Source organism: Lolium perenne, chromosome 3 (assembly GCF_019359855.2).
Source record: "Lolium perenne isolate Kyuss_39 chromosome 3, Kyuss_2.0, whole genome shotgun sequence".
In the NCBI taxonomy this organism is placed as follows: domain Eukaryota; kingdom Viridiplantae; phylum Streptophyta; class Magnoliopsida; order Poales; family Poaceae; genus Lolium; species Lolium perenne.
This window is the reverse complement of record NC_067246.2, coordinates 211,951,905-212,023,680: the sequence shown is the minus strand read 5'-3', so window position 1 is coordinate 212,023,680 and position 71,776 is coordinate 211,951,905. Positions and strand designations below refer to the sequence as shown.

At 44.8% G+C, this 71,776-nt stretch overlaps 1 pseudogene; it reads left to right on the top strand.

The window, feature by feature from the left end:
• Positions 1-19,898: 19,898 nt before the first annotated feature.
• On the top strand, positions 19,899-22,281 carry LOC127343265 (putative receptor protein kinase ZmPK1; annotated as a pseudogene).
• The last annotated feature ends 49,495 nt before the right edge of the window (positions 22,282-71,776 follow it).

The window sequence follows — 71,776 nt, the reverse complement described above, 5'->3', positions numbered from 1 at the left end:
AAATCGTCAGCACTAGGAAAATGTCCTAGGGGAAGCTCGCTGAAGTTGGTCAATAACTTCAGAGTTTGGTCGCTTAGGTTTTCTTTCCTGGTTGGTGCCCAGAACAAAAGAGTTTATGTTGTTTGCTTGTCTTATTTTTCCGGTCCTGTTATATGCTGATGATGTTCGAGGGTCGCAGCTCGGCTGTAAAAACTCTATGAATAACCTGGTTGCATGCAATGGAACCTGGGGGGTTCCACCCCGTTTTCATCTAAAAAATAAAAGGGCAAACTCCCTGACATATCAGTATCACCTCCAACAATTAGAAAAAAAAACATGTCTAGACTCCTCTATCCAAAATAACTCTTCCCTTCCTCTTCGTTCTCCTGCTCAGGGTCTTTCACAACTAGAATGCGTCCCCATGGCATACCATAAGCACAAACTCATCTCATCAGGCACGGACTTCTATTGTTTTCTATAAACGGGGGCAAAAGTTTTATCCTGGTCTATTAGTTAAGTAGGAGTTTGACAAGAAAGTCACAAGTATTATTACAAAAGCCTACTCCACCAACATCATTTCGTCCAATTGCTTAGCACCCGTGATAACTCACAATGGGTTTTGCATGCTTATTATGAAAGACCCTCGCATTTCGCTCATTTAAAACCTCCCAAGAAGTGAGCAAGGTGGGGATCGGTCCAACCATCATCTTCGTCCACCAACTTACGATTGTGTGATCATCCCCTTGCCATTGTTCCGGATGGATATCCTAAATGGCTTGCAAATCCTAAATAGAGCTCTAAAGATGAATGGTGTACCGACAATTAACAAATACGTGTGTGATCGACTCCAAAGTTTCCTTGCATAATGGGCATAGCCCGCAATTTGGCCACCCTTACTTTTCCAACAATCATTGTGCGGTCCAAATTCTATTTTGCGTTGCAAGCCAAGGGGTGGGGGCGTGCAACTTTCCCCTCAAGTTTGCCCCCTATTTTTAAGGGATTTATTCTTATCCCTATTGGGCTGGGGGCCTGGCCGTACCCCCATTGATCCATATGGCCCTCCTCGGGACAAGTGGACTACTGGTGGCCCTCCGAAACCTTCTAGAATACTCCTATACAATACTAAAAAATTCTCCAACTTTTTCAGAACCCTAAAAATGACTCCCCATATAAGAAACTTTATCTACGGACCATTCTAAAGCTCCTAGTGATGTGTTGGATCCCAACTGAGAATCTGAGTCGGATTTTGATATCACCATTGTATCTCATTACTAGTTTACTACCCTAGCGACATCGAGCGCTAAGTGTGTGACCGCATAGTTTTGAACCCAACATATACTTAAATAGGCAATTGTTAGTTAAAAACATATTTCGTAGAAACTAAAAGCATCAAGTTGTTGCCGCGGTGTGAAACAAACCAGTTTAGTCAGCACGAGCAAGGGCTTGCATTCGAAACCTTATTATTCAACATATATTTTCTATTTTTATGTAGCTACAGTGAAGTAGGGAGAGGCTTATATCAGAGACCCATCTGCCACCAACGCCCGTCAACACGAACAATGTAATATTAAACGAAATGGATCGAAAAAAGGCAAGTAGCATGTCGAACGCATAACAATTGACAACAGTAAGAGGCCCAATGTTAGGGCACAACACAAAACCCTCGTCATGTATGTGAAGAACATTTCCCTAGTGCCATATGAAGGGATTATCAATGAATGCAAGGCCCATCCTTTGAAGAAGCACAAGGCAGACAAGATGTGACTTATTTAATTTGTCGTTGGTTACGGATTAGTGTTCTTTTATGTTGGTCGACTAAACTCTGTTTAGTAATCTTCTTATGTTTGTGGCAATTTTATGGCTGTTGATGCAACAATGATGAAAGTTATGTGTGTTTATTTTCGCGGATGATGCAAAGAAATTGTTGGATCTTTGTATGACATCTATCTATATGTTATCCAAGGCTGGTGTGTGTGTTACGATTATCTAATGGAGTGTATTTAATTTATTTTATTCTCTTATCTGATTTCTATTGTTGCACTCAACCGAGAAATCCTTGATACATCATTTTCATATACGCATATCACATGTGATAAATAGAATTTTCTCACCAAAACTACTAGTGATGGATGTTCTCTTACCGCCAGTCAATTATAGATCTTGTCTGTTTGATGAAGTACATAGTAAGAACGTCAAAACTACCAACGACGTATGTTTGTTTACCACCCAACAATGATAGATCATGTCTGTTTGACGAAGCAGATAATATGAACGTCGTGACTAACCATATGAACAAAAAAAAAACACATCATCATTATATAAGCTCGTCATCATTCTATATATGACCAGTGACAATCGAGCAAAGTAAGTATGTCACTAGTTTCCGAGAAAAACAAGCGACGGACCATTTCTACTATCACTTTTTTGTCATGTACCCATGATGCACGGAAATAGTCCGCTATCACTGCTTTTTTGCATCCCAGATCAGACGCCAAAGGAAGAACCAACGGTGTATTTTTATTTTGCGCTCATTGGTACGCGACGAGAAGACCAGTTGACGAGCTACCGCGGATGTGTTTTTCTGTAGCCCGTCGGTGGTTCGGGTTACTGATGGCAACAACTCAGTGTGTACCAACTCATTGGGAACCCAAGTGCAGAGTGTTGTAGCAACGTATTTCCTCACAAGGGTGACTCAAGGGTTTATATCGAACTCTCGGGGAATTGACAAAGATGTTATTTCTCCTTTTCCTCTTCTAGCAACCTGCAAAGCTAAGTTTTTGTTTTGTGTTCCCAACTCCACCGTGTGGTTGTCAAGCACATTGTTTCGTATGAGTAATAGTAAATATAAATATAACTAGAGTAAAGTAAAGTAAATAAACTAAGCAAGCAAAATAAAAAAGCAGTAAAAGGATAGTGGTTTTCGGGTTTTGTGTGTTTGCAAGTGGAGAAAGTATTTTTGTATTTTTGGACTAATTAATAGCAGAAATTATAAAGAGTGATAATTGTGTTGGAGGTGTTTCTTATGATTTAAAATGGACCATGTTCATGGGTTCACTTATCTACTTTCTTTTTTAAGTTGTAGTGGACACAAAATCAAAGACATAATACATGTGTTTGATAAGCATTCATATGGTATTACGTCATAACACAGAGATGATGCAACACATCTCTCTTATACTACCTCCATCCCAAAGCTTAATGCTTGTATTATTTATACAAAGTCAAACTATGTCAAGTTTGACCAAGTTTTTACCAAAAATCGTTAACATCCAAAATACATAATCAATATCACTAGATAGATAATAAAAAATATTTTTATATGGTATCTACAAAATATCATATTTGCTGATAGATTCTTCTAAAAGTTTTGGTCAAACTTTACTTGGTTTGAATTTTCAAAAAAAAAGATTTAAGCTTTGGGATGGAGGTAGTACTCCTCAAGAAAGGGAAAACTCTAAGCACTGTTGAATTAAGAATCAACTTATTATAGCCTTAAGTAATTTGGCATAATGTTTGAATTACAACATGAATTCACTTTATCTCTAGTGAGGCAACAAAAAATGTAAATATCATAGTAGATCTTCAATTTGTTATCACTATTCAATCACTACCACCATGCTACACCATTTAATACACACTTCTTCCCACACATGCTCTTGCATACAAGTTGGATCGGAACAAATACTTAAGAATAGGGTACATGATATATATCTGCCGCGCTGGTTCGTGGATGGTGATGCTGCTGCCGCCGCACCTCCGAATCGCGGGCGGCGTCGCGTACTCGGGCTCCTCCTTCACCTTGCGCTTCGGCACACTGTACGGCGTGGCGCGGTGCGAGGAAGGCGTCGATCGCGTCGACCCCGAAGAAGAAGAGTTCGAGGAGGACGAGTACATCCTCCTCGGTTGCCAGCGCGCTTCGGCCGGAGGAGATGGCGGCGGAGAAGCTGGCATCTCCAACCTTGCGGCGCCCATGTGGATGCTATCGAGGACGGCCGAGAGGGGGCGCCCGAGAACGCCCCAGAAAAGGACACGCCCCTCCTTGTTCCACGTGTCCCTCCGGCCGACGAGACCGTCTGTGCTGTTCATGTAGGAGTCGTACTGCGCCTGGAAGAAGTCCGCCCACCATTCATCGTTGCTGGTGGGGGCCCAGGTGGGATCGGCGGCGGCGCTGAGGCGAGCGTGCTGGATCCTGATCGTATCCCTCCAGCGATCGGTTCTCGGCGGCGGCGAGACGTCGATCCCGTTGACGGCTATCCTCCAGCCGCCGCTGCTTGGTAGGCACATGTCCGGCGGGATAGGGTACCGCGCGCGGTACAGCGCCCACGCCTCCTCTATCGTGAGGCTGCCGCACACGAAGTCGTTCGCCGCGAGGATGTTCTTGCGGGGGGACGACATTGGCGCTGAGGCGAGAGGAAGGAAGGAGGTGCGGCGAGATTGGAATGTGGAACGTGGCGAGAGGAACGAGGTGGTTCTCTTTATTGTGCAACGGCGGTAGGCGAGGTGGCAGCGGGGCGTTGGCCGTAATAAACGCCGGCGCGGATGGCCATGCACGACGAGACGCTTCACTGCGTCGCCTGGAAAAGCTGGGCGCCATTAACGTCGCTTGACCAGAAGTAGGCGACGGGTTTTAGACTTCCGTTTCAATTACACGTCGGGCCCGCCACTCCCCTCCCCCCCCTCGCTTCTCGATGTGTCCGGCGTGCCCGGAACGTCCCCTATGGATCAGGGACAGGCTCGGGTGGATCAGGGACAGGCTCGGGACACCTGACATCGTATTGAGCCGCGTCGGATGAAAAGAACATTTGGGACGCGTGACTAGAAACGAAAAAATGTCCGACGCGCCCCAAAAATCTTTGAGGGACGCGGCCGAAGATGCTCTCATGCTTGGGTGCGAGCAAGTTTATCGTGGTAGTTGCATGGTGTATGCAAACACGTTTTCAAGATGTCTGAGTTTTTTTTTTACATACAAAATAAGTATTTCCTTCATACGAGTTTATGAAGGTTGCACGTTAGTTCAAGAAAAATGACTATAAATTAAATCAACGAAGTATAAATTACATATCACAAAAATTATATACTCAACTACTTATAAACCAGAAGTAACCATCTAGATATTCACCAAGAGGTTACAAAATTATAAACCTTAATCACATCGAGTCTTGCCTGGTCCACGCATGACTTGGTGGCGGCAAGTTCCTACGAACACCGCGTAATAAGAACAATCCATTAACTGACAGTACACATGAGCAGCATGAAAAGAAACTTCTTAACACCGTTGAAAATCGGGTCTGGTCCAACCCGTTGAAACCGTGTGCATGCCCATTTCAGAAACCATGTGCTGCCTCGGCTTTACACTGGGACTAAATACTCTCTAGTCTTCCTAGTCTTGCACGGAGTTATCGATAGGTACTTAGTCTCTTTAGTTTTGATTTAACTTTCTAAAAGCATCTTCACTCGTGCCTCCTCGGTGTTTTTTTTGGGTTGTAGGAGGGCTGTCGGCTAAAATTTGGAATGGGGCCGGTTAACTCCTAGCCGTGCCCCCCATAAAAATTCAAAATTTAAATTTGATAAAAACAAGCGATTTTATGGATAGTTCGGGCGATCTCATACAAAGTTTGGCTAATTTAAAAAGAAATCCTAAAACTGGCCACGACCAAAGCCTAGGCCTCGGTACATCGCCATCGCGTAGTCCTGCTCGTCGTCGGCGGCCTCCTGCTTCGGTGGCGCGAAGTTGCTGCAGCCCTGGCCATCATCCCCGCGTCCGCAGTGCCTGTACGACGGGCCGGCGTCGTTGTCGTCGTCCAAGTCGATGAACAGGTCGAGGCGGCGTGCACACGCGGCCTCCTCGAGGCGGTGCTCCGCCGCGGACCACTACTCAATGGACTCGTCCGTTTCCTGGAACGTGGCCTGCTCGGCGATCCGTTGGCCTAGGAATTCCTCCGGGTCCTCTTCCACCTTAAGTTGGAGCGCCGCCGACTTGTACCCCGGCAGCGGGGTCCACTCGCGCATCTCGTGCTTCGTCTGCAAGTGGCCACGGGGAAGGAAAGGCGTGCGCCGGCAACGGATTACGATGCCGCCGCCCCCACACATGCGGGGCCGCTCATCCAGCTCCTACTTCATAGGTGCCAGGATGCGGGGGGGGGGGGGGGGGGATGAGTAGGGCGAGTAGCTGGCGGGGGAGGAGGAGGAGCGTGAGGAAAATGGTCGCGACGAAGACGAAGCGACATGGCGGCACGCGTCCCACCTCCCTCCCTTGCGGCGTGCCGGTTGGCGCGGCGGAGGCATCGTCAGCGGTGCGTTGTTCCCACCCGCAATGTGGTTGAGGACCCTAGCGAGGGTCCTCCGAGCCGGGCTCCATCGTCGTCTTTGCCCCTCGAAGCTGTTGTTCTACGGCGGCGGGCCGTTGCCGTTGGATGTGGTGATCCTGTCATTGCGTGTGGAACAAGGTCGTGCACGTGATGTGGTTGTCGGGTACTTGATATGTCTCAAACGTATTTATAATTTTTGATGGTCCATGCTTGTTTTACACCAATTCATATATGTTTTGCTTACACTTTGTTGCACTTTTACATGATTTCCGGCACTAATCTATTAACAAGATGTCACAGTGTCAGTTCCCTGTTTTCTGTTGTTTTTGCATTTCAGAAAAGTTATACAGAAAATATTCTCGGAATTGAACGAAACAAAAGCCGAAGTGTCTATTTTACCGTAACGAAGACGAAGTCCGAAGGGGGTCAAAGAGGCGCAGCAGGGCGCTCAAACCACCCCTAGGCACGGCCTGGACCTAGCCCGCGCCTAGGGTAGGTCTGGGGCCACCAGGCCTCCACCGACCTCGCCCTTCCGCCTATATAAAGCTCCCGACGCAAAAATCCTAAATATACAAGCCTCCGTTCACGAAAAGTTTCGTAGCTCCGCCGCCGTCGCAGACAAGATTCGGGGGACAGAAGTCTATGTTCCGGCACCCTGCCGGGACGGGGAATTGCCCCCGGAGCCATCTCCATCGACTCCACCGCCATCTCCGTCGCCGTTGTTGACTCCTACGATGAGGAGTGGGTAGTTCTCCCTCGGGGCTGAGGGCTCTACCGGTAGCTATGTGGTTTATCTCTCTCTCCCATGGTGTGATCTTTATGTGATCATAAGCTTTGTATCTAGATGTCGTTGTGCTATTCAAGTGGATTTTACTTATGTGATCTCCGGAGACTCATTGTCCCACGTGTGTAAAGGTGACGGTGTGTGCACCATGTGGGTCTCTTAGGCTATATTTCACAGAATACTTGTTCACTGAATTATAATTTGAGTTGGATGTCTCTATGAAATTATGGTGTGTTAGTACCTCCTATGAATGCTCCAAGTGACGGAGTGGGGTGTTCATTAGTACTTGGGAGTACAACTTTAAGGTTTGCTTTTGCAGCCCTACGAGATGAATTAGTGTTCGTTATCCAACCGGAGAGTAGTTCAGAGTAGCATAGTGAAGTGCTTATATTTATATTCCTTTATGATATCATTGTTGAGAGTGACCACTAGTGAAAGTATGATCCCTAGGCCTTGTTTCCAAGCATCGAATCACCTTTATTTACTGTTTTACTGCATGTCTACTTGCTTCCATATTTATTTCAGATTATTATTACCACTCATATTCATCCATATCACTTGCATTTTACTATCTCTTCGCCGAACTAATGCACCTATACATATGACAATTATTGGGTGTGTTGGGGACACAAGAGACTTCTTGTATCTTAATTGCATGGTTGCTTGAGAGGGATATCTTTGACATCTACCTCCCTGAGTTCGATAAACCTTGGGTGATCCACTTAAGGAAAACTTGATGCTATTCTACAAACCTCTACATTTGGAGGCGCAACACTGTCTACAAGAATAGAAGCGTGCGTAGACATCAGTACCATTGTGGGTCGTTGCGCTCCTCCGGCGTGAGCGCCGACTAGAAGTGGTCGTATATGTTTGCCGTCGGGCTGCCCCAACTGGCACGGGTGGCACTGAGAGCCCGTCGGCGTTGATGACCCATCCTGATGGACAGCCCATGTCCGGGGGGATGGGGTAATGCGCCTCCCAGAGAGTATGCGCCTCGTCGACAAGGAGCCAGTGGCGCCGTCGCTTAAGTAGCTCTCCATTGGTGTGGGGGTCTAGGGATGCTCAAATGGGTTCTCTCGACATGTCTGCTCAGCGTGCCTGCTGCGGTGGAGGCGAAGTGCTTTGGAAGGGGAATAAACAACGACGACGGGGATGGTTTTTATAGCGGTGGGAGGGGGAAGGTGTTGGCGACCAGTAAGGCCGACGTTGCAGCTGCTAGCTGCAAAGGCTATAGGCAAGTAGGCGCTGAAGACAAGCATGCGAGTCTGAGTCTGCAACCGCTGACTAAGCTAGCCTACGACGACCGGCCGGTCCGCACGCCCTCTTCCCGCCCTGTTTCTCGCCAACTTGCGCTCATCCGACGCCCCCGCTAGCCTCCATATGGGTTGGGTTTTTCATGGGGGCGCCGGATAAGTTGTTGGGCCACGTCGGCACCAAAATAAAATTTGGGGGCCCGGCTAGGCGCGTTTTTTTACACACCCCATAGCTCTTTAGAGAGCCTTTAGAGCATCTCTAGTCACGTCCTCCAAAGCGTCCCCAAACTTTTTGGGGCGCGCCGGACATTTAACCGGCCCAGTCGCGTGCTGATACGTCTCCGACGTATCGATAATTTCTTATGTTCCATGCCACATTATTGATGTTATCTACATGTTTTATGCACACTTTATGTCATATTCGTGCATTTTCTGGAACTAACCTATTAACAAGATGCCGAAGTGCCAGTTCCTGTTTTCTGCTGTTTTTGGTTTCAGAAATCCTAGTAACGAAATATTCTCGGAATCGGACGAAATCAACGCCCAGGTTCCTATTTTGCCCGGAAGCATCCAGAACACACGAGAACCGCCAGAGAGGGGGCACAGGGCCACCAAACCCTAGGCCGGCGCGGCCAAGGGGGGGCCGCGCCCCCCTATAGTGTGGCCACCCTGTCAGCCCTCCTGCGCCGCCTCTTCGCCTATTTAAAGCCTCCGTCGCGAAAACCCTGATACGATTGACGAAACCCACAGAAACCTTCCAGAGCCGCCGCCATCGCGACGCCAAGATCTGGGGGACAGGAGTCTCTGTTCCGGCACGCTGCCGGAACGGGGAAGTGCCCCCGGAAGGCTTCTCCATCGACACCGCTGCCATCTCCACCGCCATCTTCATCACCGCTGCTGCTCCCATGAGGAGGGAGTAGTTCTCCATCGAGGCTCGGGGCTGTACCGGTAGCTATGTGGTTAATCTCTCTCCTATGTACTTTAATACAATGATCTCATGAGCTGCTTTACATGATTGAGATCCATATGATGAGCTTTGTATCGCTACTAGTTGTGTGCTACTCATGTGATGTTATTAAAGTAGTCTATTCCTCCTGCATGGTGTAAAGGTGACTAGTGTGTGCACCATGTGGTTCTTGTCGTAGGCTATGATCATGATCTCTTGTAGATTGTGAAGTTAATTATCATTATGATAGTATTGATGTGATCTATTCCTCCTTCATAGTGTAATGTGGACAGTGTGTGCACTATGTTAGTTCTTGGTTTATTTTGCAATGATCTATTATGCTCTAAGGTTATTTAAATATGAACATTGAATTGTGGAGCTTGTTAACTCCGGCATTGAGGGTTCGTGTAATCCTACGCAATGTGTTCATCATCCAACAAAAGAGTGTATGTAGCACATATGAGAAAGAGTTATTTATTATGCGATCAATGTTGAGAGTGTCCACTAGTGAAAGTGTAATCCCTAGGCCTTGTTCCTAAATACTGCTATCGCTGCTTGTTTACTGTTTTACTGCGTTACTACTGCTGCAATACTGCCACCATCAACTACACGCCAGCAAGCTATTTTCTGGTACCGTTGCTACTGCTCATATATATTCATACCACCTGTATTTCACTATCTCTTCGCCGAACTAGTGCACCTATTAGGTGTGTTGGGGACACAAGAGACTTCTTGCTTTGTGGTTGCAGGGTTGCATGAGAGGGATATCTTTGACCTCTTCCTCCCTGAGTTCGATAAACCTTGGGTGATCCACTTAAGGGAAAACTTGCTGTTGTTCTATAAACCTCTGCTCTTGGAGGCCCAACACTGTCTACAGGAAAAGGAGGGGGAAGTAGACATCAAGCTATTTTCTGGCGCCGTTGCCGGGGAGGAAAGGTAAAAGGTACTCACACTCCGGACCTCGGCTACCAAGCTATTTTCCGGCGCATTGTAAGTACTCGAAGCTATTTCCTTTAGATCCTGCAATTGCAACTTTTTGTTTCTTGTTTACACTAGTTTGGCATAATGGACAACAATGAGCTTTTTACTCTATTTCCTGATTTAAGACATGGATGGTTTGATCCGAAAATTAAAAAACCCATGGAACATATTAATATGAACACTTTGAACACCATTGTTGCTAATGATATGGAAAATTCTAAGCTTGGGGAAGCTGGTTTTGATGAGCATGATCTTTTTAGTCCCCCAAGAATTGAGGAGAAAATTTTCTTTGATGATACTTTGCCTCCAATTTATGATGATTATAATGATAGTAGTCTTTTGTTACCGCCTGTTATGGAGGATGAATTTGATTATGATTACAATATGCCTCCTATATTTGATGATGAGAATAATAATGATAGCTACTTTGTTGAATTTGCTCCCACTACAACTAATAAAATTGACTATGCCTATGTGGAGAGTAATAATTTTATGCATGAGACTCATGATAAGAATGCTTTGTGTGATAGTTACATTGTTGAGTTTGCTCATGATGCTACTGAAAGTTATTATGAGAGAGGAAAATATGGTTGTAGAAATTTTCATGTTACTAAAACACCTCTCTATGTGCTGAAATTTTTGAAGCTATACTTGTTTTATCTTCCTATGCTTGTCGCTTTGCTCTTCATGAACTTGTTTATGTACAAGATTCCTTTTCATAGGAAGCATGTTAGACTTAAATGTGTTTTGAATTTGCCTCTTGATGCTCTCTTTTGCTTCAAATACTATTTCTTGCGAGTGCATCATTAAAACTGCTGAGCCCATCTTAATGGCTATAAAGAAAGAACTTCTTGGGAGATAACCCATGTGTTATTTTGCTACAGTACTTTGTTTTATATTTATGTCTTGGAAGTTGTTTACTACTGTAGCAACCTCTCCTTATCTTAGTTTTGTGTTTTGTTGTGCCAAGTGAAGCCTCTAATCGAAGGTTGATACTAGATTTGGATTTCTGCGCAGAAACAGATTTCTATCTGTCACGAATCTGGGCTGTTTTCTCTGTAGAAAAATCAGAAAAATATGCCAATTTACGTGCGTGTTCCTCAGATATGTACGCAACTTTCATTAGTTTTGAGTTTTCTGATTTGAGCAACGGAAGTATTTATTAGAAATTCGTCTTTACGGACTGTTCTGTTTTGACAGATTCTGCCTTTTATTTCGCATTGCTTCTTTCGCTGTGTTGGGTGGATTTCTTTGTTCCATTACCTTCCAGTAGCTTTGAGCAATGTCCAGAAGTGTTAAGAATGATTGTGTCACCTCTGAACATGTGATTTTTTGATTATGTACTAACCCCTCTAACGAAGTTTATGAGAAGTTTGGTGTGAAGGAAGTTTTCAAGGGTCAAGAGAGGAGGATGATATACTATGATCAAGAAGAGTGAAAGCTCTAAGCTTGGGGATGCCCCGGTGGTTCACCCCTGCATATATCAAGAAGACTCAAGCGTCTAAGCTTGGGGATGCCCAAGGCATCCCCTTCTTCATCGACAACTTATCAGGTTCCTTCTCTTGAAACTATATTTTTATTCGGTCACATCTTATGTGCTTTGCTTGGAGCGTCTGTATGTTTCTTATTTTTGTTTGTGTTTGAATAAATTGGATTACATCATGCTTGTGTGGGAGAGAGACATGCTCCGCTGGTTCGTATGAACACATGTGTTCTTAGCTTTTAGTATTCATGGCGAAATTTCTTCTTCGTTAAATTGTTATATGGTTGGAATTGGAAAATGATACATATAGTAATTTCTATAATGTCTTGAATAATGTGATACTTGACAATTGTTGTGCTCATGTTTAAGCTCTTGCATCATATGCTTTGCACCCATTAATGAAGAAATACATAGAGCATGCTAAAATTTGGTTTGCATATTTGGTCTCTCTAAAGTCTAGATAATTTCTAGTATTGAGTTTGAACAACAAGGAAGACGGTGTAGAGTCTTATAATGTTTTCAATATGTCTTTTATGTGAGTTTTGCTGCACCGGTTCATCCTTGTGTTTGTTTCAAATAAGCCTTGCTAGCCTAAACCTTGTATCGAGAGGGAATACTTCTCATGCATCCAAAATACTTGAGCCAACCACTATGCCATTTGTGTCCACTATACCTACCTACTACATGGTATTTTCCGCCATTCCAAAGTAAATTGCTTGAGTGCTACCTTTAAAATTCCATCATTCACCTTTGCAATATATAGCTCATGGGACAAATAGCTTAAAAACTATTGTGGTATTGAATATGTAATTATGCACTTTATCTCTTATTAAGTTGCTTGTTGTGCGATAACCATGTTCACTGGGGACGCCATCAACTACTCTTTGTTGAATTTCATGTGAGTTGCTATGCATGTTCGTCTTGTCTGAAGTAAGAGAGATCTACCACCTTATGGTTAAGCATGCATATTGTTAGAGAAGAACATTGGGCCGCTAACTAAAGCCATGATCCATGGTGGAAGTTTCAGTTTTGGACAATATCCTCAATCTCATATGAGAAAATTATTAATTGTTGTTACATGCTTATGCATAAAAGAGGAGTCCATTATCTGTTGTCTATGTTGTCCCGGTATGGATGTCTAAGTTGAGAATAATCAATAGCGAGAAATCCAATGCGAGCTTTCTCCTTAGACCTTTGTACAGGCGGCATAGAGGTACCCCTTTGTGACACTTGGTTAAAACATGTGCATTGCGATGATCCGGTAGTCCAAGCTAATTAGGACAAGGTGCGGGCACTATTAGTATACTATGCATGAGGCTTGCAACTTATAAGATATAATTTACATGATACATATGCTTTATTACTACCGTTGACAAAATTGTTTCATGTTTTCAAAATCAAAGCTCTAGCACAAATATAGCAATCGATGCTTTTCCTCTATGGAGGACCATTCTTTTACTTTTATTGTTGAGTCAGTTCACCTATTTCTCTCCACCTCAAGAAGCAAACACTTGTGTGAACTGTGCATTGATTCCTACATATTTGCTTATTGCACTTATTATATTACTCTATGTTGACAATATCCATGAGATATACATGTTATAAGTTGAAAGCAACCGCTGAAACTTCATCTTCCTTTATGTTGCTTCAAGACCTCTACTTTGAATTATTGCTTTATGAGTTAACTCTTATGCAAGACTTATTGATGCTTGTCTTGAAAATACTATTCATGAAAAGTCATTGCTTTATGATTCAGTTGTTTACTCATGTCATTACCATTGTTTTGATCGTTGCATTCATTACATGTGTTTACAATAATATGATCAAGTTTATGATGGCATGTCACTCCAGAAATTATCTTTGTTATCGTTTTACCTGCTCGGGACGAGCAGAACTAAGCTTGGGGATGCTGATACGTCTCCGACGTATCGATAATTTCTTATGTTCCATGCCACATTATTGATGTTATCTACATGTTTTATGCACACTTTATGTCATATTCGTGCATTTTCTGGAACTAACCTATTAACAAGATGCCGAAGTGCCAGTTCCTGTTTTCTGCTGTTTTTGGTTTCAGAAATCCTAGTAACGAAATATTCTCGGAATCGGACGAAATCAACGCCCAGGTTCCTATTTTGCCCGGAAGCATCCAGAACACACGAGAACCGCCAGAGAGGGGGCACAGGGCCACCAAACCCTAGGCCGGCGCGGCCAAGGGGGGCCCGCGCCCCCCTATAGTGTGGCCACCCTGTCAGCCCTCCTGCGCCGCCTCTTCGCCTATTTAAAGCCTCCGTCGCGAAAACCCTGATACGATTGACGAAACCCACAAAAACCTTCCAGAGCCGCCGCCATCACGACGCCAAGATCTGGGGGACAGGAGTCTCTGTTCCGGCACGCTGCCGGAACGGGGAAGTGCCCCCGGAAGGCTTCTCCATCGACACCGCTGCCATCTCCACCGCCATCTTCATCACCGCTGCTGCTCCCATGAGGAGGGAGTAGTTCTCCATCGAGGCTCGGGGCTGTACCGGTAGCTATGTGGTTAATCTCTCTCCTATGTACTTCAATACAATGATCTCATGAGCTGCTTTACATGATTGAGATCCATATGATGAACTTTGTATCGCTACTAGTTGTGTGCTACTCATGTGATGTTATTAAAGTAGTCTATTCCTCCTGCATGGTGTAAATGTGACTAGTGTGTGCACCATGTGGTTCTTGTCGTAGGCTATGATCATGATCTCTTGTAGATTGTGAAGTTAATTATCATTATGATAGTATTGATGTGATCTATTCCTCCTTCATAGTGTAATGTGGACATTGTGTGCACTATGTTAGTTCTTGGTTTATTTTGCAATGAGCTATTATGCTCTAAGGTTATTTAAATATGAACATTGAATTGTGGAGCTTGTTAACTCCGGCATTGAGGGTTCGTGTAATCCTACGCAATGTGTTCATCATCCAACAAAAGAGTGTATGTAGCACATATGAGAAAGAGTTATTTATTATGCGATCAATGTTGAGAGTGTCCACTAGTGAAAGTGTAATCCCTAGGCCTTGTTCCTAAATACTGCTATCGCTGCTTGTTTACTGTTTTACTGCGTTACTACTGCTGCAATACTACCACCATCAACTACACGCCAGCAAGCTATTTTCTGGTACCGTTGCTACTGCTCATATATATTCATACCACCTGTATTTCACTATCTCTTCGCCGAACTAGTGCACCTATTAGGTGTGTTGGGGACACAAGAGACTTCTTGCTTTGTGGTTGCAGGGTTGCATGAGAGGGATATCTTTGACCTCTTCCTCCCTGAGTTCGATAAACCTTGGGTGATCCACTTAAGGGAAAACTTGCTGCTGTTCTACAAACCTCTGCTCTTGGAGGCCCAACACTGTCTACAGGAAAAGGAGGGGGAAGTAGACATCACGTGCCCTAAAGGGAATTTCCGTCCGGCACGACCCAATATGGTGTCCAGCGCCCCAAGGCCATCCCCACTCCACTAGGGATGTTGCGGGCCGGCCAGAGCGCGGAAACGAGCCACGAGTGGTGGGCCCGACGCTTCATTGGCACAGGAAGGGAATTTAATTGAAATTTAATTAGTCTCCCGTCACATCGCGCCCTCCCGCCACTTCCCGCCGCCAGCCACACATGTCTACCCTACCAAAAGATTTCATTTGCCCCCCTCTCGTTGATTCATATCTCCCTCCCGCCACCGCAACTCTCTCCCAAGCATGACGCCAGTAGTCCCCAAAAAACTGGCCAAGAAATCGTCCACCAAGCCACCGGGAAAGGAGGCAGCGAAGAAAGGGACAAATGCGCCCTTCGCGAAGCCACGGAAGGCGTTGTCGGTGAAGGTGAAGTCGGAGACGTGGACCGAAGAACGTTGGCAGGAAGATTATTTGCTACGCAAGTTGTCGACGGCGGAGCGGAGGGACCGGTGGGTGGTGGAGCAATCGAGGAAGACAACGATATCGGTTGCTCAGCAGAAGGCCACACTGTCCGCTTGTGCCACTGCGACCGCCGCGAGCCCATGGAGTTGTTCGACGAGCGTCGCCGACAACGTCTGCTAGTACACTTGCGTCGGCATTAGCATCGGCGTCGGCATCACCGACGGAGCAGCCAGACCGTGCAGAGCACGACTGAAAGGATCGGTGGCGCGACTAGAGGGGGGTGAATGGTCGCTACTCAATTTTTATGCCTTTTTCTGTTTTAGGCGCGATGCGGAAGTAAAGGTGGAAACTTTAGCAACTACGGTGAACCTAGTATGATGCTATGCAATGCAACAAGTAAAGGAATCGATAAGCTGGTAAAGAGAGGGAGCGGGACAATTGGGGTAGCGGAGACGGGACGCGATGTGTTTCCTGCAGTTCCTCCCACAATTCAGAGGGAGTACGTATGTGTTGAGGAGGTGTGGACCACAAAGGTCCAATGGCCACACAGGCCTCACCTTCTTCCTCGAGAAAACCTCACGAAGGAGCTTTCCCTTCTCCACTAACGAGGCCGGTCGAGGCGGCGATTCCTTCACAAGGTTGGGGCAAGCTCCACAACACCGGAGGCTCCCAACATCCTATGGGGCTAGCACAACTCCAAGCTAGCCTCCATAGGAGCTCATCTCCAACAGACCCCACAATAGGAACCCTAACAAGAAGATCCACAAAGGACTAGGTGGGATTGGTGAAATCTTTCTCGGTGGAACTATAGATTGGGGTCTCCTCCACCACTCCTCAAAGTTTGGGCATGATTGGTTGGATGGGGAGGGAGATCCTCAAGGTTTTGAGCTCATCAACAGTGGAGGAGAGAGAGAGAGAGAGAGAGAAGACTTGGGTCGATCTGGGGAAGAAGGCCCCCTTTTATAGGGGCCCCCAAATCCAACCGTTACCTCCAATTCCTGCACGACCGGTACTACCGCTCATGGGAGCGGTACTACCGCTCTGGGTCCAAAACTGGCTTGCAGTGATGACTCGTGGGGCTCAACCGGTACTACCGCTGCAGGTACCGTAAAGGTACCGGCATGGCCTTTGGGAGCCACTGACTCCTGCCCGGTACCGATGCGGTACTTGGGCGGAAGTATTGTCGCGTTAGCATGAACGGTACCGTGTCGGTACCTGGTCGAAAGTACCACGTTCAAGCGGTAGTACCGGTCTAGGTACCGGCATGGTACCGACATGCTCACTGCCAGCCTTTTACATAGTGCGATGACATCATCGGTACCTTGACCGGAACAAAGACGGTAGTGGTACTACCGCTTTCGGTACCGGTACTACCGGTCATGCTGGAACTGTTTTCTTCTCTTTTCCTCTTCAACCACGTCGCCTCGCGACACATACACAAAACCAAAAAACCTATCAATTACTCTTGTGTCTTCCGATGCTGAGGTGTTCAGGGAGGACACCATGCACCTACAAATCTTTCAAGGCAACTATGTACACGGTGAAATACATTCGAGTGTTGTTATCAAACACACAAAACACAGTGGAGAGATCTTGCTCTTTCAATCTCCCCCTTTTTGTTGTTTGATGGCAACACAAGAATTTGCAATATAGCATAAGATATTATGATAAGATTCTAGATTTGCAAAATATAGACGGAGCTCCCCCTAGATGTGTGCATAGTTTGAATATGCATTTGAATACAAATGCACAACATCCTAGGAACATAACTCCCCATAGATTTTACAAACCAAGCACATATGCAACAAAGATATCTGACATTGTATATATAGCATAGGCACAACTTGAGGCAACACAATACGATACAAGGAGTTTAAGTGCATGAGTCATGCCTTTGCCTTGAGAAAACCCAAACTCCAACAATTATACCTCCAAAGTGATGGTATAGCCAATAGAGATGAATACCGAAGTCCAACATAGGCATACCATAATAAGTCTTATTATAAATCGGGAGATCTGCGAATAGAATAGAGTATCAAATGCGAATAAAATTCACGATAACTAGGGATAAAAGTGATCTCAAGGCCGAAAAGACCAAAATGAAGCACCAAGTCCTTGGCATCCCCATGCAAATTCTCGTTCCTAATAGAACAACTTCTCCCCTTTGTACTCTTACTTTCTCATATTAACTCGTTAAAAATTTATAAGAATTTACACATTCCGATACACTTATTTTGATGAATTCATATGTTTCTCAAACACAAGTATCCTTCATTGTGAGGGTTTCTTTTGTTATAGGAATATCATATGGTGTTTGGAAAGACGATCATCTTTCGCAGCAGGAGGTCACGCGATGTGAACCCTGGATTGGACCCTCAGTTATGTGTAAATATAGCTGTGAGCAAATTCACTTGACTCTCCTCCATTCTCGGAAATAGGCAACGTGTTACTGATCAAGGGGGGACCTGTCACATGGGAGAAATTTAAACTTTGCGCAATGAAATGCACATGTACCATTTTGCGTGATGTTCCAACAGAAAAGAAGTGCGAGATTATTTGACATGTTATTACTATTTCCTCATGCAAAGATCGTGGGCACTACAAGCTGTAAAATTAATTTAATCTTACAAAGTGCATACAACATCACTTATTGCATATTATCACCTAACATGGTGCTCAGAGCAACCACTCTCGCTTGCATTGTCTGACGGTGATCTTCAGCTAACAGTTTTGACAAATATGCATGGATTGAATCCAGTATTTCAGTTGCTTGGTTGCTCAGGCCAGGTCAAAACCAGAGCTGCTGGTTCTTGTTTTGATAAGATGCCCACTAGTGTAAAGGTAATGACAAGTCGATATGGAAAGGATGTGGTTGAGTACTTCAGAAATAGATCAAACTAGTATACTACTAGGCCAAGTCATGCACAGAGTTGTCAATAACTACTAGTCTCTCTAATCTTTGATTCAGCTTCCCAAGGAAGAATTGAAACAGCCAACTTCATTAAGAAACCACAGGAAAGGTTCAGCTGAAACAAAATACTATGTGGTTGGTTTTACTAAGGAAAGCTGATGAAAAGCAAAAATATATGCTTATATGTTTAAATAACTAAAACAGGGTACAAAATTATATTGTGCGTGGATATATAAACATAAATTTAATATATTGGATACATAAATCGGACAATCTGACACTGCAGCGCATTTACACGAACTGGGTGTACTTCTATCATTTTATCCAACAGCGCATGTGATCTGCAATCCAAGAAATTTTGCAACGCCAACAGCAAGAGCAGATTCATGCAAGAAAAAACGCTGGTTTCTATCCCAAGATACCCAGCACTACAATGAAGAGAATAACTTGGAAAAAACGAAGATCTTATGGTCACATGAACCAGATAAGATCGTCGAAAAAAAAAACTTAATGGGGTCCCATCTGTAGGGCATGCTTCTGGAAAAAGACATGCCTGGGAAGATCTTGATGATGTACAGAATAAAAAGAGAGAGTAATCATCTGTTGCTACTCTGGGAGGAAGCTTGTTGTGGTGTTACAACGGATGCCTGGTTTCATCTTGGTCTGGAAAGGGTTGTCTTAGTCTGTTGGCTTCGTGTCGTTTGTTCCCAGTAAGCTTGGTTCCATTTGCTTGTAATTTCTTTCAATCTCCTTCAAACATTAGCAGTATGCGGCGCCAAAGGTGTTGTTTTAGTTTCCTTTTCAGTAGCTGCGCTTGCTCTGAACTTTTATTGTTGTTCCGTTATCTTGGTACCATTCCTGGGGAGCCGTTTTAAAAAAATACTACATTAGAAGCATCTAGCATCTTGCTTGGCATAGACTCACATTCCACTAGTAGTTCAATACTGATTCTGAATGATGCAAATGTGGATGCATTCAATGTACACACAGTATAGACTTCTTTTATGTACTATATTTGTATATATTTTTACATGCAAGAGAAATATAGATAATAACTAACTGGTTTGCTTGTTTCAAAAAAAAAAACTGGTTTGCACAGAAACAAAAAAACTAGAACAGATATAGTTATAGTACCGTGCAATCCCCCTCTGCACACCGGCAAAGAAACAATCCATCAGTTGACATCATACTTAATTACAGCAATACAATGCGTACACCCTAAATTTAAATAGTTCAAGAAAAGGTCTATGTGGTAATGCACATCGTCATACAATTATGCAGCAAGGAATTGCAGCATAACCTAAAGCTACCTTCTAGTTTCCAGCCTCCAGAGCAAAGCAGAGTTTGCCAGAAAGGAGAAAAATGGCCGTGTTGCTCCTTCTAAGCCTTCTTTCATCACTCTCCTTGCAGTTTTGCTCTTGTGCTTCCCCATGGCAGGCTATGACCACTGGCTCATACATGACACCAGAAGATCATGATAGAATGTTCCTCCTCTCACCAGATACCACCTTCTCTTGTGGCTTCCATCAAGTTGGAACAAATGCTTTCACATTCTCCATCTGGTACACCACCGTGAAAACGGTTGTATGGACGGCAAATCCCTACTCCACAGTGAATGGCTACAGTTCCCCAGTGAACCTTTATGGATCCAGGTTATCGCTGAACAAGGATGGAAACATGGTCCTGACAGATACCAATGGCTCGACGGTATGGGAAAGCAAGACATCTTCAGGCAAGCACACAATTGTTTCCCTCCTCGACACTGGCAACCTTGTGATCATTGATTCTGGCAACAAAACTGTGTGGCAGAGCTTTGATTCACCAACAGACACCCTGCTCCCTAGGCAGAACTTCAAGAAAGACACGAGGTTAGTCTCTGGTTACCATTACCTCTATTTTGACAATGACAACATCTTGCGCCTATTGTATGATGGCCCAGAGATTACAAGCATCTACTGGCCGAGTCCAGATTACACTTCAGTGTCAAATGGACGCAATAGATATAACAACACCAGGGTAGCATTTCTGGATGACGAGGGTAATTTTGTGTCAAGTGACGGGTTTAAGATAGTGGCTTCAGATTCAGGCCCCGGTGTCAAGAGGAGGATTACAATTGATAAGGATGGAAATATCAGAATGTACAGCTTGGATGCATCAATACGGAGTTGGGTGATCACATGGCAGGCTGTAATAAAGATGTGCGATGTGCATGGACTATGCGGTAAGAATGGTCTTTGTGACTACTCAGAAGGCCTTAAATGTAGATGCCCTCCAGAACATGTCATGGTTGATCTAACAGATTGGAACAAGGGATGCAAACCAACATTTACTATTAGTAGCAAGAAACCACATGAGGACTTCACGTTTTTTAAGCAACCTCATGCGGACTTCTATGGATTTGATCTGCGCTTTAAGCAATCCATCAGACTTCAAGAATGCCGTGACATTTGCCTGTACGACAACTCATGTATATCTTTCACATACAAGGGTGGAATTGGTATGTGTTACATTAAATACTTAAACTACAATGGTCAGGTGTACCCGTATTTCCTTGGAGATAACTACATGAAAGTACCACAGAGTTTCAACAGTTCAGCATCCTCAATCTCGAAACAAGAAAGCCTAACCTGCAAACCCAGCAGTTCTGAGATCATGCTAGGATCGGAAAACATGTATGGAATAAAGAAGGACAACATAAAGTGGATATACTTCTATGTCTTTACTGCAATATTGGGAGTTCTAGAGTTGCTTGTTATTGTGACAGGGTGGTGTCTTTTTTTCAGAAAGAGTAATATGCCCAAGTCAATGGAGGATGGATACAAGATGATAACAAACCATTTCAGGCGGTTTACATACAGAGAATTGAGGGAAGCAACTGGAAAGTTCAAAGAAGAGATTGGGAGAGGAGGCACTGGAATTGTTTATAGAGGAGTACTTGAAGATAAGAGATTAGTGGCAGTAAAGAAACTTTCAGATGTTGAGCAGGGAGAGGAGGAATTCTGGGCAGAAGTGACTCTAATTGGAAGGATCAATCACATGAATTTGGTCAGGATGATGGGATTTTGCTCAGAAGGGAAAAACAGGCTATTAGTATATGAGTATGTGGAGAATGGGTCACTAGACAAATACCTCTTTGGTGAGAGAATTACTGAAAGTCTGCTCGGCTGGAGGCAAAGATACAAGATTGCCTTGGGCACAGCAAGGGGTCTTGCTTATCTTCATCATGAATGCCTTGAGTGGATTGTCCATTGTGACGTGAAGCCAGAGAACATACTCCTAACTCGAAATTCCAATGCCAAAATAGCAGACTTTGGATTAGCCAAGCTTGCAAAGCGAGATAGTTCTAGCTTCAATTTCACCCACATGAGAGGCACAATGGGCTACATGGCACCAGAATGGGCGCTGAATATGCCGATCAATGCGAAGGTCGATGTTTACAGCTATGGCGTTGTGCTTCTAGAGATTGTGACTGGAACTAGGGTTTCAAGTGGCATAATTGTCGATGAAACACAAGTTGAGTTTCCAGACTTTGTCGAGAAGGCTAAACAGATTCTGGCTACCGAGCGTATCACTGATCTAGTGGACGGCAAACTGAAGGGGTTTTGATCCAGAGCAGGCTATTGCAATGGTGAGAATAGCTGTTTCGTGCCTTGGAGACAGAAGCAAGAGGCCAACAATGGACAAAATCATGAAGGCTCTTATGGCATATGATGATGAAGACGGCCATCCTGCCTATTTGTATTGAGTATTGACATGAAGGGATGCAAAGACTGGGATATGCACACTGTTTGTTGTTGATGTATATAAGTGGATTGCACCAGCCCTTTTATCAGTTCGGGTTTTTGGTTGTGTTGGCTAGTTTGAGTCCTGTGGTGTAATTTATCCTAAAATTGTTGGTGCCTCTCTGTCCATGTACACAGGCTTTCCATTAGTTCATACTTTTGGTTGCATTGGCTAGTGCATTAAGCTTGAAATTTGTAAACTATGTTGATGTTATATGCTAATACGCATAAGGAAACAAGTGTGAAAGAGCAAATTGTTGTGCGAATTTGCTAGAACCTATTATAAAATGTGCCAGGTTTTGTGTTTTAAATGCCACAAATGATGGATTTCTCACTGGTATTTCCTTACATATCAGCATCAAGTGTTCTCATTGCAGCAGACTTGCCTACCGCCGGGTTTCGTTATGTTTATCAATGGAATCGGGGATGATGATCCAGCAAGAATGTTATTTGCTTTGTCTCCCCATCAAAAGGGAACCACTAGATACGCAAAGCAAAAGAATGCATGTGTTGCACATTGATGTACTAATAAAAGTCGCCTCATAAGCCAGCACCTTCTGATGGAAATTAGTCTGCACAAGCAGTCCTGATGCAGACCTTGTTTTCTACCTTGGCTTTAGTCACGCTAGAATCTTCAAGAAATGGCAATGCCAATTGCCAAGTAGATTATAGCAAACAGGAGATAAATTTAACTGGACAATAAAAAAATGACGGGAGCTTGGAATATTACATACACTGGGGGACACTACCTGCGAAAATTGACGGGATTGTGCCATAATGGCAACAGGATAGATCGAGTCCTCAAAGGGCTCATACGCCGCGCCAGCGTTGGCCGAAGGTGAATCTGGCAGAGCGGAACGGCTGATGAGGGCGCCGCCAGCGGCAGCCGCGGAAGGGAGGGCACGGAGTTCGGAAGCGGAAAGGCGGCGGCGAGCGCTGCGGTGTTGATTCATGCGCCGGAGCGAGGAAAGTGGGCATTCGGCTGGGTTCCGTTTAACACGGGAGAACGGAGTCGACGCCGGTCCCGATAGCGTTTTTGGAGGGTTGTTTTTGGGCTTGCACGGGTGCGCCAAACGGCAGGCTCCAATAGAATCGTTGGCATTCCTGTGCCGGCTCCTTCGTGTAGGGCGTGAATCGGGCACGCCGACGTCTCGCGGTACGACGGTTTTTACGGTTGGAACGCCTTGTCAGCGAGAGGACACGGCGATTCGCATGGGCCGCGACGCGAGAAGGTTGGTCGTCGACGTTTAATGGTCTCCCGCACGGCAACCGAGGTGCCCGCGTCCAGTCGTCTACGCCGCCGTAAATGCGGGTAGTTGCCACCGTTTTATAGTAGTACGCCGTCCACCACCGCGGTGCTATCCTCTCATCTCCACCACCGCCGCCGCTCCATTCTCTCCTCTCCACCTCAAAATGTCGCGCCGTCGAAAGACGACATACTCCATACTTGGTCTCAACGGCCGCGCGCTACCTCCACCACCACCGCAGCCGCAGCCGCAGCCGCAGCCCGACGTGGAGTACAGCTCCGACGATGATGAGGATCCACGTTTCGTGGCGTGGCACGAGGCCTACGTCGCAGACGCAGAAGCAGAGGCGGCGGAGGAGGCCGCGCAGTGGGGCGAGCAGCCGCAGGCCCCCGCCGGTCCGGAGCAGGCGGCGATCCTCGCATCGCTGAACGCGCAACGCTACCAGCGGTTGAAGGAGGAGGAGCGGGAGTTCATCAACGACGCGAACCTCGAGCACGCCCTCGAGATCTCGCGCCAGCAAGCGTCCACGGAGGAGGCGGAGCGACAGAAGCTGTGCGAGCTCAACGCTCATCGTCATTATGAGGCGTTCGCTCGCGAGCAGGTGAGGCGCACCGAGATCAAGGCTTCTCGGGAAAGGCTGGAAGCGCTGGGACAGCGCCGCCGGCAAGCTCCTGCGACGCCGGCCGCCATGCTCCACCGCCAGATGCGCGAAGCAAGCGACGAGAAGCGGGCACGGACGCAGGCGGCAAAGGCGAAGAACGACGACGAGGCAAGTCCGTCACGCGCCCCAACCGACGGCCAGTAGATCAGGATTAAGTTTAAGTTTTATTTTGGTTTAAATTCGAGTTACTTTTTATAAATTTCGTATGAATTTCGGTTTTTAAATATCATTTTAAATTTATATTTCTATTGGGGACTACACTATGGGGACGCCGGTGTGGGAGCAGCATCCCCAAATAGAGGATGATGTGCTGGCACCCCTATACAGTAGTGCCAGCGTCTCTGCCGGCGCCTATTTAGAGACTACCGGTGGAGATGCTCTTAGCGAAATCAAATGTGTGAGACGAATGGCAATTTCATGCCTACGAAAAAAAATGAAAAAGCTGGAGGGAACTTACACAGAATGAGCAGTTGATCACCCTGTTTATATAAAAGGGCTTACTCCCGGACATATCAGTATCACCTCTAACAATCAGAAAAAAAAAAACATGTCTAGACTCCTCTATCCAAAATCCTTCTTCCCTTCCTCTTTGTTCTCCTGCTCAGGGTCTTTCACAACCAGAATGCGTCCCCATGGCATACCAAAAGCACAAACTCATCTCACCAGGCACGAACTTCTATTGTTTCTATAAACGGGGCCAAAAGTTTTATCCTGTCTATTAGTTAAGTAGGAGTTTGACAAGAAAGTCACAAGTATTATTACAAAAGCCTACTCTACCAGCATCATTTCGTCCAATTGATTAGCACCCGTGATAACTCACAAACAGATTGTGCATGCTTATTATGAAAGACCCTCGCATTGCACTCATTTAAAACCTCCCAAGAAGTGAGCAAGGTGGGGATCGGTCCAATCATCATCTTCGTCCACCAACTTACGATTGTGTGATCATCCCCTTGCCATTGTTCCGGATGGATGTCCTAAATGGCTTGCAAATCTTTAATAGAGCTCTAAAGACGAATGGTGTACCGACAATTAACAAATACGTGTGTGATCGACTCCAAAGTTTCCTTGCGTAATGGGCATAGCCCGTAATTTGGCCACCCTTACTTTTCCAACAATCATTCCGCGGTCCAAATTCTATTTTGCATTGCAAGCCAAGGGGTGGGGGCGTGCAACTTACCCCTCAAGTTTGCCCCTATTTTTAAGGGAATTATTCTTATACCTATTGGGCTGGTGGGCCTGGCCGTACCCTCATTGATCCATGTGGCCCTCCTCGGGACAAGTGGACTACTGGTGGCCCTCCGAAACCTTCTAGAATACTCCTATACAATACTAAAAAATTCTCCAACTTTTTCAGAACCCTAAAAACGACTTCCCATATAAGAAACTTTATCTACGGACCATTCTGAAGCTCCTAGTGATGTCTTGGATCCCAACTGAGAATCTGAGTCGAATTTTGATATCACCATCGTATCTCATTACTAGTGTACTACCCTAGTGACATCGAGCGCTAAGTGTGTGTGACCGCATAGTTTTGAACCCAACATATACTTAAATAGGCAATTGTTAGTTAAAAACATATTTCGTAGAAACTAAGAGCATCAAGTTGTTGCCGCGGTGTGAAACAACCAAGTTTAGTCAGCACGAGCAAGGGCTTGCATTCGAAACCTTATTATTCCACATATATTTTCTATTTTTATGTAGCTACAGTGAAGTAGGGAGAGGCTGATATCCGTGACCCATCTGCCAGCAACGCCCGTCAACAATAACAATGTAATATTAAACGAAATGGATCGAAAAAAGGCAAGTAGCATGTCGAACGCATAACAATTGACAAAAGAGGCCCAATGTTAGGGCACAACACAAAACCCTCGTCATGTATGTGAAGAACATTCCCTGGTGCCATATGAGGGGATTATCAACGAATGCAAAGCCCATCCTTTGAAGAAGCACAAGGCAGACAAGATGTGACTTACTTAATTTGTTGTTGGTTACAGATTAGTGTTCTTTTATGTTGGTAATCTAAACTCTGTTTAGTAATCTTCCTATGTTTGTGGCATTTTTTATGGTTGTTGATGCAACAATGATGAAATTTATGTGTGTTTATTTTCGCGGATGATGCAAAAATTTGTTGGATCTTTGTATGACATCTATCTATATGATATCCGAGGCTGGTGTGTGTGTTATGATTATCTAATGGAGTGTATTTAATTTATTTTATTCTCTTATCTGATTTCTATTGTCGCACTCAACCGAGAAATCTTTGATACATCATTTTCATATACGCATATCACATGTGATAAATAGAATTTTCTCACCAAAACTACCAGTGACGGATGTTCTCTTACCGCCTTTGAATTATAGGTCTTGTCTGTTTGATGAAGTACATAGTAAGAACGTCAAAAGTACCAACGACGTATGTTCGCTTACCACCCAACAATGATAGATCATGTCTGTTTGATGAAGCAGATAATATGAACATAGTGACTAACCATATGAATGAAAAAACACATCATCATTATATAAGCTCGTCATCATTCTATATATGACTAGGGACAATCGAGCAAAGTAAGTATGTCACTAGTTTTCGAGAAAAACAAGCAACAGACCATTTCTACTGTCGTTGTTTTGTCCTGCACCCATGATGCCCGGAAATAGGCCGCTATCACCGCTTTTTTTTTGCATCCTAGGTCAGACGCCGAAGGAAGAACCAACGACGTATTTTTATTTTGCGCTCATTGGTACGTGACGAGAAGACCAGTTGACGAGCTACCGCGGATGTGTTTTTCTGTAGCCCGTTAGTGGTTCGGGTTACTGATGGCAAAAACTCAGTGTGTACCAACTCATTGGAAATCCAAGTGCACAGTGTTGTAGCAACGTATTTTCCTCACAAGGGTGAATCGAGGGTTTATATCGAACTCTCGGGGAATTGACAAACATGTTATTTCTCCTTTTCCTCTTCTAGCAACTTGCAAAGCAAAGTTTTTGTTTTGTGTCCCCAACTCCACCGTGTGGTTGTCAAGCACATTGTTTCGTATGAGTAATAGGAAATATAAATATAACTAGAGTAAAGTAAAGTAAATAAACTAAGCAAGCAAAATAAAAAAGCAGTAAAAGGATAGTGGTTTTCGGGGTTTTGTGTGTTTGCAAGTGGAGAAAGTATTTTTGTATTTTCGGACTAATTAATAGCAGAAATTATAAAGAGTGGTAATTATGATGGAAAGGTGTTTCTTATGATTTAAAATGGACCATATTGATGGGTTCATGTCAACACCCGGATTTTTAAGTGCAGATGCCTATTATGACATACATCGCAATCCCAGGAAGATTGTTATTGCGAGACATAACAGTTGATATCATAAGTCATCATTCATTGCAAACCATAATCGTCTTACAAAAGTAGATCACATGATCCAATATTACACAAATAGTTGATCTAATGATCAACGAACACAATACATAGCGGAAGCATAATAGTAGTGGACTATCTAATTCCACAGGCCAACGCTTGGCGTCAAAAGAACTCCTAGTTGTTGTAGACGTTCTGCTGGCCGTCATCTTCATACTGCTGCTCCTCTTCATAGTCTGGGCATTTGAATAGCCAGGGACACAGCTGTGAGTACTTTTAAAGTACTCGCAAACTAATACTAGTGTAAGTACCATCGATTTTATTAAGGGGGTTGCTAAGCTCTAGGTTTATTTGCATAAAGCCAATTTTAATTCATAAACATGTAGTAAAAGACTTCTCATTTGCTAACTAACTCAAGTGGGAATATTAGTGTCATTCCCACAACTCAGTTGTGATTCAAGTCAGGTTCACCATTCAATTCATCATTCCTTTTTAAGAGAAACATCTGACAACGGAACTGTATGGCCTTTCCAATTGTCCGTAACCGTGGACACGGCTATTCGAATAGGTTTACACTCTGCAGAGGTTGCACACTTGTGCCACAACATTTGATTACATCCGTCAGGGATAACCCTGAATAATCGTAACTCAGTACGCGGATCATCAACCATAACCTTTCACTTACATATCCTAGTATAGACACCTCTCCCCATGAGCTTGGCCTCCCAGTGAAGACAAACCGTCATCCTGGGAACTGCACAGGGCTTGGGCCGGACATTCACCTCATTTCATGTCATTTCACATCATTTCACTTTCAACGGAGGCAGCCTCGGCATAACCCCTATGACGCTTGTTTAGAGGGAACCCATACTAAGACACATAAACTTCCAGTTAAGCCCTACCCATAATCAGGTATTGTGGGGGTACTTGTAAATTGGAATGGTATCGCATCCAAACTCAACCATCAGTTTTTATCAAAGTCATCATGTCATTCAAGTCACATTCACCTTCAAAATCTTTCAAAGTCATTTCATTTCACATGTTCCCATCTAGAGTAGTCAATTTTATTTGTTAGCACTAGCAACTAGTCATGAGGGGTGCTAACTAGCTTTGATTGCTTTTAGGCTAAATTTGATGCTCTTGTTCTACTCTATATCTAGACCAAGTGAATCATGAATCAAAAAGTAAACTTTGATAAACAAAATGATAACTTGTAAAGTAAAAACTTGGGATAGGATCATTAAACATGAAGTATGATGGAGTGGTGCCTTGCTCCATTAGAGCTTTGCACTTGCAAGAATATTAGCTTGCCTTGGTTGGTGTACTGATCAAAGTGGTCTTCTTCTCCTTGGAAGTAGACCTCCTCCTCCTCCTCCTGGTACTCCTCGGTATTAGCGTCTAAAAACGGATACGAAGTATACAATCACCAAACAACTCTTAAGAGCTAGACTAAACACACCAAGGATGCACACAAGCTATTCTATCATCACAACAATATTATTAGGTTGGTTGTCTTTGTTTTCTTCTCAAGAAAAATAATTTTCTCTCATTACATATATTGTTTAGGGCTTCTATTTAGTTCTTTGAGAAAATAATTTTCTCTCATTGAATCATCTTAAGATTTAATCTCCTCAAATAATAATGTATGAACCCATGTTGACCAAGGTCAACACTCATAATCATCATTTGGGAAAATGATTTAAATGAGGTGCTACACCTCATGCAACTTAATACTATCATGGTAGTGACTTAATGTCATCAAATAATTCAATATGAGATTAAATAGACCATGGTCACTACCTCATGTTGAGTTACTTGAGACAAGATTTAAATGAGAGAATAGCTCCCATATTATTTAATAAATATTTTTGGATAATTTAAATGGACTAGAAATAGCCATAGAGCCATTATCTAATCTAGACCATGATCATACAAACAACTATGTCATATTTTTACTTATTCTGATAGACATTCTGAAATGTGATTTTTGAGAGTTGGAATCAACTCAAAAGCATTTTTTGGTTGATTTTTTATAAATGTTTAAAGTTGCAAAAGGCCCTGCCTTGTTATTTTTATCACATTAATTCTACAACGAATCTAGGGTTGAGGCCAGTGTAGTTGTTTAGATAATTTTCTAAGCTTTCCAAATATACAAAATTTATAAAATTTGGCCTAGTAGATTTGATTCTATTTAAATTTTAAAATGGATGCAGTGAGCAATTTGAATAATTCGAAAATATTCGAATTCAAACTATGGGCTTAGGCGGGAAAGCTAACTAGGCTGCACAGAGTAAACTAAATGGGCCGGCCCAGCTCAGCGTCTCGCGCGAGTGGGCCGCCTGACAGGGGGTCCCACTGTCAGCCTTAACTAACCAGCGAAACGGTAAGTTCTTATCTAAGCCGCACGATTAGAAAGCGATCCGACGGATCACGTTCATCGTCGATGACGGCGAGAGGAGGGTTGCTGGCGGCACGGGCAGGGGGTCGGCGAGCTCACCGGCGCTCCGACGAGGGTCGGCGAGGTGCGCAGGTACGTTGTCGTGGACGGCGAGTCGTCTGGCACCAGCAGCGTCTCCTGGGGCGGCTTCAATCAACGGCGGCTTCTGCGGCAGCTCAAGGACTCCGGTGGTGAAATTGGGCGGCGCTGGTGGGCAATGTGCAGCGGCGAGTGGATGAGGAGAGGTTGTGATGAGAGGGGAGGCTGGTGGTGTGAAGAAAACGATAGGGGAGCGGCTCCTTTTATAGCTGCGGAGGGAGGCCGAGGCTCGGCGGTGAAGTCATCCATGGCTACGTCGCTACAGGGGCGCGGAGTGGCTGGTGATGACGCAGCGGGGTTGGCGAGGTCCTGGTGGTGACGCAGGGCTTGATCGCGGTGAAAACGAGGCGGAGATGAGGACGGGCGCATGACGATGGCGCACGGTACTGCGGCGGATGGCGTCTACGGTGGCGTCATGTACAGCGTTCCCGCGGGCCAGTGGGTGTGTCTACGGCATTGCTGATGTCGTGGCGGTGCTGGTGGCGCAGAGAGAAGGCACGGGGTGACGCAGAGGAGTGGGGCGACGTGGTGGCCGAGCGCGCTCTGGCGCGTGTCTGTACACGCTCTAGCGTGCGCGTGCGTGTCTAGGCGCGTTCGTGCCGTCGCGTGTGGTGCACCACTTTGTCGAGCAGCATGTCTGGCACGTCCAGGAGGGTGAGGTGAGTGGGTTTGACATGGTTGGGCACGTTGGAAACGACCAGAGAGGGGAGTGGCATGGAGAGGGGTTGGCATGCCACGGCATGGCTAGGTTTGGTCAGAATGGTGACGAATTGGTGTACCACTTCTTTTCTCTGGTGTTTGGCAAGGTACAGAGGGTCCAGGGGAGTACAGGAAATGACCTAGGGTCGATGGTTGAGTCGATGATCCACTGGATATTGCAATGTATAGAGTTGGCAGGTTCATGCACACAAGGTGCTCGACCAAATGGCCGCAAGAACTTCATTTGTAAATTTTGAAATGAAAATTGGTGGAGTTGCTTCATATATTCATGGGCATACAACGGTGGTGGTGGTGTCCAAAATGGGGTTGTTTTGTGAAATTCCAAAATGGGTGTGATCTTGTTTTTGTTTCATGGTTGCTACTTTGCTTGATCACAATTTGAAATCTAGCAAGAATTTGCAGGGGTGTGTTTGAGCAAAGTTGTTCACCTTGATGTTGTCTTGGATGAGGTGCAAAGAGTTGGCAACGTTTTGTTTAGAAATTTCTTAAAACAGAGGCTCAAAGAGGGCATCATGATACGAATGGCAGATTTGACCATTAGTGCATGTGAGCACAAATTGAATTCAAATTTGATTTGATTTGAGTTTCTTTGATTCCAAAAGTGTTAATAAGTGTTTAGTAACCATCTCCAACCAATGGTGCAAGCCAAAATGGTCTAGGTTAAAGATTTGCAAAAATGGCATATACCACATGTGAGGGTTTTGTGATTTTCTAACTTTTATTCTTTTCTTTTTAGGTTTTGCTTTTCTTCTTGATCTTAGATGATCAAAGGTAGAGTTTTGGTACATTGGCAAGAGTTGCAAACACACACCATGGCAATAGCACAATAAAAAAATTAAAGATGAGCTCTATGCATAGTACATGTATTAATAGTTTTTGTTGGTTCTGAATTTTGAATTCTTGGAAACTCCTTCTTTTCTTTATTTGAAATTTGGGATGTTACAGTTCACTTATCTACTCTCTTTTTTAAGTTGTAGTGGACACAAACAATTAATCAAAGACATAATACATGTGTTTGATAAGCATTCGTATGGGCATTACGTCCTAACACAGAGATAATACAACACATCTCTCTTATACTACCTCCATCCCAAAGCTTAAGGCTTGTATTATTTATAGAAAGTCAAACTATGTCAAGTTTGACCAAGTTTTTACCAAAAATCATTAACATCCAAAATACATAATCAATATTACTAGATAGATAATGAAATATATTTTCATATGGTATCTACAAAATATCATATTTGCTGATAGATTCTTCTTAAAGTTTTGATCAAACTTTACTTGGTTTGACTTTTCAAAAAAAAAAATAAGACTTAAGTTTTGGGATGGAGGTAGTACTCCTCAAGAAAGGGAAAGCTCCAAGCAATGTTGAATTAAGAATCAACACATTATAGCCTTAAGTAATTTGACATAATGTTTGAATAACAACATGAATTCACTTTATCTCTAGTGAGGCAACAAAAAAAGCTAAATATCATAGTAGATCTTGAATTTGTTGTCGCTATTCAATCACTACCACCATGCTACTCCATCTAATACACACTTCTTCCCACATATGCTCTTGCGAACAAATACTTAAGAATATGGTACATGATATATATCTGCCGCGCTGGTTCGTGGATGGTGATGCTGCTGCCGCCGCACCTCCAAATCGCGGGCGGCGTCGCGTACTCGGGCTCCTCCTTCACCTCGCGCTTCCGCACACTGTACAGCGTGGCGCGGTGCGAGGAAGGCGTCGATCGCGCCGGCCCCGAAGAAGAAGAGTTCGAGGAGGACGAGTACGTCCTCCTCGGTTGCCAGCGTGCTTCGGCCGGAGGAGATGGTGGCGGAGAAGCTGTCATCTCCAACCTTGTGGCGCCCCTGTGGATGCTGTCGACGACAACCGAGAGGGTGCGCCCGGGAACGCCCTAGAAAAGGACATGCCCCTCCTTGTTCCACGTGTCCCTCCGGCCGATGAGACCATCAGTGCTATTCCCGAAGAAGAAGAGTTCGGCGGTGGCGCTGAGGCAAGCGCGCTGGATCCTGATCACATCCCTCCAGCAATCGGTTCTTGGCGGTGGCGGGACGTCGATCTCGTTGACGGGCATCCTCCAGCCGCAACTGCTTGGTAGGCGCATGTCCGGCGGGACAGGGTACCGTGTGCGGTACAGCGGCACGCCTCCGCCACTGACGAGGGAACACCTCGGCAATGACTACGTATTGCAGACTTGGATTTCGGGAGAGAGCGACGATGGAGATTCCGGGGTCGAGATTAGGCACACAACGTACCCAGCTTCGGGTCCCCTCGGTGGAGGATCCCTACGTGCTGCTAGCAATCCACTATATGATCATAAGTATATTTACAAGGTGCCGCCGTAGGCGGAGCTATGTTGTCTCTCTATTGTCCTCTTCTATTGGGTGCCCTGGCTGGCTTTATATATGCAACCAGCCTAGGGTTTTACAAGAGTCCTAGTCGACTACTTCTTCGGGTTGCCTTGTTTGGGCCTTCTCCATATTGGGCCGAGCCGAGCCAGGTATACTAATAATGGGTACCCGAAGGGTATACCCATGTCAGTAGCCCCCGAGTGTCTAGGGAAGTCGAAGACTTGCGTAGAGACTCCAAGCATAATCATCTCCGAAGTCGAAAGAATACAAGGCGAGGTCCATGTCGTAGATCATGTGTAGCGTAGATGATGTCGATGATTCTTGAAATTATTTTTCTATCGGGTGCGCGACAGCGCTCCCGATGGGAGTAGCCCCCGAGTCTATGGGTAAGTGCTTGCACTTAGGAATAGACTCAAGTTGTACTACTCGATGAAGAACTTAACTATATTTCTGGAGGACTTGATGAAATCCATGCGCTCCCGATGGGAGTAGGCTCCACTCGAGTCGTAGAATCGAGTTGAGTCTACAAACTTTGATTGTCATAGATGCCGTCGAAGTTATTTTTCTATCGGGTGCGCAGCCAGCGCTCCCGATGGGAGTAGCCCCCGAGGCTACAACCAAGTGTTTGCACTTGGGTGTAGGCTCAACTTGCTTTTAATCGACTCCACAATTTTTCTTCTTTCTTTTATCTTATCAGGATGGTGAACAATACTCTCGATAAGAGTAGCCCCCGAGCCTATGGGCAGGTGCTTGCACCTAGGCAGAGGCTCGAGTTGTACTACTCGATAAAAAACTTGGCACAGCCCCTCTTTTTATCGACTCCGGGCCGTTCCTATTTTTATTTGACATCCATATCTATATTGTACATGGATAATGGTAATTGGGGCTAGTTCATCTGACGAATCAGGTACTAGTTAACTGCTCTAGTGGCAATCCGCAAAAACCTACTTCAAGATCACATCCCTGGACATGATCTCGGGATACTGGTGCTAACTCGACAGGTGCCGCTTAAGGTCTTACCATCTGTCGAGCCCTAGTCATGTTTTATCGAGTCCACAGCGCGTCCGCTGGGATATTTCTTCACATCTGTTGATGTGAAAAAAAGTAGCAGAGCGCAGTCTTTGGCGATGCCACGCCACACAGGATGGACCCGGGGTCTTACCTTCGCAGAGTTTTGCGGCATTCAGAGATTATTCGCGACTTTGGCGCTCTGAGAATATTTTGTCAAGTGCCTTGTTCGGCTGATGCAATGACCCATTTTGCGGGTTCTTCTATTTTTCTCTCGGGCTTGATGAGACAGCTGAATATATTGGTTATTCTATATTGTCGGGTACATCACCGATGCTCTTGCTCGGAACAATATGACGAGTCAATGAACCCGAAGATTTGTCCACCTTTTTTTTTGGGTTCCTCCTTGATGAAAATTTCGTCGAATTCCTCCTTCAGGAAAATTTCTTCGGGTCCTCTTTGAGGACAATTCTTCGGGTCCTCCCTGAGGACAATTCTTCGGGTCCTCTTTGAAGATAATTCTTCGAGACCTCCTTGAGGATAATTCTTCGGGACCTCCTTGAGGATAATACTTCGGGACCTCCTTGAAGATAATTTTCGGGTCCTATTCTTTCTTGAAGACAATTTCGTCGAGTTCTCCATGTAGACAATTTCGTCGGGTTCTCTCTTATATACTTTGAATTTTTCTTTCTCCTGCACAAATAAACAAACTTTTTCTATCTTTCCCTTGACTCTCTTTTTCGCATGCGGTGTCAGATGCTCAGATTCGATGATATGTAAAGTGAATATATGCCGCGCAGCCCCCAACTGTCGGGTGCGACGAAAGTAAACGATAATCAACTTTATGTGAAATAAAGGAACACTTAGCTTATTGGGCACGACGGAGTCGATGCATGATGAAGTCTTCGAGTGTAGATAAGAAATCTAGCCAAAGTAGAAACCACCAAATAGCAAAAGTGGATGCCGCGAAATTGTTGATGAAGAAATAGCCGAGCCCCGGAGCGTTGCTGAGGTGATGTCATGATTGTTGTGTCGCAGTCGTGACCCGAGGCGAAATCGTTGTCGAGCCCCCGAGCGTTAGGCGTGACGTCGAAATAAGTTGATGGAGTCGCGGCGTCATATTTGGTGAAGCCATTTAAGATGAAGCCATAGACAATAATATACGAAGATGAATCCCAGATGAAGTATTTTAGATGAATCCATATTGAAGATGCCATTAAATATAGAGCATATATTGAAGATAAATCCGTCGATATCATAGAGGATGAATTCATTGGCCCGAAGAATCCAGTAATAATCATAGAAGATGAATCCGCTGATATCATAGAAGATTAATCCATTGATCCGAAGAAAATAGTTCTAATAATAACCATAGAAGATGAATCCATTGTCCCGGAAACGCATCGGGTAATATTGTATAAGAGTGAACCAATAACAACCCGAAGAGAAACAACCAGCAAGCCGAAGAAGATAAATCCATTGTTCCGAAGAAGATAAATCCACTAAGTCGAAGAAAATAATTCCACTGAGCCAAAGAAAATAATTCCACTGAGCCGGAGAAGATATATCCAGACCCGAAGAAAATAAATTCACCAAGTAACCGAATATATTTGTGGTAACGAAGTAATGGTACAACCCCAAATGTCGGGTAAATTTGCTGTAATGATGCAATGGTACAGCCCCGAATATTCGGGTATGGCGAAAGTAAATAAATAATTGAATCTTGGAGGAAATGAGAAACTTAGCTTTTTATCGTGTGCGGTGGAGCCGATGTGGACGCAAGTCGTGCCTCGGACGCAATCTGTAGTTACGCGGCGTCTAGCCGGAAGTAGTAGATGTGGTCGACATAGTCGATGAAGAGGGCGCAACCGATGAAACAGAGACATGCCGCGTTTTAGCTGAAAGTTGCTGACCCGGCGGAACGCAATCGATGAAGTGGATCCGCGCCAGGTGAGCTCCCGAGCGTGCCGATGTAGAGGACATAGCCGATGAAGAAAGGACGCAGCCGATGTGGTGAATCCGTGATGTTGAGTCCACCACGGGCGAGCCCCCGAGTGTGGGGAGTACACGATGTCGAGTGCGCAACGGCGGACGTATGATGGCGAAAATAATCTCGACACAGCAAAGTAGTCGAAGCTTATTTTTGATCTGCAGTTATATCACAGCGTAAAAAACTGCGCGCAAATAATAGTACGAGCCGGAAAAAAATATTTGGCCAAATAAAAACTAATTGAAAATATAGCACCTGATTGATTCTTGTGTCAGATGAAATCGGAGCGGCGAATCCGCAACGACGAGTGCACCTAGGCGGGTGCATGCTGACGGATCTTTGGTATTGAGGTATCGATAGTTGTTGGATTATCTCTAAGGCAGATCGCCGTGTACTCATGTAGGCATGGCCAGCAAACTCTTGTGCATGTGCAGTGGTAAAATTCGCGCAATCACCACATCGCGCAAGGCGGCATGCAGCCAGATTTAATGCTCCTTGCACTCTCCAAACAATTTGTACATGTCATCCAAAGTCCATAGAAAGATTAGCTCTGAATTAAATAATCAATGGTAATTAATGGGAAAGAGAGAAAGAAAAGTAGCACTGGTAGAAAAAAGGGCTTCCGTCCAGCCCCATTAGTCGCGAAATTATAGGAACCGCGACCACTGGGCTCTTTAGTCGCGGTTCGGGAGGCGAACCGCGACCAAAGGCCTGGGCCCAGCGCGCTCGGTGGCCAGCTGGTGGACGGGAGGGGCTTTAGTCGCGGTTGGCCAGGCCAACCGCGACTAAATGTCCTCAGGGCTGGCCCAAAGGCCTTTAGTCGCGGTTGGCCAGGACAACCGCGACTAAAGCCCCTCCCCTATATATACCGTCCAGCCCACAGCACTTAGCCATTTGGTGCCACTTCTCTTCACAAACTTCACAAGGGGGTGTTGGTTTGCTTTTGGCTCCTCTTATGCACACAAGGTGTTTGATGAAATGCCCCAAGAGCATGAAACCAACATGATATGAAGTGTCGGAGCCACACTTGATCGAGCTTCCTCATTTATTTTTTCCTCCTCGATCGCGGTTAGCAACTTGAACCTTTCATATGTGTCATTGATAAAATATGCATGTGTGTAGTTCATTGTTTAATTTCTATTTAGTTTAACAAATGTATGATGGTTAATTATATATTTTATATTATAATAATGCAGATGAATCGGCAATGGATGTACGCTAACCGACTCTCCGGCGAATTCACTACGGGTTTGAAAGATTTCCTCGTAGTGGCTAATGCGAACAAGCAGGGGGGTTTTGTTATCTGTCCATGTGTTGGCTGTAAGAATCAGAAGGGTTACTCTTCCTCAAGGGAAGTTCACCTGCACCTGATTCGGCATGGTTTCATGCCAAGCTATAATTGTTGGACCAAGCATGGAGAAAGAGGGGTTATAATGGAAGAGGATGAAGAAGAGGATGATATCATCGATGACAACTATCTTGATCATTTCGGTGATACTTTCATGGAGGATGCTGAAGGTGGGGAAGGTGAAGGGGAAGGTGATCAAGAAGAGGCACGTGATGAGCCCGCTGATGATCTTGGTCGGACCATTGCTGATGCACGGAGATGCTGCGAAACTGAAAAGGAGAGGGAGAATTTGGATCGCATGTTAGAGGATCACAAAAAGTCGCTGTACCCAGGATGCGATAATGGTCTGAAAAAATTGGGCTGCACACTGGATTTGCTGAGATGGAAGGCACAGGAAGGTGTAGCTGACTCGGGATTTGAAAACTTGCTGAAAATGTTGAAGAATATGTTTCCAAAGAATAACGAGTTGCCCTCCAGTACGTACGAAGCAAAGAAGGTTGTCTGCCCTCTAGGTTTAGAGGTTCTGAAGATACATGCATGCATCAACGACTGCATCCTCTACCGCGGTGAATACGAGAATTTGAATGAATGCCCGGTATGCACTGCATTGCGTTATAAGATCAGAGGCGATGACCCTGGTGATGATGTTGAGGGCGAGAAACCCAGGAAGAAGGTTCCCGCCAAGGTGATGTGGTATGCTCCTATAATACCACGGTTGAAACGTCTGTTCAGGAACAAAGAGCATGCCAAGTTGTTGCGATGGCACAAAGAGGACCGTAAGTTGGACGGGGAGTTGAGACACCCCGCAGATGGAACGCAATGGAGAAAGATCGACAGAGAGTTTAAAGATTTTGCAGCTGACGCAAGGAACATAAGATTTGGTCTAAGTACAGATGGCATGAATCCTTTTGGCGAGCAGAGCTCCAGCCATAGCACCTGGCCCGTGACTCTATGCATCTACAACCTTCCTCCTTGGTTGTGCATGAAGCGGAAGTTCATTATGATGCCAGTGCTCATCCAAGGTCTGAAGCAACCCGGCAACGACATCGATGTGTACCTAAGGCCATTAGTTGATGAACTTTTACAGTTGTGGGGCAGACCTGGTGTCCGTGTGTGGGATGAGCACAAAGAAGAGGAATTTGACCTATGAGCGTTACTTTTCGTAACCATCAACGATTGGCCTGCTCTTAGTAACCTTTCGGGACTATCAAATAAGGGATACAATGCATGCACGCACTGCTTACATGAGACTGACAGTGTACATTTGCCAAATTGTAAGAAGAACGTGTACCTTGGGCATCGTCGATTTCTTACGAAAATTCATCCAGTAAGAAAGAGAGGCAAGCATTACAACGGCAAGGCAGATCACCGGCCGAAGCTCGCGAACGCACCGGTGCCGAGGTATTTGATATGGTCAAGGATTTGAAAGTCATCTTTGGAAAGGGTCCTGGCGGACAATCAATTCCGAAGGGAGCTGACGGGCACGCACCCATGTGGAAGAAGAAATCTATATTCTGGGAGCTAGAATATTGGAAAGTCCTAGATGTCCGCTCTGCAATCGACGTGATGCATGCTACGAAGAATATTTGCGTGAACCTCCTAAGCTTCTTGGGCGTGTATGGGAAGACAAATGATACAAAGGAAGCACGACAGGACCAACAACGTTTGAAAGACCCTGATAACCGGCATCCGGAATGGTTTCAAGGTCGTGCCAGCTACGCTCTGACCAAAGAAGAGAAGGTCATCTTTTTTGAATGTCTGAGCAGTATGAAGGTTCCGTCTGGATTCTCGTCCAATATAAAGGGAATAATAAACATGGCGGAGAAAAAGTTCCAAAACCTGAAGTCTCACGACTGCCACGTGATTATGACGCAATTGCTTCCGATTGCTTTGAGGGGCTCTGCCGGAAAATGTTCGAGTACCCATTGTAAAGCTATGTGCATTCCTCAATGCAATCTCTCAGAAGGTAATCAATCCAGAAGTTCTACCATGGTTACAGAACGATGTGGTCCAATGTCTTGTCAGTTTCGAGTTGGTGTTCCCGCCATCCTTCTTCAATATTATGACGCACCTCCTGGTTCACCTAGTCGAAGAGATTTCCATTCTCGGTCCTGTATTTCTACACAATATGTTCCCCTTCGAGAGGTTCATGGGAGTATTAAAGAAATATGTTCGTAACCGTGCTAGGCCAGAAGGAAGCATCGCCAAGGGCTATGGAAATGAGGAGGTAATTGAGTTTTGTGTTGACTTTGTTCCTGACCTTAAGCCGATTGGTCTTCCTCGATCGCGGCACGAGGGGAGACTAAGTGGAAAAGGCACGATCGGAAGGAAATCAACGATATGTATGGACGGCCATTCTCTCGATCGAAGCACACCACACGCTCTGACCAATTCCAGCTTGGTGGCTCCGTACTTTGAGAAACACAAGAATATTTTACGCTCGGACAACCCGGGGAAGCCTGAATCCTGGATTAGGAAGGCCCACATGGAGACTTTCGGCAGTTGGTTGAGAAAACATTTAATGCATGACAATAAGGTTGTAGATCAGCTGTACATGTTGGCCAAGACATCATCTTCGACTATAACGACTTTCCAAGGGTACGAGATAAATGGGAATACATTTTACACGATCGCCCAAGATAAAAAGAGCACCAACCAAAACAGTGGTGTCCGCTTTGATGCAGCAACCGAGAATGGGCAAAAGGTCACATATTATGGTTACATAGAGGAGATATGGGAACTTGACTATGGACCCTCCTTTAAGGTCCCTTTGTTCCGGTGCAAATGGTTCAAGCTAACAGGAGGTGGGGTAAAGGTGGACCAGCAATACGGAATGACAATGGTGGATTTCAACAATCTTGGTTACCTTGACGAACCATTCGTCCTAGCGAAAGATGTCGCTCAGGTTTTCTATGTCAAGGACATGAGTAGCAAACCGAGGAAACGGAAAGATAAGAAAACGATCAGTACATCATGCGATGATCCAAAGCGCCACATTGTTCTTTCAGGGAAAAGAAACATCGTGGGAGTGGAGGACAAGACAGACATGTCAGAAGATTATAATATGTTTGGTGAAATTCCGCCCTTCAAAGTGAACACCGACCCAAGCATTAAGTTAAATGATGAGGATGCTCCATAGATACGGCCCAATCGTAAGCAAGCAGGGACACAAGGGAAGAAATGATGTGTAATAATTTATTGTACCAAACTTTGTTGAATGGATCATGTGAATTATATTATCCGTGATGTGTTCTGGTGTCCATTTTCGAATGATTCGATTGATTCGAGATAGCACTGATGATACATGAAATTTGGAGTGATTTAGTCATACTCCTGCCTAGGCGTATAATATGCATACTCGTAGTCTTCATAGTCGCCGCCGTTGTACTGGTAGTCGTCGCCTTCTAAGTTGCCGCCGTCGTCGTCGCTGCTGTCGTCGCTGTCGTCGGCCGGCGCTCGTGGCTCGAACTGAGGCCAGCGCAGTCGGGGGATATCGCCGGCCGTGATGTAGTCCATGACGCTCTGCAGAGTCCGGCCGTACCACCATAGCCGACGGCCGGCCTCGTGGAAGTTCCCAGGAGGCAGACCGTCCTCCTCATACCTGGCAAGCGCCCTCTCACGCCGATTGATGAAGAAGGCGTCCCAAGTATGCTGGTTATCAGGATGCCAGCGGGGATTCATCCGCTGCTCCGGCGTGAGGTCGAGGTAGTAGTGGTTCGTGATGGCCGCCCGACGCGCAGTACCCTGAGGGAGGGGAGGGACCGGCACGCCGCCGGCGCTTAGGCTCCAGCCGGCGGGGACGCGGTAGCCCGGTGGGCAAGGGTAGTTCGAGGCGCAAAGCTCCTCCACCTGCTGGTAGGTTAGAGTGGGTGCGGTGGAAGCCATGAGAGAGTGATGAGAGATTGTAGAGATGTGATAATGCTGGCCAAGCCGGGCTACATAGATGTAGTGAGAAATGGCGGGAAAAATGGGAGCGGGAAGACAGGAGGCGGGAAGAAAGTGGCGGGAAGAAAGAGGCGGGAAGACAGGAGGCGGGAAGAAAGTGGCGGGAAAAATGGGAGCGGGAAGACAGGAGGCGGGAAGAAAGTGGCGGGAAGAAAGAGGCGGGAAGACAGGAGACGGGAACAAAGTGGCGGGAAAAATGGGAGCGGGGAGACAGGAGGCGGGAAGAACGTGGCGGGAAGAAAGAGGCGGGAAGAGGGGGTCGGCGGAAAGACAGAGACGGGAAGAGGGGGCCGGCTGAAAGACAGATGCGGGAAGAGGGGGCGACGGAAAGACAGAGGCGGGAAGAGGGGGTAGGCGGAAAGACAGAGATGGGAAGAGGGGGCCGGCTGAAAGACAGAGGCGGGAAGAGGGGCCGACGGAAAGAAAGAGGCGGGAAGAGGGGGCCGGCGCCGGAAAGACAGAGCCGCCTCCTTCGAATCTGGCCATGTATCTTAATTTTAGTTCAATCGTAATAAATTTCGTGTCAACCACTTTATTGAACAAAAACAACCGACAACGACTTTATAAACTAAATTTAAACTAATAGAACCGACAACGACTTTATTGAAATTACAATAAAATAGATAAATTACTAGTCTAGTCTCTACTCGTCATCGGAGGTTGTCTCCGTCCAAATGTCATCCCACTGATACGTCTCCAACGTATCTATAATTTCTTATGTTCCATGCTAGTTTTATGACATTACCTACATGTTTTGTTCACACTTTATATCGTTTTGATGCGTTTTCCGGAACTAACCTATTGACGAGATGCCGAAGGGCCAGTTCCTGTTTTCTGCTGTTTTTGGTTTCAGAAATCCTAGTAAGGAAATATTCTCGGAATCGGACGAAATCAATGCCCAGCATCCTATTTTTCCACGAAGCTTCCAGAACACCCGAGAGGAACCAGAGGGGGGCCACAGGGCCACCAGACGCTAGGGCGGCGCGGCCAGGGCCTGGGCCGCGCCCCCCTATTGTGTCACCACCCCGTCAGCCCTCCGACTCCGCCTCTTCGCCTATTTAAAGGTCCCTGACCTAAAACCTCGATACGGAAAAGCCACGGTACGAGAAACCTTCCAGAGCCGCCGCCATCGCGAAGCCAAGATCTGGGGGACAGGAGTCTCTGTTCCGGCACGCCGCCGGGACGGGGAAGTGCCCCCGGAAGGCTTCTCCATCGACACCACCGCCATCTTCATCACCGCTGCTGTCTCCCATGAGGAGGGAGTAGTTCTCCATTGAGGCTAAGGGCTGTACCGGTAGCTATGTGGTTAACCTCTCTCTCTGTACCCCAATACAATGATCTCATGAATTGCTTTGCATGATTGAGATCCATATGATGAGCTTTGTATCACTATTAGTCTATGTGCTACTCTTGTGATGTTATTAAAGTAGTCTATTCCTCCTTCACGGTGTAATGGTGACAGTGTGTGCATCGTGTAGTACTTGGCGTAGGTTATGATCATAATCTCTTGTAGGTTATGGAGTTAATTATTACTATGATAGTATTGATGTGATTTATCCCCCCTTCATAGTGTAAAGGTGACAGTGTGTATGCTATGTTAGTACTCGGTTTAAATTGCAAAGATCTATTATGCTCTAAAGGTTACTTAAATATGAATGCCGAATGTTGTGGCGCTTGTTAACTCCGGCTTGAGGGAGCTCTTGTAGCCCTACACAACGAATGGTGTTCATTATCAAACAAGAGTATATGTAGCACAAAGGAAGAGAACTTATTTATTATGTGATTAATGTTGAGAGTGTCCACTAGTGAAAGTATGATCCCTAGGCCTTGTTTCCAAATACTGCAATCATCACTTGTTTATTGTTTTACTGCATCTTTACTTCCTGCAATATTACTACCATCAACTGCACGCCAGCAAGCACTTTTCTGACGCCGTTACTACTGCTCATATTCATCCATACCACTTGTATTTCACTATCTCTTCGCCGAACTAGTGCACCTATACATCTGACAAGTGTATTAGGTGTGTTGGGGACACAAGAGACTTCTTGTATTGTGATCGCAGGGTTGCTTGAGAGGGATATCTTTGACCTCTTCCTCCCTGAGTTCGATAAACCCTGGGTGATCCACTTAAGGGAAACTTGCTGCTGTTCTACAAACCTCTGCTCTTGGAGGCCCAACACTGTCTACAAGAATAGAAGCACCCGTAGACATCAAGCACTTTTCTGGCGCCGTTACCGGGGAGGAAAGGTAAAAGGCATTCATACTCCAGTCCCAGGTAACTAAGTACTTTTCTGTTGCCGTTGTGTGTGTGCTCAAAGCTATTTCCTTTAGATCCTGCAATTGCATCTTTTGGTTTCTTGTTTTACACTAGTAAGGCTTAATGGAAGACAACAATAAAATGAGAGATCTTTATGAACTTTATCTTGAATTAGGACATGATGTGTTTGAAGAGAAAATTAAAAAACCCATGGAACTTATGCATGCTAATGGGAATGTTATTAGTATGAATGCTTTGAACACCATTGTTGCTAATGCTATGGAAGAATTTAAGCTTGGGGAGGTCGGTTTTGATGAAAATGATCTCTTTAGTCCTCCGGGTATTGAGGAGAAAGTTTATGTTGATTATGATATGCCTCCCATATATGATGATTATAATGATAGTGGTCTTCTGATGCCGCCTACTATGGAGGATAAGTTTAATTATGATTACAATATGCCTCCTATATTTGATGATGAGAATAATAATGATAGCTACTTTGTTGAATTTGCTCCCACTACAACTAATAAAATTGATTATGCTTATGTGGAGAGTAATGATACTTTTATGCATGTGAATAAGAATGCTTTATGTGATACTTATATTGTTGAGTTTGTTCATGATGCCTCTGAAAGTTATTATGAGAGAGGAAAATATGGTTGTAGAAATTTTTATGTTACTAAAACACCTCTCTATATGCTGAAATTTTTGAAGTTACTCTTGTTTTATCTTCCTATGCTTGTTACTTTGCTCTTCATGAACTTGTTTATTTACAAGATTCCTATGCATAGGAAGCATGTTAGACTTAAATGTGTTTTGAATTTGATTCTTGATGCTCTCTTTTTGCTTCAATTCTTATTTCTTGCGAGTGCATCATTAAAATTCCTGAGCCCATCTTAATGGCTATAAAGAAAGAACTTCTTGGGAGATAACCCATGTGTTTTTTTTACTACAGTACTTTCTTTTATATTTGAGTCTTGGAAGTTGTTACTACTGTAGCAACCTCTCCTTATCTTTATTTTATTGCATTGTTGTGCCAAGTAAAGTCTTTGATAGCAAGGTTCATACTAGATTTGGATTACTGCGCAGAAACAGATTTCTGTCTGTCACGAATCTGGGCAGAATTCTCTGTAGGTAACTCAGAAAAATCTGCCAATTTACGAGCGTGATCCTCAGATATGTCCGCAACTTTCATTCAATTTGAGCATTTTCATCTGAGCAAGTCTGGTGCCACTTTAAAATTCGTCTTTACGAACTGTTCTGTTTTGTCAGATTCTGCCTTTTATTTCGCATTGCCTCTTTCGCTGTGTTGGATGGATTTCTTTGTTCCATTACCTTCCAGTAGCTTTGAGCAATGTCCATAAGTGTTAAGAATGATTGTTTCACCTCTGAACATGTGAATTTTTGATTATGCACTAACCCTCTAATGAGTTTGTTTCGAGTTTGGTGTGGAGGAAGTTTTCAAGGGTCAAGAGAGGAGGATGATATACTATGATCAAGAAGAGTGAAGAGTCTAAGCTTGGGGATGCCCCCGTGGTTCATCCCTGCATATTTCAAGAAGACTCAAGCGTCTAAGCTTGGGGATGCCCAAGGCATCCCCTTCTTCATCAACAATTTATCAGGTTTCTTCTCTTGAAACTATATTTTTATTCGGTCACATCTTATGTACTTTACTTGGAGCGTCTGTTTGTTTTTGTTTTGTTTGAATAAATTCATGCTTGTGTGGGAGAGAGACACGCTCCGCTGTTGCATATGAACACATGTGTTCTTAGCTTTATTTTTAATGTTCATAGCGAAGGTTGAAACTGCTTCATTCATTGTTATATGGTTGGAAACGGAAAATGCTTCATGTGGTAATTGGTATAATGTCATGAATAATTGATACTTGGCAATTGTTATGCTCATATAGATCATGTTTAAGCTCTTGCATCATGTACTTTGCACCTATTAATGAAGAACTACATAGAGCTTGTTAAAATTTGGTTTGCATGATTAGTTTCTCTAGAGTCTAGATATTTTCTGGTTAAGGTGTTTGAACAACAAGGAGATGATGTAAAGTCTTATAATGCTTACAATATGTTCATATGTGAGTCTTGCTGCACCGTTTTATACTTGAGTTTGCTTCAAACAACCTTGCTAGCCTAGCCTTGTATTGAGAGGAATTCTTCTCGTGCATGCAAATCCTTGAGCCAAAAACTATGCCATTTGTGTCCACCATACCTACCTACCACATGGTATTTCTCCGCCATTCCCAAGTACATTACTTGAGTGCTACCTTTAAATTTCTATTCTTTGCCTTTACAATATATAGCTCATGGGACAAATAGCCTTAAAAACTATTGTGGTGAAGAATATGTACTTATGTGTCTTATTTCTTAATAAGTTGCTTGTTGAGCGGTAACCATGTTTCTGGGGACGCCATCAACTTTTACCTTTGTTGAATATCATGTGAGTTGCTATGCATGTTCGTCTTATTTGAAGTAAGGGCGATTTTCATGATCAAATGGTTTGAGTATGCATATTGTTAGAGAAGAACATTGGGCCGCTAACTAAAACCATGAATCATGGTGGAAGTTTCAGTTTGGACACAAAACCTCAATCTCTTATGAGAATATTATCTGTTGTTGAATGCTTAAGCATTAAAAGAGGAGTCCATTATCTGTTGTCTATGTTGTCCCGGTATGGGTGTCTAAGTTGAGAATGATCAAAAGCGAGAAATCCAATGCGAACCTTCTCCTTAGACCCTTGTACAGGCCGGCGGCATAGAGGTACCCCTTTGTGACACTTGGTTGAAACATATGTTATGCAATGATAATCCGTGTTAATCCAAGCTAATTAGGACAAGGTGCGGGCACTATTAGTATACTATGCATGAGGCTTGCAACTTGTAGGATATAATTTACATAATGCATATGCTTTATTACTACCGTTGACAAAATTGTTTCTTGTTTTCAAAACCAAAGCTCTAGCACAAATATAGCAATCAATGATTCCCTCTGCGAAGGGCCATTCTTCTACTTTTATGTTGAGTTAGTTTACCCATTTCTTTCTATCTTAGAAGCAAACACTTGTGTCAACTGTGCATTGATTCTTACATATTTACATATTGCACTTGTTATATTGCTTTATGTTGACAACTATCCATGAGATATACATGTTACAAGTTGAAAGCAATTGCTGAAACTTAATCATCCTTTGTGTTGCTTCAATGCCTTTTATTTTGAATCTATTGCTTTATGAGTTAACTGTTATGCAAGTCTTATTGATGCTTGTCTTGAAAGTACTATTCATGAAAAGTCTTTGCTATATGATTCAGTTGTTTACTCATTGTCTTCATCATTGCTTTGAATCGCTGCATTCATCTCATATGCTTTACAATAATGTTGATCAAGATTATGTTGGTAGCATGTCACTTAAGAAATTATCATTGTTATCGTTTACCTACTCGAGGGCGAGTAGGAACTAAGCTTGGGGATGCTTGATACGTCTCCAACGTATCTATAATTTCTTATGTTCCATGCTAGTTTTATGACATTACCTACATGTTTTGTTCACACTTTATATAGTTTTGATGCGTTTTCCGGAACTAACCTATTGACGAGATGCCGAAGGGCCAGTTCCTGTTTTCTGCTGTTTTGGTTTCAGAAATCCTAGTAAGGAAATATTCTCGGAATCGGATGAAATCAATGCCCAGCATCCTATTTTTCCACGAAGCTTCCAGAACACCCGAGAGGAACTAGAGGGGGGCCACAGGGCCACCAGACGCTAGGGCGGCGCGGCCAGGGCCTGGGCCGCGACCCCCTATTGTGTCACCACCCCGTCAGCCCTCCGACTCCGCCTCTTCGCCTATTTAAAGGTCCCTGATCTAAAACCTCGATACGGAAAAGCCACGGTACGAGAAACCTTCCAGAGCCGCCGCCATCGCGAAGCCAAGATCTGGGGGACAGGAGTCTCTGTTCCGGCACGCCGCCGGGACGGGGAAGTGCCCCCGGAAGGCTTCTCCATCGACACCACCGCCATCTTCATCACCGCTGCTGTCTCCCATGAGGAGGGAGTAGTTCTCCATCGAGGCTAAGGGCTGTACCGGTAGCTATGTGGTTAATCTCTCTCTCTGTACCCCAATACAATGATCTCATGAATTGCTTTGCATGATTGAGATCCATATGATGAGCTTTGTATCACTATTAGTCTATGTGCTACTCTTGTGATGTTATTAAAGTAGTCTATTCCTCCTTCACGGTGTAATGGTGACAGTGTGTGCATCGTGTAGTACTTGGCGTAGGTTATGATCATAATCTCTTGTAGGTTATGGAGTTAATTATTACTATGATAGTATTGATGTGATTTATTCCCCCTTCATAGTGTAAAGGTGACAGTGTGTATGCTATGTTAGTACTCGGTTTAAATTGCAAAGATCTATTATGCTCTAAAGGTTACTTAAATATTGCCGAATGTTGTGGCGCTTGTTAACTCCGGCTTGAGGGAGCTCTTGTAGCCCTACACAACGAATGGTGTTCATTATCAAACAAGAGTATATGTAGCACAAAGGAAGAGAACTTATTTATTATGTGATTAATGTTGAGAGTGTCCACTAGTGAAAGTATGATCCCTAGGCCTTGTTTCCAAATACTGCAATCATTGCTTGTTTATTGTTTTACTGCATCTTTACTTCCTGCAATATTACTACCATCAACTGCACGCCAGCAAGCACTTTTCTGACGCCGTTACTACTGCTCATATTCATCCATACCACTTGTATTTCACTATCTCTTCGCCGAACTAGTGCACCTATACATCTGACAAGTGTATTAGGTGTGTTGGGGACACAAGAGACTTCTTGTATTGTGATCGCAGGGTTGCTTGAGAGGGATATATTTGACCTCTTCCTCCCCGAGTTCGATAAACCTTGGGTGATCCACTTAAGGGAAACTTGCTGCTGTTCTACAAACCTCTGCTCTTGGAGGCCCAACACTGTCTACAAGAATAGAAGCACCCGTAGACATCACCCACCGAGAGTCGTTTTCGGTCCAAGTTGTATTCGGGTTTGATGCATGTGGTTGACACGTCCGTTGGGAACCCCAAGAGGAAGGTGTGATGCGCACAGCGGCAAGTTTCCCTCAGTAAGAAACCAAGGTTTAATCGAACCAGTAGGAGTCAAGAAGCACGTTGAAGGTTGATGGCGGCGGGATGTAGTGCGGCGCAACACCAGAGATTCCGGCGCCAACGTGGAACCTGCACAACACAACCAAAGTATTTTGCCCCAACGAAACAGTGAGGTTGTCAATCTCACCGGCTTGCTGTAACAAAGGATTAACCGTATTGTGTGGAAGATGATTGTTTGCAGAAAACAGTAGAACAGTATTGCAGTAGATTGTATTTCAGTATAGAGAATTGGACCGGGGTCCACAGTTCACTAGAGGTGTCTCTCCCATAAGATAAACAGCATGTTGGGTGAACAAATTACAGTTGGGCAATTGACAAATAAAGAGGACATGACCATGCACATACATATTATGACTAGATGATTCCCCGCGCATTGCTGCGGAAATTTTTATAAATACATTTAGGTGATATTTGCTTTAAAAATTAACCTTTGGATTCCGGATATATATGAAGCAAGAAAAATAATTATGAAATCGTAAGAAAACATGTAGGCAACTTCAATATACATGTAATTAATCAGAGAAAACTTGAAAGTGGTGACAACAAAACTAAAAGTTGGGTTCGTTAATAACATCCATGCAGGTACATGTATACACAGTCGGTGACATCGATATAGTTTACAAAAGTTGTATTCATATGAGGATGTTTCTCAGCCACAACATAAGCTGATCACAGCAGTCATCGGGTATTATCAGTTCAGAAAATATTATGTTGTCGTAGGATGAAAAGCTTCTTATTTGTTGGTCACATACTCGTATATCTTCTGCATGAACTATAAATAGCATGGTAAGAAGTGTAATTAACGCAAGTAAAAACCATTGACAAACCACTGAATCCTGGAATCAAATATAAAATTTGTGAAAAATATTTGTTTATCGTCTAAAATAAATATTTAAGTCATATATTGTTGAGAAACAATACCTATGGTATGTCTGATGCAGGTTGGGTTTACTCTTGCTGCTTGTAGTGTAATTGTCTGCATTGCTTCTTAAGAGATGATGTAGAATATAAATATTTGAGAGACAAACATGTAATTGGTGACAATATGTAATAAAGTCTGTGAAATGATACATACTCTTGCTTCTGCGGTTTTCATAGTAGTAGTATTTTGATCGGTTCATCTGCAATTGAGAAAATTGAATGTTGTTGAACCAAATGTCAATTTTACATATGAGTAAAAGTATCTGTAGTAAATATACATTTTAGAATAGTAGAATTTACCTATTTGTTTTGTCTCCATCATCTTCGGTAAAATCACTGCTTCTTTCACCTGAGGAAGAAAAAATGCACTACTGTGAATTAATGCATCTGCAGGTTCATATCAAGCATGGAGCCGATTTGACGAAGCAAAATATATACTGTAAGAAATAAGAGATATCTGCATGTGCCTATGTAACATAGAGGGATTTTGATGAAGCCTGCAGGTGCCTATATGAGTAGTACTCGTGAGACGAAATACAGATGAAAGACGGCTTCGACATCCAATTGCTTGATGACCCGAGGAAACATAAAGCATAGAGAGAATGGGAGGTGCTTTCTCTTTCTCACTGCAGCGGTAGTGATGGTATGAGCACTTTGGAAGAACCCCGTCTGAGAGCAAGAGCTGGGGGAGGTGGAGGTGGAGCCAAGAGTTTAAAGGGGGCAAAATGTTCGGGAACTCGTGGGATCCCTCCATCCGTTTCCGATTCTAACGGAGATCGAACGGAAATCTTCAATGTTGTGCAGCCTGTGCTCGATGGGGAATAGATGCGGCCGCTGAAGGTACTCGTAGCGTCGAGAAGACAAACCGTCAAGACGTTTTCTTTGGTATAAAAAAGCAATGACGAAGGAGTGGTCTGCCTGTGGGCTTACATGAATGCGCTGCTTGTGGGCTTACGTGAATGGGCTGCTTCTGGGATTGTTGACAAAACAAAACACGCTAACGTGGTGGTAACACACATAGGAAACTCAGGAAGGGTCTGACGTGTACATAAACGGCCGGGAAAAATGGGATTACATGACGTGGACTGCTTGCATGTCAAGAGAATTCAACTTAGTGGGTTGCTCCTATTTAGGTATTATAGATAACATGCATTACGAAACTTTTATTTTTTGATACAAAATAGTCCCTCTGTTCCAAATTTCTTCATGCGTGTGCTAGTTTAAACATCATAACGCTACCAAATTAGGGTGAACTAATTTTTTTATATAGCACAATGACATGAGCGATCAACCAGCGCACGGGAGATCTCCGGGCTGTGCGTTTCGGCGACTCAGCAGCGGGCGGGCGTGGCCGCTGGAGGCCGCTGGCGGTGTGTTGCAGCGGAGCTGGTCTGGATGGGCTCGGCGGCGAGGTTGGCGTCTGGCGGTGCGAGCCGACGCGGATGGGCCAGATCTGGGCCGCGAGGGCCTTCTCTTGGCTCGGTCGAGCCGGCGCGAGGAGGTGTTCTTCCGGGCTGCTTTGTTGCGCGGCGTCGCCAGGTGGGGCGCGGCGGCGAGGTCGGCGTCTGCTGGTGCGAGGCGACGTGCGGCTAGAGGTGCGTGCTGACGCGGTTGGGCCGGTTCTAGGCCGCGAGGGCCTTCTCTGGGCTCGGTCGTGCCGGCACGCGGAGGTGTTCTTCCCGGCTGCGCGTCATCGCCGTCTTCGTGGCGCCCTAAAACGTCGCTTTCCTCCATCTTAATTTACTTAGTTTTCTCACAGTGCTTTCAGCTGAAAAGGAAGTATTCATAAGCAAATAAGTAGCAAACCAAACAATTCACGCACCAGCAGCCTAGTACAACACTGAAGCTCCATTCTTGTCAATTAAGAAAAGACGTCAACGGATCCGTTAGGCCTGCCGGCTGCCGATCCGCAGGCAACAAATCCACAGATGGTACACATAACAATATGAAAGACAAACTGAAAATATTAGCACATGATTGCTTGACAAATTTGTCTGGCAAGTGGAAGGAGCGCAACCTGATCAACTTGCTTCGGCGTCAGCGACGGGTGAGATTGCTTGCAGAATATAGCTGTGTACCAGTCGGTTTGGCCAGAGTGTTTTGTGCGTCGCGAGGAGGTGATTGGCTCCCATCACCGCATAGTCCAACTCCAACCCCATCATTATCCCACGATGAATTTACCTAGTAGCTAGCATGAGTGTACTTCTGCACAGCAACATGGATCGAACACGTACTCCGACTGCGCCATGTCGCCTCCCGTTGACCCGTTCTCCCACGGACGCGCCCACTCCCAGATGCCCAGATGTATCGACTTATTTTTTTTTTTTTTTGACAATCAATACCACATATATTCATAGCAACAAATAATACATGGTAGAGATACATGAACTGACTCCAACGATTACAAAATAAAGTGTAAAAGATAATAACAAATCTTCGAGGTCTTCAATTTCTTTCTTCTTCCAGAACACAATCTTGTACTCTTCTGAAGGCAGCCAAAGATAGATAACGAACCATAAACCTGTAGATACCGACGAAAGTTCTCCCATAATTTTTTGAGCCGCAATGCCAAGGCTGCGTGCACGCAAGCAACCATTAAAGCAGTCATACAACATCGGTAAGAGTACCAACACCAGCATGTCAGGGAATAATAACCGACTAGCTTTGTCGAGGACGTAGCAGCTGGGACAAAAACTGCGAGGATAATCCTCCTCGCGGCAACAACGACAAAAGATCCAAAATCGATCTGGCGAAGCAAGATCCGAAGGCCCATACCTAGAAAATTGTGATTGTTCAACACCACCATTGACGCCGGGAAGAAGATCTCGTCGCCGAACGAAAGGCTGAAGATCACTTATTGCAGACGATGCCATCTCCATTGAGGGGAAACCAACTAGAAGACGGCTACCAAAATCCTAACATAATCTAATGAAAACAATACTTTAATTCGAAACTCCACGCATAGATCGGGTTCCCCACTCCTCCCGACGCCGGCGAAGCCGACCGGAGGAGGGGGAACCAATCTATGGAGGAGGAAGAACTGGAGGCGGCTAGGGTTTAGGCGGCGGCTGAGAGGAGAGACGTACGTGGGCGGAGTATGTCGTGGAAGCTAATTAGCAGCTAGGGAATCGCCTGCTATTTGTGAATCCAGATGTATCGACTTGGTGTCTGACATCCGCGCATAAGGAAAAAAGAAAGCCCAGTCGGGGATTTTGGGCCTAGAAAAACACTTAAAGAGGGGTTTTGCTACCCATGGCCCATATGTGACACCAGGCAGTCACCTATTGCAATTTAATAGTAAAGATAAGTATAGTGAGATTTAATTGGGCATTACGACAAAGTACATAGACCGCCATCCAGCATGCATCTATGCCTAAAAAGTCCACCTTCAGGTTATCATCCGAACCCCCTCCAGTATTAAGTTGCTAACAACAGACAATTGCATTAAGTATTGCGCGTAATGTAATTAGTGACTACATCCTTGAACATAGCACCAATGTTTTATCCCTAGTGGCAACAGCACATCCATAACCTTAGAGGTTCTTGTCACCCCTCCAGATTCACGGACACATGAACCCACTATCGAGCATAAATACTCCCTCTTGGAGTTACTAGCATCAACTTGGCCAGAGCATCTACTAATAACGGAGAGCATGCAAGATCATAAACAACACATAGACATGAATTGATAATCAACATAACAAGTATTCTCTATTCATCGGATCCCAACAAACGCAACATATAGAATTACAGATAGATGATCTTGATCATGTTAGGCAGCTCACAAGATCCGACAATGAAGCACAATGGGGAGAAGACAACCATCTAGCTACTGCTATGGACCCATAGTCCAGGGGTAGACTACTCACACATCACTCCGGAGGCGACCATGGCGGCGTAGAGTCCTCCGGGAGATGATTCCCCTCTCCGGCAGGGTGCCGGAGGCGATCTCCTGGATCCCCCGAGATGGGATCGGCGGCGGCGGCGTCTCTGGAAGGTTTTCCGTATCGTGGCTCTCGGCATCGGGGGTTTCGCAACGGTGGCTTTAAGTCGGCGGAAGGGCAGGTCAGGAGGCGGCACGAGGGCCCCACACCACAGGGCCGCGCGGCCAAGGGGGGGCCGCGCCGCCCTAGGGTGTGGCCCCCTCGTGGCCCCTCTTCGTCTCCTCTTCGGACTTCTGGAAGCTTCATGGCAAAATAGGACCCTGGGCGTTGATTTCGTCCAATTCCGAGAATATTTCCTTACTAGGATTTCTGAAACCAAAAACAGCAGGAAACAAAGAATCGGCACTTCGGCATCTTGTTAATAGGTTAGTTCCAGAAAATGCACGAATATGACATAAAGTGTGCATAAAACATGTAGATAACATCAATAATGTGGCATGGAACATAAGAAATTATCGATACGTCAGAGACGTATCAGCATCCCCAAGCTTAGTTCTGCTCGTCCCGAGCAGGTAAAACGATAACACAGATAATTTCTGGAGTGACATGCCATCATAACCTTGATCATACTATTTGTAAAGCATATGTAGTGAATGCAGCGATCAAAACAATGTATATGACATGAGTAAACAAGTGAATCATAAAGCAAAGACTTTTCATGAATAGCACTTCAAGACAAGCATCAATAAGTCTTGCATAAGAGTTAACTCATAAAGCAATAATTCATAGTAAAGGTATTGAAGCAACACAAAGGAAGATTAAGTTTCAGCGGTTGCTTTCAACTTGTAACATGTATATCTCATGGATATTGTCAACATAGAGTAATATAATAAGTGCAATAAGCAAATATGTAGGAATCAATGCACAGTTCACACAAGTGTTTGCTTCTTGAGGTGGAGAGAAATAGGTGAACTGACTCAACATTGAAAGTAAAAGAATGGTCCTCTGATGGCGTGTAACTCACACGTTCGTTGGGAACCCCAAGAGGAAGGTATGATGCGCACAGCAGCAAGTTTTCCCTCAGAAAGAAACCAAGGTTTATCGAACCAGGAGGAGCCAAGAAGCACGTTGAAGGTTGATGGCAGCGGGATGTAGTGCGGCGCAACACCAGGGATTCCGGCGCCAACGTGGAACCTGCACAACACAACCAAAGTACTTTGCCCCAACGAAACAGTGAGGTTGTCAATCTCACCGGCTTGCTGTAACAAAGGATTAACCGTATTGTGTGGAAGATGATTGTTTGCAGAAAACAGTAGAACAAGTATTGCAGTAGATTGTATTTCAGTAAAGAGAATTGGACCGGGGTCCACAGTTCACTAGAGGTGTCTCTCCCATAAGATAAACAGCATGTTGGGTGAACAAATTACAGTTGGGCAATTGACAAATAAAGAGGGCATGACCATGCACATACATATCATGATGAGTATAGTGAGATTTAATTGGGCATTACGACAAAGTACATAGACCGCCATCCAGCATGCATCTATGCCTAAAAAGTCCACCTTCAGGTTATCATCCGAACCCCCTCCAGTATTAAGTTGCTAACAACAGACAATTGCATTAAGTATTGCGCGTAATGTAACTAGTGACTACATCCTTGAACATAGCACCAATGTTTTATCCCTAGTGGCAACAGCACATCCATAACCTTAGAGGTTCTTGTCACCCCTCCAGATTCACGGAGACATGAACCCACTATCGAGCATAAATACTCCCTCTTGGAGTTACTAGCATCAACTTGGCCAGAGCATCTACTAATAACGGAGAGCATGCAAGATCATAAACAACACATAGACATAGCTTTGATAATCAACATAACAAGTATTCTCTATTCATCGGATCCCAACAAACGCAACATATAGAATTACAGATAGATGATCTTGATCATGTTAGGCAGCTCACAAGATCCGACAATGATAGCACAATGGGGAGAAGACAACCATCTAGCTACTGCTATGGACCCATAGTCCAGGGGTAGACTACTCACACATCACACCGGAGGCGACCATGGCGGCGTAGAGTCCTCCGGGAGATGATTCCCCTCTCCGGCAGGGTGCCGGAGGCGATCTCCTGGATCCCCCGAGATGGGATCAGCGTTGCCGGCGTCTCTGGAAGGTTTTCCGTATCGTGGCTCTCGGTACTGGGGGTTTCGTCACGGAGGCTTTAAGTAGGCGGAAGGGCAAGTCAAGAGGCGGCTCGGGAGGCCCAAACCACAGGCCGGCGCGGCCAGGGGTGGGGCCGCGCCGCCCTAGGGTTTGGCCACCCCGTGGCCCCTCTTCGTTTCGTCTTCGGACTTCTGGAAGCTTCGTGGAAAAATAGGCCCCTGGGCTTTGATTTCGTCCAATTCCGAGAATATTTCCTTACTAGGATTTCTGAAACCAAAAACAGCAGAAAACAGAATCGGCACTTCGGCATCTTGTTAATAGGTTAGTTCCAGAAAATGCACGAATATGACATAAAGTGTGCATAAAACATGTAGATAACATCAATAATGTGGCATGGAACATAAGAAATTATCGATACGTCGGAGACGTATCAGCATCCCCAAGCTTAGTTCTGCTCGTCCCGAGCAGGTAAAACGATAACACAGATAATTTCTGGAGTGACATGCCATCATAATCTTGATCATACTATTTGTAAAGCATATGTAGTGAATGCAGCGATCAAAACAATGTATATGACATGAGTAAACAAGTGAATCATATAGCAAAGACTTTTCATGAATAGCACTTCAAGACAAGCATCAATTAAGTCTTGCATAAGAGTTAACTCATAAAGCAATAATTCAAAGTAAAAGCATTGAAGCAACACAAAAGAAGATTAAGTTTCAGCGGTTGCTTTCAACTTGTAACATGTATATCTCATGGATATTGTCAACATAGAGTAATATAATAAGTGCAATAAGCAAGTAAGTAAGAATCAATGCACAGTTCACACAAGTGTTTGCTTCTTGAGGTGGAGAGAAATAGGTGAACTGACTCAACATTGAAAGTAAAAGAATGGTCCTCCATAGAGGAAAAGCATCGATTGCTATATTTGTGCTAGAGCTTTGATTTTGAAAACATGAAACAATTTTGTCAACGGTAGTAATAAAGCATATGCATCATGTAAATTATATCTTATAAGTTGCAAGCCTCATGCATAGTGTACTAATAGTGCCCGCACCTTGTCCTAATAAGCTTGGACTACCGGATCATCACAATGCACATGTTTTTACCAAGTGTCACAAAGGGGTACCTCTATGCCGCCTGTACAAAGGTCTAAGGAGAAAGCTCGCATTGGATTTCTCGCTATTGATTATTCTTCAACTTAGACATCCATACCGGGACAACATAGACAACAGATAGTGGACTCCTCTTTTATGCATAAGCATGTAACAACAATTAATAATTTTCTCATTTGAGATTGAGGATATATGTCCAAAACTGAAACTTCCACCATGGATCATGGCTTTAGTTAGCGGCTCAATGTTCTTCTCTAACATTATGCATGCTTAACCATAGGGTGGTAGATCGCTCTTACTTCAGACAAGACGAACATGCATAGCAACTCACATGAAATTCAACAATGAATAGTTGATGGCGTCCCCAGTGAACATGGTTATCACACAACAAGCAACTTAATAAGAGATAAAGTGCATAATTACATATTCAATACCACAATAGTTTGTAAGCTATTTGTCCCATGAGCTATATATTGCAAAGGTGAATGATGGAATTTTAAAGGTAGCACTCAAGCAATTTACTTTGGAATGGCGGAAAATACCATGTAATGGGTAGGTATGGTGGACACAAATGGCATAGTGGTTGGCTCAATTATTTTGGATGCATGAGAAGTATTCCCTCTCGATACAAGGTTTAGGCTAGCAAGGCTTATTTGAAACAAACACAAAGATGAACCGGTGCAGCAAAACTCACATAAAAGACATATTGAAAACATTATAAGACTCTACACCGTCTTCCTTGTTGTTCAAACTCAATACTAGAAATTATCTAGACCTTAGAGAAACCGAATATGCAAACCAAATTTTAGCATGCTCTATGTATTTCTTCATTAATGGGTGCAAACCATATGATGCAAGAGCTTAATCATGAGCACAACAATTGCCAAATATCACATTACCCAAGACATTTATAGCAATTACTACATGTATCATTTTCCAATTCCAACCATATAACAATTTAACGAAGGAGAAACTTCGCCATGAATACTATGAGTAGAAACCAAGGACATACTTGTCCATATGCTACAGCGGAGCGTGTCTCTCTCCCATAAAGTGAATGCTAGGATCCATTTTATTCAAACAAAACAAAAAACAAAAACAAACCGACGCTCCAAGAAAAAGCACATAAGATGTGATGGAATAAAAATATAGTTTCAGGGGAGGAACCTGATAATGTTGTCGATGAAGAAGGGGATGCCTTGGGCATCCCCAAGCTTAGACGCTTGAGTCTTCTTGATATATGCAGGGGTGAACCACCGGGGCATCCCCAAGCTTAGAGCTTTCACTCTCCTTGATCATGTTGCATCATACTCCTCTCTTGATCCTTGAAAACTTCCTCCACACCAAACTCGAAACAACTCATTAGAGGGTTAGTGCACAATAAAAATTAACATATTCAGAGGTGACACAATCATTCTTAACACTTCTGGACATTGCATAATGCTACTGGACATTAGTGGATCAAAGAAATTCATCCAACATAGCAAAAGAGGCAATGCGAAATAAAAGGCAGAATCTGTCAAAACAGAATAGTTCGTATTGACGAATTTTAAAATGGCACCAGACTTGCTCAAATGAAAATGCTTAAATTGAATGAAAGTTGCGTACATATCTGAGGATCATGCACGTAAATTGGCTTAATTTTCTGAGCTACCTACAGGGAGGTAGACCCAGATTCGTGACAGCAAAGAAATCTGGAACTGCGCAGTAATCCAAATCTAGTACTTACTTTTCTATCAACGGCTTAACTTGGCACAACAAAACACAAAACTAAGATAAGGAGAGGTTGCTACAGTAGTAAACAACTTCCAAGACACAAAATAAAAACAAAGTACTGTAAGTAAAAACATGGGTTGTCTCCCATAAGCGCTTTTCTTTAACGCCTTTCAGCTAGGCGCAGAAAGTGTGTATCAAGTATTATCGAAAGATGGTACATTCTCAGCGGGGTGTGGAGTTTTCTCAACCAGGCATAGTATATTAGATACATAAGTTTTAGCATCTCCCTTTTCATTAGTCTTAGGCGTGCTACTCTCATCAAACAAATTTTCAGGAACAAGCCAAGCATAGTTATTCTCTAGTGCATCATTCATAGCTAGGAGCTTACATGGTATTGGTGCCTTGATCTCCCCACCATCATCAATATTATTAGTGTATCTTATTCTATCCATGTCCATCTTTTCAAGGAGACTAACAAAATTAGTATGAGAACCAAGCATATTAAATTTAGCAAAGACCTTTCTAGCTTCTCTTGCTAGACCACCAAATTCTCTAAGAAGGGTTTCTAAAACAAAATCTTTCTTTTCCCCTTCTTCCATATCACCAAGTGTGAGAAACATGTGTTGGATTATAGGATTAAGATTAACAAATTTAGTTTTCAACAGGCGAACTAAATGCGCAGCAGTAATTTCATAAGTAGGCGCAAGGTCTACCAAGTGTCTATCTTCAAAATTTTCAATGGTACTAACATGATTGAAGAATTCTTCTATATTATTTCTCCCAACTATAGACCCACGTCCTACCGGTATGTCTTTCGTGGTAAAATTAAAAAGAAACATGATGAAATAAGTAAAGCAAATATAAGTAACTAATTTTTTTTTGTGTTTTTGATATAGCAAACAAGATAGCAAATAAAGTAAAACTAGCAACTAATTTTTTTTTGTATTTTGATTTAGTGCAGCAAACAAAGTAGTAAATAAAACTAAGCAAGACAAAAACAAAGTAAAGAGATTGAGAAGTGGAGACTCCCCTTGCAGCGTGTCTTGATCTCCCCGGCAACGGCACCAGAAAAAGAGCTTGATGGCGTGTAACTCACACGTTCGTTGGGAACCCCAAGAGGAAGGTATGATGCGCACAGCAGCAAGTTTTCCCTCAGAAAGAAACCAAGGTTTATCGAACCAGGAGGAGCCAAGAAGCACGTTGAAGGTTGATGGCAGCGGGATGTAGTGCGGCGCAACACCAGGGATTCCGGCGCCAACGTGGAACATGCACAACACAACCAAAGTACTTTGCCCCAACGAAACAGTGAGGTTGTCAATCTCACCGGCTTGCTGTAACAAAGGATTAACCGTATTGTGTGGAAGATGATTGTTTGCAGAAAACAGTAGAACAATATTGCAGTAGATTGTATTTCAGTATAGAGAATTGGACCGGGGTCCACAGTTCACTAGAGGTGTCTCTCCCATAAGATAAACAGCATGTTGGGTGAACAAATTACAGTTGGGCAATTGACAAATAAAGAGGGCATGACCATGCACATACATATTACGATGAGTATAGTGAGATTTAATTGGGCATTACGACAAAGTACATAGACCGCCATCCAGCATGCATCTATGCCTAAAAAGTCCACCTTCAGGTTATCATCCGAACCCCCTCCAGTATTAAGTTGCTAACAACAGACAATTGCATTAAGTATTGCGCGTAATGTAATCAGTAACTACATCCTCGAACATAGCACCAATGTTTTATCCCTAGTGGCAACAGCACATCCATAACCTTAGAGGTTCTTGTCACCCCTCCAGATTCACGGACACATGAACCCACTATCGAGCATAAATACTCCCTCTTGGAGTTACTAGCATCAACTTGGCCAGAGCATCTACTAATAACGGAGAGCATGCAAGATCATAAACAACACATAGACATGAATTGATAATCAACATAACAAGTATTCTCTATTCATCGGATCCCAACAAACGCAACATATAGAATTACAGATAGATGATCTTGATCATGTTAGGCAGCTCACAAGATCCGACAATGAAGCACAATGGGGAGAAGACAACCATCTAGCTACTGCTATGGACCCATAGTCCAGGGGTAGACTACTCACACATCACTCCGGAGGTGACCATGGCGGCGTAGAGTCCTCCGGGAGATGATTCCCCTCTCCGGCAGGGTGCCGGAGGCGATCTCCTGGATCCCCCGAGATGGGATCGGCGGCGGCGGCGTCTCTGGAAGGTTTTCCGTATCGTGGCTCTCGGGTCTGGGGGTTTCGCAACGGAGGCTTTCTGTAGGCGGTCGGGCAGGTCTGGAGGCGGCAGGGGGGCCCCACACCACGGGCCGCGCGGCCAAGGGGGGACCGCGCCGCCCTAGGGTGTGGCCCCTCGTGGCCCCACTTCGTCTCCTCTTCGGACTTCGGAAGCTTCGTGGCAAAATAGGACCCCGGGCGTTGATTTCGTCCAATTCCGAGAATATTTCCTTACTAGGATTTACGAAACCAAAACAATGAAGAAAACAACAACTGGCACTTCGGCATCTTGTTAATAGGTTAGTTCCAGAAAATGCACGAATATGACATAAAGTGTGCATAAAACATGTAGATAACATCAATAATGTGGCATGGAACATAAGAAATTATCGATACGTCGGAGACGTATCAGGGTTCTCGAGCTCGAAGGCGGCGACGGCCCGACGGTGGCGCCTGTTGGACCTGCGTTGTTCCCTAAGGTAATAAAGAATGCGTCGGTGTTGTCGACATCGTTGGGGAACTGCGCCCTCCACTGGCGCATCAACTGCTCGTCGCGCTCGGCGATGGCGATCCTGCGCTGCAACTGGCGGTGCCGGCGACGGTCCTCGTCGTCGACGAGGCACGGCGGTGGCGCGAGGAACTCCGCCTCCTCTAGCGATTCAACATCCGGGAAGTTCATGTCGCGCCCTGGCCGCCGAAAGCGCCACGCCGCCACGTCGTAAGTGCGTGCCGCCAGCTCCGGCGTGTTGTACGTGCCGAGGGTGAGGCGGAAGCCACCGGCGCGTATCTCGGCGGTGAACCTACCGCTCGGACGCACTCGAACGCCACGGAAACCGGACGCCCCTCGACGACGTGGAGGCATCCCGGAGATGAATGAGCGGAGGTGGTGGCGACGTGTGGTTGCGCCCGCACTCGTCGCTCTATATAGCGCACGCGGGGCATGGCACGTGTAAGCCATGGCTACACACGTCGCACGCCGGCGTCGGCGGGGCGAGGCACGTGGAAGCGGTGGCTACACGTCGCACGGGAAAAAGACAAGAGGCGGGAAGAAAGTGGCGGGTGGGATAATGATGTTTGGGTAAGCTTTAGTCCCGGCTGGAGGGTGCAACCGTGACTAAAGCTAGCGGGACGAACTGGCGGGAAGACAGAGGCGGCAAGAACTGATTTTTTGATATATCATTTGTATTTTTAACATTTTGAAATGAATTAGTTTTATTTTCCTGAATTTTTTGATATATTATTTGTATTTTTATCATTTAGAAATGAATTAGTTTTATTTTCCTGAATTTTTTGATATATTATTTGTATTTTTAACATTTATAAATGAATTAGTTTTATTTTCCTGAATTGTTTGATATATTATTTATATTTTTAACATTTAGAAATGAATTATTTTTATTTTTCTGAATTTTTTGATATATAATTTGTATTTTTAAGATTTTTAAATGAATTAGTTTTATTTTTCTGAATTTTTTGATATATTACTTGTATTTTTAAGATTTTTAAATGAATTAGTTTTATTTTCCTGAATTTTTTCATATATTATTTGTATTTTTAACATTTAGAAATGAATTAGTTTTATTTTTCTGAATTTTTTGATATATTATTTGTATTTTTAAGATTTTTAAATGAATTAGTTTTAATTTTCTGAATTTATTGATATATTATATGTATTTTTCAGATTTTGAAATGAAAACTAATTTGAAAAATAGCCTTTGGTCGTGGTTGGGGTCACCAACCGCGACTAAAGGGTATTTTTCCACGGGAAACGAAAAATCCAGCGAAAATACCCTTTGGTCTCGGTTGGGGTCACCAACCGCGACTAAAGGTACCCCTTTAGTGGCGGTTGGTGACCCCAACCGCGACCAAAGGCCCTACCCTATTTAAACTCGCGCGGCGCGTGGCGGTTCACACTTCATCTCCGATCGACTGTCTCTGCCGCGCTCCGCCAAAGACGACGACGCCTTCGCCGAAGCTCGTTGCGCCCAATGCCGCCGGAAGACGCCGCCGCGCCGCCTCTCGCCGCGTCGCCTCGCCGTTTCTCGCCGCGCCGCCTCGCCGTGCGTCGTCTCCGCCTCCCCGCCGCCGCGCTCCGGCCCCGTACCTCCGGCCATGTCAACGATCACGCGCGAAGCAGCAACGACGACGACGCGCGCGCGCCGCCGCTGCCACAAACGCGCGCCGCCCGCCCGCCCGCACGCGCGCCGCCCGCACGCGCGCTTCGCGCCGCCGCCAGACGCGCGCGCGCACAGAGAGAGGGGGAGAGGAAGAATCGAGAGGGCCGCCGGCCGAAAAAACTTTATTTTTTTTTATTTTTTTTTATGTTTTGTTTGTTATTTTTAATTTTAACTATACTAAACAAAAAAACTTAAAACTTTGTAACTTATAACAAAAAACTTAAAACTTTGTAACTTATAACAAAAAAACTTAAAACTTTGTAATTAACTTCACACAAACTTTAATTAATTAACTTAACAAAAAAACTATACTTTGGAATGTTTTTTTCTTAACATATTAATACTTTGGAATGTTATTAAGTAAAAATAATAATATTGGAATGTTATTTTCTTAACATATAATACTTTGGAATGTTATTAAGTAAAAATAATAATATTGGAATGTTATTTTCTTAACATATAATACTTTGGAATGTTATTAAGTAAAAATAATAATATTGGAATGTTACTTTGGATCGAATGTTATATTTTCTTAACATATAATACCTCAGCCTCTGTTTTAATTAAGTTACTCGAATGCATATCCTTGAGGGTAATTAGATAGATAGGTGTGTCGTCTGATCATTGAGGCTGCGCCGATCACCCACCGCCACTGTCCCCCTTTCGCCACCGCCACCGCCCCCCTTTCGCCACCGCCACCGCCACTGCCCCCCTTTCACCACCGCCACCGCCCCCCTTCTTCACTTAATTAATTAGTTTTACTACATGTTTTCAGGACTGACATATGGCGGACGATAGAGCTGACCCGATTATGGACAACTATGATCAAGAAGCTGAAGACCATATATTTGGCATCATAAAAGGCGATATTATTTATGTGCCGACCGAACAAGATGAAGAAGACCTCGAGGATATTTCTTCTTATCTGAATCTTGACGGTCAAGATGAAGGCCGTCAACAAGATGATGGGGAAGAAACGTCGATAAACGACGATCTTCAATTGCAAGTAGGAACCAGCTCCGGCGCCGAGGTATATATATACGTTGAGCCTCTGGTGATACAAACTTACTGATTTGAATAAATATGTGTGTACTAACGCGCGCGACTCTCTTTCTTATTTTAGCCCTCGGCCGGATCGTCGAAACAATCGAGTACGTCGTCAAAGCGTGGCGCAACCAAGACGCTGAAACAAGGAGAAACATATACCATCGAGGTTGTCGACAGTGCAACCGGCAGGCCGCTGGAGCCCCGCAAGCACGCCACCATGTTTATCAACCAATGCGGAGCCGTTGTTAGAGAGAACGTCTCGATCACCCTCCAGGAGTGGAATGAGCCAAAGAAGGCACGTCTTGGTTTCACTTTTGTCGACAAGAGAACAAAAAAAGATTGCTTGAAAAAGCACGGAACATTTCATCCTACCTCCGGAATACCACAAGTTCGATGAGGAGGGTACCAAGATTGAGGAAAACAAGAAGAGGAGGAGGCTAGTCAAAGAGTTCGCTCTTCATAAGATGGCCGAAACATTCCGGAAATTCAAGCAAAATCTAGCCCGTGACTATGTCAACCAGAACAAGACTCCGAATTTCACAGGACAATATGAGAAACTGAAACATGATTGGCCAGACTTTGTGAAGCAGAAGAAATCGGAGCAGTTCATTGAAATATTGAAAAAAATAAGGAAAATGCGGCTAAGAAGGAGTACAATCATATTATGGGGCCAGGAGGGTATCGCTTTTGGGAGCCTAGGTGGGAGAAGATGGAGAACAAGCTGAGGACGCGAGGAATCCGTCCAGCTACGGAGGGATGGGACCCAAGGGCCAAAAGCTGGTGGTACGGGCATGGGGGAACGCTAGACCCGGAGACAGGGGAGTGTGTTCACCGTGACAAAACGTTTAAACCCACCCAAGCCCTTATTGACGCAATGAGGGATGCTCAACTGGGGAAGATCAAGTTCAACAGAGAGAATGACGCGCTGACAAAAGCCCTCGGGAAACCTGAACACGGAGGACGTGTACGAGGCATGGCAAACATTCCGTGGAAAATAGGGTTCTCCCAGAAAGATGACCCGTACGGTTACAGAAGCCGTAAGAGAAAGATGGATCAGGATGCAGATGTTATGGCGCGGTTGGTATCGGAATTCGATACGATGAAGAAAACCGTGAGTATACTAGTACAAGAAAGATCGGCAGCTGGGGCGCATGAAGATCATCCAGCGGATCTCGGAAGCCAGCCGCGGATGAGAAGCAGCGTGGCTTCCACGGAGAACCCGCCGGCTACTGATAATGCAACAGCGGTCGAAATTACTGCACCGGAGCCTCCTCGCTACCCCGTGGACGATGTAAATGAGATGAAAGAATGTCATCTGCATTATCCAATTGGGAACATGTCCACGAAGGTAACCATCGGCAGTGCTTTACCATGTGAGCCTGGAGCACTCCACCACAACAACCCCATTCCAGATGGCTATGCTCGTGTCACGGTGGAGGAAATAGTCCCAGGGTTTGAGGAACTGGAGATTGACATTGCTACACCCGAAGGGAAGAGAAGACTTGGAGGTGTCAAGCGCTAGTTCATTCTATGGAAAAAGAAGTTTATCAAGTTTCCAGGCGAGGCGCCAAGGCAAACAAGTCCACCCCCCTCCGGTGGTGGTGGCAGTGGCGGCGGCGGTGGTGGTGGTGGTAAGCAGATGCCGCCCCCCAATTCACCTCCGGCGAGTAAGCAGATGCCGCCCCCCAGTCCTCGTTCGGCGGGTGATCAGACGCCGTCCCCCAATCCACCTCCGGCGAAGAAGCAGAAGCAGTCCTAGGTTATTAACCCGAACCCTTATGTACCTACAACCACAAAGATACCAGAGCCATCACTGAAGCCTCTCCCCACAAGGCCTTGGGAACGTAGTGCCGAGGAAGTCGATGCACACGCGGTTGCTGATTATGAGAAATGGAAGGCGGACTGCAAGAAGAAAAGAGAGCCCGAGCCCAAGCAAGTATTTTCTGAGAAGGAAAAGAGCTGGGCTAAGTCATTTTTGAACACACCATCCCAAGCCGCGAAGAATCTGCCTGACGACTATGCACGTGAACTTCGTAGGCAAGCACTCGCATTCAAGAGGAACCAAGAGTTGGCGGAGAAGCAGGAGGAGGCCGAGAAAGAATTAGAAAGTAAAAAAGGGGGGAAACAAGTTGCCCAGCTCGGGGAACAAAGTAAACAATTGATTGCCCCGCTCATAGTGAAAGCCGCCGGTCCGGATGCCCCCGATATCATAGCAGCTGCGGCAGCACAGGGATTGACTGTAACGAGTGCCAGAGAACAAGCGGCCAACTTAGGTATCACTCTTCGTGCACTGTTAGGCCTTGATGAGGCGCCAATGAAGGATGTAGTATTTACATATGTGGAGAATGGCCCTCTCGTCGAGCCTACGCAGGAAGAGGATCTACCTCGACAAATGAAAGGTCTGCTAAATTGGTACAAGGGTTACATAAAACTTAAAAACGCCAAAGACTATATTTATGCGGAAGTTAGATATGAGCATCACTTCAAACATTACTATATAACAATTCATCGGAGTGAATTGTTCCAGCTGTTCAATCTGCGCGAGCTCGACAAATCTATCATCAGTTGCTACGTTCTGTAAGTGATTTATTAATTTCTACCCCATCTCGTTCATTGCCTGCACTATATATATATTGTGCTTACTATCTTGTTGTGTACGCTATTATGCAGAATGAAGAAGTGGGAAATGCGAATAAGGAGCATCCATGATGTTGGGTTCATTGACCCACAAATCGTTAATTCATATGTGTTAGAACACCACCCCGCCGATGTGGAGGATGACCTGTGGCGGTTTCTTAGAAAACAGGAACTCAAAAGTGATATTCTATTTCCTTACCATTTTGGGTGAGTGTTTCTGTCTTGAGCACATTCTCTTTTGTTTACTCCATGCATGGTATGTGGCTAATCGATGAGTTATGCATGACTGTGCATGTATCGTGTCCGCAGGTTCCACTGGATTCTGATGGTAATTCAATTTCACACCTCCACAGTTCTCGTCCACGACTCTCTGAATATGGATCCGGCGCTTTGGGCCGACATGAGAAAAATGATGCAAAAGTAATTATTTTCATTCATTTGCGCTCTATATCGATCAGCCTATTTCGTTCATCATTTCCTAATATCAAGTAACTAATTAATAACTCTCTTGTTCATTTAATTTTCTTTGCCTCGTAGGGTTTGGAGACGGTTCGTAGATCAAAAGGTCGGTGAATTCAAAAAAGAGCTACAATTTAAAAAGGCGTTAATATGCGTCGGGGATATTCAGCCACCGGGGACCAATCTATGTGGATACTATGTTTGTGAGAGGATCCGGAGATACACCACTGAGCGGCAGCCGTCTGAGAACAACATCAAGAGGAATAACCTCCGGAAGACGCTTAGTCTAGAAGCTCGCTTCCGACCACTTCAAGAGGAACTAGCTGGATGGTTCGCGAGGGAAGTCATCGATCCTAGAGGAGAACACTATGTAGAGGACGTAGAACTTCATATGCCCTAAATTATGTATGGAAACTTGTTCAAAATTGTATATGGTCATCCGATATTGAATATATATTGTATATTCCTCTTGAATTCTTTTTGGTTCTAATTTCAAATTTGTTTGAAATTGTACATTCATATGCATGTATGTAGTACCGTAGAATATGTGAAACTCCAAAATTAAAACCCAAAAGAAATAAAACAATACAAATTAAAAAGAAACCAGATTTAGGGGGAGGGGGGCTAAACCCTAAACCCTGCGGAGGCCTTTAGTCGCGGTTGGCCAGCAGAACCGCGACTAAAGGTCCTCCGCCCTGGCGCTCGCCTGCCGCCCACGTGGACGGGCTTTTAGTCGCGGTTCGTAAGGAACCGCGACTAAAGGGGGGGGCTTTAGTCGCGCTTAATTGGTCGCGGTTGCGCAACCGCGACCAATGGCAATTGCGAACCGCGACCGAAGCCCTTTTTTCTACCAGTGTAGATGGGTTAGATTGGAGCGATCGGGTTCCACCGGGAATTTCATCGCCTAACCAAGTCATGTGCATATGACTAAACAAACCATGCATCTGATGATTGGCACTTGTGCGGCACGTATTTGGCCAGAGGCTTGGACTAGCACGCGCAGGAAACGAAGATTTTCACCGCCTTGTTCCATGGAGTCGCCCAGTATTGAGAACACTGCTCGCGTCATAGTTTGGATGCTCGGGATCGGTACAAACACGGACACAACAACGCTCCAATCTGCGCCGCGACTTCTTCTTTTTTCGTCTTTGATTTTGCTGATGATGAACTCGATGAATCTCGCCTGGATGACAAAATCCAACGTCGCAGATCCCCACAGACGGCGCCAATTGACGAGGGATCACCTCGCCAATGTCTACATATTGTAGACTTGGGTTTCGGGAGAGAGCGACGATGGAGATTCCGGGGTTGAGATTAGGCACACGACGTACCCAGCTTCGGGTCCCCTCGGTGGAGGATCCCTACGTGCTGCTAGCAATCCACTATATGATCATAAGTATATTTACAAGGTGCCGCCGTAGGCGGAGCTATGTTGTCTCTCTATTGTCCTCTTCTATTGGGTGCCCTGGCTGGCTTTATATATGCAACCAGCCTAGGGTTTTACAAGAGTCCTAGTCGACTACTTCTTCGGGTTGCCTTGTTTGGGCCTTCTCCATATTGGGCCGAGCCGAGCCAGGTATACTAATAATGGGTACCCGAAGGGTATACCCATGTCAGCCACCGTGAGGCTGTCGCGCCCGAAGTCGATCGCCGCGAGGATGTTCTTGCGGGAGGACGATATTGGCGCTGAGGCGAGAGGAAGGAAGGAGGTGCAGCGAGATTGAAATGTGGAACGTGGCGAGAGGAACGAGGGGGTGCTCTTTATTGTACATCGGCAGTAGGCGAGGCGGCAGTGGGACGTAGGCTGCAGTAAACGCCGGCGGATGGCCACGCGGCGATGCACGACGAGACGCTTCACTGCGTCACCTGGGAAAGCTGGTCGCCATTAACGTCGGTTGACCAGAAGTAGGCGACGAGTTTTAGACTTCCGTGTCAATGACATGTCAGGCCCGCCACTCCCTGCCTCGCTTCTTGACAGTACTTCGTCTCGAGCTTCGTCGAGTGCGTCAACGTCATCTTCCAATGCTCTTCTGGAAGTTTCTTCATTGTACTCTGTGACTCTGGGGGAGTCGTGCTCTATTTCTATCGGCAGTACTGCCTCTGCGCCATGAACCAGGAAGAACGGAGTCTCCTGTGTCGCTGTATTTGGTGTTGTTCGGATGCTCCATAACACACTTGGTAACTCTTCTGGCCAGGTATGTCGAGCTTTTTCTAGTGGCCCTAACAAGCGTTTCTTGATGCCGTTGCAGATGATACCATTGGCTTTCTCGACTTGACCATTGGTTTGAGGATATGCGACTGACGCGAAGTGCAATTTGATGCCTACCTCTGCACAGTACGCTTTGAATTCCTTGGATGTGAAATTACTGCCATTGTCCGTGACGATGCTGTTAGGTACGCCAAACCGAAAAACAATACCCTTCACGAATTTTATTGCTGAGGCTGCATCTGATGAATTTATCGGCTTTGCTTCTATCCACTTGGTGAATTTGTCGACAGCGACGAGCATGTATTCGTATCCCCCTGGCGAAACTTTGTGTAACTTTCCCACCATATCAAGGCCCCATTGAGCAAAAGGCCAAGATAAGGGTATTGGCATGAGTTCTGTTGCCGGAGAGTGGGGTTTTGCGGCAAATCTTTGACACGCGTCACAAGTTCGCACTATCTCCTTCGCGTCCTCAATTGCTGTCAACCAGTAAAAGCCAACCCAAAAAACTTTAGCTGCAATAGCTCGGCTGCTCGCATGATGACCACATACTCCTTCGTGCACGTCCTTCAGGATTATCCTTCCTTCTTCGGGTGTGACGCACCTTTGTAACACACCCGAAATACTTCGTTTGTACAACTCCCCTTTGATCACCGTGAAAGCTTTGGATCGTCTAATAACTCGCCTTGCTTCAAGTGGATTGTCGGGTATTATTTTTCTTAGGATGTATGATATGTACGCCTGCATCCATGGCATTTGCACCATCAGTACTAGATCCTGTTCCTCTTCTTCTTCTTCTTCCAATGCTTCTTTTGCAGCCCCCGAGGGTTTCTCGTTCTTCTCCTTCTTTGTTGATTTCTTCGGCTTTGTGGATCTCTCTGTTATCTCCTCCCAGAACACGCCTGGAGGGATTGCGAGGCACTGTGACTCGATGTTTGCAAGAACGTCGGCTTCATCATTACTCAATCTGCTGATGTGGTTTACTTCGCATCCATCAAACAGCTTCTCCAGCTCGTTATACATTTCCTTGTACGCTACCATGCTATCATTGACTGCATCACATTGATTCATGACTTGCTGAGCCACCAATTGTGAGTCGCCAAATATTTTTAATCGAGTTGCGCCGCAGGCTTTCGCCATCTTCATCCCATGTATAAGAGCTTCATATTCTGCCTCATTATTAGATGCGTTTGGGAACGTCATTCGCAAGACATATTTCAATTTGTCGCCTTCAGGTGATATGAGTATCACCCCTGCTCCGGCTCCTTCTAACCTTTTGGACCCGTCGAAGTTCATAGTCCAGGTTCTCGATAAATCCGGAGGTCCTGTGTTTTGCAACTCCATCCACTCTGCGATGAAGTCTGGTAAAATTTGCGACTTTATTGCCTTTCTTTTTTCATACGTGATGTCCCGAGGAGAAAGTTCTATTCCCCAAAGGGAGACACGGCCTGTAGCTTCTGGATTGTTGAGTATATTGGATAAAGGTGCCTCATTGACCACTATTATCGGATGCGCCGAGAAATAGTGCCGCAATTTTCTTGCGGTTGTAAATACTCCGTATGCTAGCTTCTGATACTGTGGGTACCGCTGTTTTGAAGGCGATAAAACTTCGCTGATGAAGTATACCGGTCTTTGCACTCCATGGGGTTTTCCTTCTTCTTCTCTTTCGACAACTAGTGCCGTGCTGACCACCTGGGGTGTAGCCGCAATGTATAACAGGAGTGGTTCCTTCTCTTTTGGCGCCACTAAGATTGGTGGTGTCGAAATTTTCCGTTTGAGATCCTCGAAGGCCCTATCTGCTTCTTCGTTCCACTGGAACTTCTCTCCTTGTTTGATTAAAGCGTAGAACGGTAGCGCCTTTTCTCCCAGCCTGGCGACGAATCTGCTTAAAGCTGCGACTCGCCCAGTTAGCTGTTGTATTTCTTTTACCTTTGTTGGCTTCCTCATTGTTACGATAGCTTGGATTTTTTCGGGATTAGCTTCGATCCCTCTTGCTGATACTAAGAACCCGAGAAGTTCTCCTGCAGGGACGCCGAAAGAACACTTCGTCGGATTCAACTTGAGACAAAATTTGCCGAGGTTGTCGAAGGTTTCCTTCAAGTCCTCGATTAATGTTGCCCCCTTTTTTGATGTGATGACGACATCGTCGATGTACACTTGTACATTTTTCCCAATCTGTATTGCTAAGCACTTCTGCATCATCCGTTGATATGTTGCTCCCGTGTTCTTCAACCCGAAAAGCATTGTTCTGTAACAAAATACGCCATACGGTGTGATGAA